This window comes from Dermacentor silvarum, chromosome 3 (genome assembly GCF_013339745.2).
Source record: "Dermacentor silvarum isolate Dsil-2018 chromosome 3, BIME_Dsil_1.4, whole genome shotgun sequence".
In the NCBI taxonomy this organism is placed as follows: domain Eukaryota; kingdom Metazoa; phylum Arthropoda; class Arachnida; order Ixodida; family Ixodidae; genus Dermacentor; species Dermacentor silvarum.
Genome location: NC_051156.1, coordinates 36,616,204 through 36,687,992, shown reverse-complemented (window position 1 = coordinate 36,687,992; position 71,789 = coordinate 36,616,204). Strand labels below are relative to the sequence as shown.

At 50.7% G+C, this 71,789-nt stretch overlaps 1 protein-coding gene across 1 annotated transcript; it reads right to left on the bottom strand.

Annotated features, from left to right (window-relative positions):
• Positions 1-14,397: 14,397 nt before the first annotated feature.
• On the bottom strand, positions 14,398-30,718 carry LOC125944210 (uncharacterized). The gene is made up of 3 exons (XM_049664529.1): positions 30,393-30,718; positions 28,435-30,195; positions 14,398-14,500 (listed from the first exon to the last, which is right to left on the bottom strand). The coding sequence occupies exons 1-3, from the start codon at positions 30,716-30,718 to the stop codon at positions 14,398-14,400; spliced, it is 2,190 nt and encodes a 729-aa protein (XP_049520486.1).
• Between the last annotated feature and the right edge of the window lie 41,071 nt (positions 30,719-71,789).

The window sequence follows — 71,789 nt, the reverse complement described above, 5'->3', positions numbered from 1 at the left end:
GTATTCCTTCATGCCACACCAACCATTTTTTCAATTCATTCATCCCCAGTACGTCAGCAAGTTGGAATCACCTTCCCCGATCCGTCGTAGAAATATCTGATAACGCTAAGTTCAAAGCTGCTTTAACAAACCTTCTGTTGTCACAAACATAATTGTAGCATTGTCAACTTTTTTTTCTCTCTTTTTACCACGCCAATCTTTTTAAAACGTGTGTTCTGTGTTTTGTAGGCACATATTACTACTTCGAGCGTCATGTATTCCGTTTTTTCTGTTGCAAAATATTTATTTAGGCTTTGTTTGTTTAGCTGGTTTTCTCTCCTTGTGCTGTGCGCTACTTATTACTCTCCTTTTTTGTATTGATGCAACTTTATTTTTTTTCCTTTTTCCCCCGTGAACCTCAATTATGCTAAGTTTTATATAAATTTACGGCTGTTTCTTGTTTTCCACTTCTTCGAATGTAACCCACTCCCCTCTGTAATGCCCTCGGGCCCTGAGGGTACTGAAATAAATAAATAAATAAATAAATTGTTCGGCTACACCGTCCTTGTTAAACTGTTCTCCGCAACTGACGGAGACAAGACTGCATGATAGTGGTGGTATGCAGACGTCGTCGTCGGCGACACGTAACGATGTACGTTGGCGCTCGTCGTCGTGGCTCGTGTCTATACTGTTCGATAAGGTTATCTCGCCATCCCGTATGTTAACCATGGCGCCGTACTCCCGCAAGAAGTCCATTCCAAGGATGAGTGATCTGCAGCACTCTTTTAAAATCATAAAAGAGGCGACAAAAGCTATATTTCCTATCTGGAGTCGTGCAGTACATTTTCCTGTAGGTGTCATTATCTGGCCCCCGGCACTTCGAATATGAGGACCCGTCCATTGCGTTTTGACTTTCTTAAGCCGGTCTGCCAACTGCTCACTCATTATCGAAAAGTCTGCGCCATATCAACTAAAGCTGTCACGTCGTGTCCATCAATCGTTAAGAGGAGGTCGGCACTCACAAATTCGTTGGTGTTCCGTTTCTCCGGGTTGCTCTGCTCGTTTCTCAGTAATAATGGGGGATTTTCGGCGGTTCGACGACTTGCAACCTTCCCCCCGGAGGTCGCTGATTTCAGTTTCCCCGCCGTGGGCTTGGAGAGCGGCCTCTTACCACGTCGGCGAAACTGCGACGGTCCGGCGAAGAATAGCGTAACGGAGACGGTGAGCGCGACCGGAGATTAGCAGAGCTGCCTTGTTCCCGAGTGATACGGTCGTCGAAGCGTGGATTTCTCTCTGGAAACTGTCGCGGAGTAGCAGGTGACATTTCCTGGATGCCACCCTGGCGATGAGGGCAAAAACGATAAATGTGCCCTGGTTCGCCACAGTGAAAACACAGTGGTCGGCGATCAGCAGTGCGCCTTACGTCGGTCCTGCGAAGCTGGGGTCGCCTGAAATGCTCTCTCTGTATCCAGGCAGCAGTAGGTGGCCGCTGGTGGTACTGCTGTACTGGCACGGTAGAAAGAGGGCGACGGACAGCGTCTGCGTTAGCTATATGCACGTGGCTCGTAGCGTGGCTCCAAGCGTGGGTCGTAGCGTGGCTCGAAGCGCGGCTCGGGACACGGTTCAGGAAGTGGCTCAGGAGATGCAAATGCTTGCCGGATTTATTGGCGGACAACTTCAGCGACCGAAGCAACAGTAAACTCCTTCGGTGTCGCAGTTTGCTTCGCAATCTCCTCGTGCACAATGTATCTGATCAGTTGACGCAGCGAGGTCTCGTCGGTCACTGCCAGAACTGCGGCTCCTGCAGGTGCATCGTTAGTTAGGCGTTCGTATTGCCGGCTACGCTGCTGGAGCGCCCGCTCAATTGCTGTGGCTTCCTTAATAAATTCTCCCACTGTTGTAGGCGGGTTTCGCACGAGACCAGCGAATAGCTGTTATTTGACGCCGCGCATGAGATGGCTCAGCTTCTTCGAATCAGGCATGTTGGGATCCGCGCGGCGAAACAAACGAGACATGTCCTCGGCAAACATGGAGACACTTTCGTTGGGTTTCTGAATGCGCAACTCAAGAAGGCGTTGTGCATTATCTCGGCGATCAGTGCTTCCGAAGGTATCAATTAGCCGACGGCAAAATTCGTCCCACGTTGTCAAATGTGCCTCGCGGTTTTGAAACCACGTCCTTGCGCTACCGTCAAGAGCGAAGTACACATTGGAAAGCTTCTGGTCCGGACGCCACTGATTGACCCTAGCCACGCGTTCGTACTGGTCCAGCCAGTCTTCGGCGTCTTCATACGTGTCACCGCGGAAGCTTTTGGGGACTAGATTGTTCTGAACAGTCACCTGTGTTGTACTTGCAAGCGCCATTTCCTGAGTCGGTGGGGTCGCTGACAAACTTCCTTGCAAGAGACCGAATTCCGGGCACAGATATTGCAGGCGACAGCTTGCGCGGTGCACAGGTGTCTCGACGCGTGGATGATGTCTTGAAGGGCTGGATGCAGGGCTACTCGCAGGAGTCGTCCCAATCATTAGGCGAGGATGCGACACCCAGCACTTCCACCAGTGTCACGGCTCACTGGAGACACAGAGCGAAGAGCGGTATTTAATTGAGGCAATGAGGACAAAGCGCTCAGTTCAAACTTCCTGTTCTCTAGCACCTCGCTTGCAAGCTCGAGGTCGTCGTCTTTGTCGTCAGCGTGGTTGGGCACAGATAGCGTCGCGGCAATATCTCGTTTCTTCCACCGAACGCGAGATAATCGACAAGCACATTGCCGACATGCTCGAGCGAAATATCATCCGCCCCTCCGCCAGCCCTTGGTCGTCACCCGTCGTTTTGGTGCGCAAGAAAGATGGCTCAGTGCGATTTTGTGGTGATTACCGTGCCTTGAACAAAATAACCCGGAAAGACGTATATCCTTTGCCTCGCATTGACGAGGCCTTAGATTCATTGCAAGGCGCGGAATATTTTTTCAGTCTTGCCTTACGCTCGGGTTATAGGCAAATTCCGATGCAGGATGCCGACAAAGAAAAAAACTGCCTTTGCAACACCTGATGGACTGCACGAATGTAACGTCATGCCTTTTGGCCTCTGCAATGCACCAGCAACCTTCGAACGAATGATGGACACTGTTTTGCGGGGCCTTAAGTGGAGGTCTTGTTTGCAGTGTTGCCAGGTTTGGCTATATATAGCCAAATTGGGCTACGGCAAAAATATCGTGGCGTCGACTTGGACGAGTTGGCTATGTGGCTATATTTCGGCTACTGAACACTACTGTGTTTGGGCTATAATTGGCGTCCTAATCCACGGTCCAGAGGTGGCTCTCATCACGTAGATGCAAATCTCGAAGGCGGTGTTTTAGCTGGCTCAGCCGGCCGCGTGACTGTGCGTGCGTGCGTTCGCGAAATGACCCCCCCCCCCCTCCCCCCGCCTTTCGTTCCCTCTCTGCGCCGTTGTCGGAGCCGGTGGCTTTGATCTTTGATGCACTTAAACTTACACCCTGCTTGACCGTTAAGCACCCGATCCCCGGGCATCGGGATGAACCTGGGAGTAGTGGGTTTTTCACAGTACACTGTACTAACATGGCTATGCTCAGGAAGGGAGAGCAGTATCATAGGGTCGAGCGATCGTGGCGCCGACATGAAAGGGAAGCACAGGTGGATGACACGCTCCACTGTGTCCATGGCCATGAGTTCCGGATGAAGTATCGCGCCGGGCACAACTTTCGGCCTACTCCACGTTTCTGGCGCGAAGCTTTACTGCCATTTTCCTTTTCCTGCTAGATTAATTTTTCTTCGTGCTTAGATTCGAGATTCATTTTAATAGGTTGGACGTAAGATCGGACCCTCCTCAGAGAGGAGAATCCAAACATGGGGAAATGGGCCACGTATGCGAGAACGTATAAAAAAGAATGGGAGCAAGACCCCGAACCAAAGGTGGGTTCTGGTGCTTTTACTTCTAGATGGCTTGCCCGTACCGTCATGGATGCAGATACCCATTCTGCTAATATCGAAACATGTTTGCCACGAAGACATCAGTGCACCACGTCACATGAACTTCACCCACCGTGTTAGCTTAGCTTGTGAGGTGTCGTGCTGCTGGCTCGGGGACGCGGGTTTAATTCCCAGTCACGGCGGCCGCATTTCGATCAAGGTGAAATGCAGGAACACCCGTGTACTTAGGTGTACGGAACTCGAGGTGGCCAAAATTAAACGGAGTCCCCCACTGCGTCATGCCTCCCAATCATATCGTGGTTTTAGCACGTAAAACCCCGGCAATTATTAGAGATTTAGAATAGGGGCCTCAAACTTATTGGGGCCCCAAAGAAATAGCGTCGAAGCCACTGCGCATGCGCAAGACGGAAACTGCGTTTAGGTTTAGCGTCGGGCACGCTATTTCATCGATTTAGTGGGAGCCCCAAAAGCTGCCCCAAAAGCTTTCGTCAACAAACGTGACGGCGCCCATCGAAGCGACGGCTCTAACCTAGCACAAAACTGGGCTCGATTCATGGTAATGCGTGAAGCTTGTACGCTAGAAGTGATTGCGGTTATCGCTTTCTCTCAACTAACAAGTGTAATGAAGATTGATTCATTATACGCCACTGATATTGAATTCAATTGTCGATTTCATGGCTCGTACGCCTATCACGGATTGACTTGGCTGGGTGAAGGTGCGTAAAGTTGGTTACTCAAAACTAAGCGCAACAAGTTGCATGCTGCTAATAGAATAAGTTCTAAATTATAATTAAAGGCAAAAACACGAAAGTCTAAATTACTTTTCTTATCATAAAACGGTATATTTTATTTTATTATTTATAACAGCTTTTCTTTGACGCCGTAGTGACGCTGCAAACGCAACACGCTATCGGTAAACGCAAAACGCCAATTCCAAAACTCTTCCTTCCTGCATGCCCCAACGCTAACACCCCCAAAGCTTTTTGGGGCCCCAAACTTTAGGGGCCCCTATTCTAAAACTTTATTAGGCATCAATATGGTTTGCTTTTTGACAGTAACCGGTTTTCACAGCATTACCACTGTTATCAATTTGTTGTTTACCATTGCTCTTTGTGCGCCATCGCGGCTGTTACCATTTCGAGCGAGTGAGTTCGGGACGTGCACGTCGCCGAAAACGACTGCGCGCTACTTACACTTGTGTGCCGGTTTGCGTAGTAATCTTTGAAAGATCCGCTTAACCGATTCAGACATAGAGTGGCATCTTCTGCCTGTCCCTTTTCTTAACGCATGTTCTTGGCGTGCTAGGGACCTAAGATGGCGGCCAGGTTGATGTCAATTGACACTATATAGGTAGTGTGTGTCCCAGATAATCCGGTCCAAGCTAATTTAAAAACCAAGAAAATGAGAAAACAAGATAGAACGATGCGACAAATAAAGCGAGATATCGTAGCGCGAATGACTTGTTTTAGCTCATCAAAAAAGAAGCCATGAGCACGTCGCTGTCGCAGATCGCTGGACAGCTGAACTAGAGAGATAGATGACGCTGGACATTATTTTGTGTTCACGACAGCTAAAAAGCAGAGTGTGTAGTTAATATTACTGTAAATAACTAAAAATAATATCTTAGTACTATCTGTCATAAAATAAAAGCACTGATTTCGCCCTCTGCAACGATTCGCTGGAACTTAAGAGCTTCCTGGGCCAACGAAAAAGTGTTCTGTGGAAGCATGATGTCGCGGTTGTTAATGTAAAGGGCCGATCGTCACGGCGGCCAGGACATTTTGTCACGACGGGTTGTGCAAAAAAGGATTTCCGTAGTCGAATGTGAAAATGTACACACAAATAACATTGCAAAAAGGAATGGCTATATTTGGCTACGAAATATTTTGCACTTTTTTCTGTTTGGCTACATTTGGGCTACAACTTCTCTAGCTTTTGGCTACGCCGCCTCGTCGGACCTGGCAACACTGCTTGTTTGTGCTACCTTGACGACATAGTCATATTTTCTTCAACCTCCACTGGCAGCGCCTGTCTCTCTGCTGCTGGCCTTCAGCTGAATACCAAAAAGTGCCACTTTGCCAGCAAGACCATTAAAGTACTGGGCCACCTCGTAAGCAAAAACGGCATTCGGCCTGACCCCGAAAAGATTACCGCCGTCCTCCGCTTTCCGAGGCCCCAACGCTCCAAAGAACTTCGCAGCTTTCTTGGCCTGGCTTCTTACTTCCGGCGCTTCATACGTGACTTCGCAACCATCGCGGCTCCGTTTCACCGAATCCTTCCTTCAGGAACTCCATACGTATGGTCAGACGAGTGCCAAGCGGCTTTTGAAACCTTAAGGGGTCCCCTCACGTCTTAGCCAGTGCTTTGTCATTTCGATGAGTCCGCGCCTACTCTACTCCATACTGACGCCAGCGGCCATGGAATCGGCGCTGTTCTTTTGCAACGACAACGTTTTGAGGACCGCGTGGTCGCATACGCAAGTCGGACGGAAAAATTATACAATCACTGAGCAGGAGTGTCTCGCCGTTGTTTGGGCCATCCAAAAGTTCCGACGGTATTAACACGGCCGCCACTTTACGGTCGTGACCGACCACCACGCCGTATGCTGGCTGTCGACGTTAAATGATTTATCTGGCCGTCTAGGTCGCTGGATACTTCGTCTGCAAGAATATGACTTCGACGTCACGTACAAATCCGGCACGAAACACAACGATGCAGATGCTCTCAGTCGCTGTCCGTTACCACCGCAGTCCGAAGTTCCCGGCCTGCCTCCATCCGTCACCGAGCCTGTAAACGCGTCCTCTGCAGTTCTTTCACTTGCCGCTCTCATCAGTCTTCCTTCATTCCACCCTGAGACGTTCGCGTCCCACCAACGCGACGACGCTTACTGCCACTGAATTATGGAACGCCTTCACGGCTCATCTCGTCCTCCTAACGCGCGAGCCCGTCGCCAGTTGCAGAACTTCAAGTGTACAAACTCAATCCTCTACCGGTATGTCTTCCACCCCGAAGGACAGCGTTGGGTTCCTGTCGCTCGTCGATCACTCAGGGAACAGATATTGAAGACATTTCACGATGATCCCATGGCTGGACATCTCGGCTTTCACAAGACCTATGAACGCATGCGCAGTCATTTTTTCTGGCCGGGACTTGCCATCTGCGTAGCGTAGAACGTCGCTTCTGGCTCGCTCTGCCAGCGCCTCAAAATGGCCCACTTCACCTCCGGCTGGACTGCTGTGACCTCTTCCCTGTCCTGACGCTCCATTCGCAGTCATCGGGATTGACCTCTACGGACCGCTGCCATTATCAGCTATCGGCAAGAGATGGGTAGTCGCTGCAGTTGACCACTTGACCAGGTACGCCGAAACAGCTGCGCTACCTTCAGGATCCGCTGAGGAGATTGCGACTTTCTTCTTGGAAGCCATCTTTCTGCGACATGGAGCGCCACGCGTCCTTTTGAGTGACCGTGGCAAGGCGTTTCTGTCGAAGGTACTCGAGGACGTCCTCCGCACATGGAACACCATCCATAAGACGATTACCAGCTACCACCCTCAGACTAATGGCCTCACAGAGCGCTTCCATTAAACTCTCTCTGACATGATCTCCATTTAGATCAACGCTGACCACACCAACTGGGATACCATCCTGCCATTCGTGACTTTTGCCTACAACACCGCTGCACAGCGCACTACTGGCTACTCACCATTCTTTCTAGTTTACGGGCGTCAACCGACCTCTCTGCTCGACGTCTCTTTTTTTGCTGCCCCCGGGAACTCGTCGGCGTCAGTGAGTGAGCAGTTAATATCTCGCCTTGCCGCGTGTCCCCATTGCGTCCGCCTCAACACCACGGCAAGTCAACAGGATAGGAAGACTCACTACGATGCATTTCACCGCGTCAATCTGTTCAGCCCCGGCGATGAAGTGTTATTGTGGACACCCACTCGAGTTCCTGGCCTGTGTGAGAAGTTTCAGTAGCGTTTTATAGGGCTCTACACTGTTGTAGAGCAAACTTCGCCAGCGAACTACCGCGTCACTCCCGCTGTCACGCCTTCCGATGGCCGCTACCGTGGCACAGAAATTGTCCACGTTTCGCGCCTAAAGCCATTCCAACGACGTACCGCACCGCTATAACCAGGTTGGCCGCTTCCGCGCGAGGCGGTAATTAGTGTGAGCAAAATATTCATCCTTCATCTTCTTCACCTGTACATAATCATAATCACTGTGGGCGTCGTCTTCGTCCAGCGCGTGGCTCAGTCGAATAGAGGCGACGAGACAACAGCCGTGCTGCTGCCTTACAATATATATATATATCGTGACGGTGCGTCGAATAGATGAAAGAGGAACAGGATTTATATACAGGAACTGTTGACAGCGATGGCCAAGGTGGCTGAACACGCGCAGCGTTTTTCCGGCGATCGTCGTCTTTTTCCTTAATGTAAGGAGGCGGCCCGTAACATCTAACCGCCCCGGCGGGCTGAGCGTCGTCTCGGCGCAGACTAATTACACGAGAAGGCGACGGAAAAGTACGGCTTCAGTCGGGATACATGCACGACGTCACGAGATGGCAGGGTAGATGGTGAAGAACTGTTCAGTGGGGTGATTTCATAGTTCACGTTACTAAGTTGCAGTAAAGCTTTGTATGGTCCGGTGTAACACGACAAAAGCTTTTCGGAGAGGCCGACGCGACGAGAAGGGGTCTAGAGAAGCACAAGATATCCCGGAGAAAATCAGAGGTGCCGGTGGCTGCGGTCATAACGGTCCTTTTGGCATAATTGTGAGTCGAATAGTCGCTCTTGAGCTATCTGACGTGCCAGATGGGCTCGCGCGGCAGCATCGCGGGCATACTCCGTGGTATGTTGTATAACTGCAGGTAGGAGCATGTGAAAATGCAATGCAGGGTGGTGACCATACAGGTGATAAAATGGCATAAAACCGGCGGTGTCGTGACGGGAGGAGTTGTACGCGAGCGTGGCGTATGGCAAAGCACTGCCCCAGTCCCGATGATCGTCGTACACAAACATCGACATCATATCGGTTAAGGTGCGGTTCAGCCTTTCGGTGAGCCTGTTGGTCTGCGGGTGGTACGCAGTAGTGAGCTTGTGCTCCACAAAACAGGAACGAAGGAGGTCATCGACAACTTTCGACAAGAAGTGGCGGCCTCGGTCTGTGAGCAGTTGCCGAGGAGCACCATTTCGAAGGATGACGTCATGAAGGAGGAAATCGGAGACGTCAGTGGCGCAACTAGTCGGCAAAGCTCGCGTGATGGCAAAACGCGTAGCGTAGTCGGTCGCAACTGAACCACTTGTTCCCTGAAGCAGACGTAGGAAATGGACCGAGGAAGTCGAGACCGACGCGGTAGAATGGCTCCTGAGGTATGTGAATAGGATGCATAGGGCCTGCAGGCAACCCCGAGTGCCGTTTACGTCGCTGACAAAGGTCACACGCAGCAACGTAGCGTCGAACAGATCGGTACAGACCAGTCCAGAAAAACAGGCGCCGCACGCAATCGTATGTGCGGGATACGCCAAGATGGTCAGTGGTTGGAGCCTCGTGGAGTTCTTGGAGAACAGCAGGACGAAGATGCTTAGGGAGAACAAGCAGAAGCTCTGGGCCATCGGGAGTGGTACTACGACGGTAAAGAATATCGTCGTGAAGCTCAAACAGATGAAGCGATGGGTCGGGCTCACGTGAATGGAAGCGGCCAATTGTAGCTCGCCACGTGTCGTCACATCGTGTTCAGCGCGTATGTTGGCCTTATCTGCAATAACCATGACGAAGTCACCGGTATTACGGTGGCTAGATGGGTAGGTGTGCTGACCGAGCGTATTTCACCACTTCTCCGCATCATGACGCAGAAGTGGCGCTGCGGACATTATAACAGCTGAGCTGCGCGCAACGTCGGCTGCGCTGTGTAGACGAGCAGCGTTGTTGTTAAAACGTTTATTAAAATAATCATAAAAAGTTTCCGCCCCGAGGAAATGAATCCATCAGGGCGGAGGGAGGGGTAAAAGAGGAGTGTGGTGAAAGACGACGACGATGGCAGCTACATATGCGACGCGACGCTGCAAATAAGAAAGCACGAGGGTTGGTGGCAGAGGAAAAGGAGGAAGAAGACACGAGCGAACGGGCAGCTGCGGCCACGAAGGCCGATCGAACAAGGGCCGAGCGAGGTTCGTGGAAGCAGTCCAGAGAGGGCTACCCGGGTGTATCGCTGGGCAGCCTCGTGACGGGTCACAAGCCACCGAACCGAGGTCCTGCCCGTGTCCCGTGCCTGGCCGGTTCCTGAGATCTGGCAGTTCCTATGCTCTCGGGAGTCTGCTGCGTTCGCAGTTCCGGCGTCATAATCCTGAGCCACCAACCAAGTGGCTGTCGCCGCGTCACCGCCACTGCCTACCCAAGCCACCTCCGACGCATTCCGCGTGTCAAGGAAGGTTACGACCACACGTGAGAGACCACTGGGGGGCCGTATACCGCGACGCTCGGGCTTTGCTCGTTACTGGGCTAGGGACTGAAACTTTGTAGTCTGCCGCGTAGGGCTTCATACGCTAGCAAATAATAGGTGTTAGAGAATCTTACTTGTGTCTGTGTAAAATATTAGTGTGAATTATATGTGTGTCTGTGCAACCCGTCCCAATTTCGCCTTCGAGTCTTTCCTCACCCCACCGCACGTCAACAAACGTGGCGGTCCACGTTATTCCTTTACAAGGAGGTTCAAATATTATTCATCATTTTTGACTCTTGTAAAAATTGTAGTAACGACTGGAATATGAGGCGAAGTCTCTCGGGGGGACCAGTGGGAAGGCACCAGGCGTACAAATCCTGAGGCCTCAGAGTAGGGGGAAGGGTGGCTATCGCTCTTCTCCGGTGCTCGGCGAGATCCGAGCAGCCCCAGAGTATATGGTTCTGATCCAGCCGCTGGTTCCCTGGACAGGAGCGACAAGTGGGTGATTGCCAGGTCTGGAGGCGCATCATGGCGCGGCGGGCTGGTGTCACTGCTGTCTCCGTGACGATGCGTCGCAGGCGTTTGACCTCAGCACGGGTAAACTTCCCTGGCAGGGGCGTAGGCTTTTCCGGGAGGATGTTCCGGAGCGCGGCCCTTCGAGCAGCCTTCGCCTCTGCCAGGACTGTGTGCGGGTCGATGGGGTACGGGTCGTCAGGCACTTGTGGACGCGTCTCTGAGGGGCAGGAAAGAAGCTCTCTTGCCAGAGAGTCGGCCATTCGGTTGCCAGCGACCCCAGCGTGACCTGGTACCCATGCGAGGCGGACAGTGTGGCCAGCCTCGTCGGCGATTCGGATCGTCCTGTGTATTGAGTGAACAGAACCATTGCGCGAGTCCAGCCGGGCGCAGGCCTTTATGGAAGCCTGTGAGTCTGTGTAAACTGTGTGATGAGTGAAGGCTGCGAAAGGAGGCTTGAGGACGGCGTCGCATACAGCGGATATCGCAGCCATTTCCGCCGTTAATGGGTCGTTGCAGGCAGGACGAGAGGAGTAGTAGGCCGTGGCGGTGCTTGGGCAATAGTAGGCTATGGCTGAAGCTTCGTCACTGAAGGCGGCGTCGGTGTAGACAGCGTGGTGATGGGAAGGAGCGTCGCGAACTTTTGCCTCGTGCAGCCTTGCGTAAGACAATTGCCTCTCTGCGTGATCGGCATTCACGTTTTGGGGAATCGGTGCAAAGTCCGTGGTCAGGGGACAGTCCCACAGAGCAGGGAAGGAGGGAAGAGGCGCTGAGGGGACTGGCAGATGAAGCGAAAGGATGCTGCGTCCGGATATCGTGGCTCTTAGTCGGAACTGTTGTGAATGCTTCGCAGCCTCGGCTATTGCCTCGATCAGATTCATCTGGGCCATTTGAGCAAGGCGGTGTATGGGTGTGAAACGCGGCAGGCCGGTGACAACCCTCATGGCTTCGTGGTTGAGCGATTCCAGTTTTTTTCGTTGCTTTTGGGTGAGAGTGTAGAAGTTATAGCCATATACAGCACGTGAGATTAGTAGAGCAGTCACGAGACGACGGAGAGTTCGTTCCTCACTGCCCCAGTTCTTGGACGCGATGCGGCGGATTAGGTGGAGTATCTGATGCCAGGTCCGAGTGATGTTGCGAAGCCATGTCGTTGCACCAAAATCTGCATCGATGTAGATGCCTAGAACTCGAACACTGTCTTGCTGAGTTATTTGCTCACCGTCAAAGGTGAACGAAAATTGCCAGGCAGAACGGGCTGCCTTCGTGCCCAGTACTACGAAGTTAGTTTTGTCAGAAGAAAGTGTGAGTCCGACCTCCTTCAGAAATGTGGCAATGGTGTCGAGTCCGGTTTGAATGGCATCGGACTGGTCGCCGTCGGAGCCTCCTTTAGTCCATATTGTGACATCGTCCGCATACACACTGAAGCGAAGTCCAGGTATATCAGGCAGGCGATAGCAAAGTGGTGCCATCACCAAGTTGAACAGCAGGACTGCGCCTTGCGGCACTCCCACTAGTGATTTCTTCGGTGCGGAGAGTGTCTGACCTACAGCGACTTGAAATTCACGGTCACAGAGAAATCCGCGTATGTATGCCCAGGGCTTTCCTGTGATACCGGCGCCAGCTGCGGAAGCGAGGATCGAGGGGTGAGGTACGGAGTCAAACGCCTTGCGTATGTCGACCGTAACCAAAATCTTCACATCCAAGCGATGGCGGGTCTGTTTAAGGTCCTGCGAGAGTAGTGCCAAATTGTCTTGTTTGCTGTGATGATGGCGGAAGACCGTCTGGCAGGCATGAAGGATGCTCTTGCTTTCCACGTGCCAGTCAAGGCGACTCAGTGCCATTTTTTCCAGAAGCTTTCCAGCCTGGGAAGGTAATGATATAGGCCGAAGGTTGCTCAGGATAGAGGATGATCTTCCGGGTTTGGGAATGGGGGTGACCGTTGATAGCTGCCATGAATCGGGCAGGTTTCCACTGTCCCAAACCTGATTAAAAAGAGCAAGAAGTTCCTCGAGGGTATTGTCTGGAAGGTTGCGAAGGATAGCGTATGTAATGCCGTCCCGGCCTGGTGTGCTGCACGTGTTGGTGGAAAGCAGTGCAGCACGAAGTTCCGCCTTGGTGAAGGGCGAGTTCATCGCATCGTCCATCGCAGGTGGACTTGGGTTCGAAGTTATGTTTGCAGGATCGTATGAGGGTGGGGGGTTTATTGGGAAAAAAGCGTTTCCGGCGATGTCTGCCACTTCTTGTGCGGTGATTCGTAGGGAAAGAGCTAGGTCTTCTCCTACTGTGCGAAGGCGGGTGCACTGGGATAGTCCTCTGAAGGTGCGCCAAACGCGGCCGGCTCCTGTGTGGCTGTGAAATGATTCACAATGCCGCTGCCAATTTTCATGAGCGAGTCGGTTGGCATATTCGGTTGAGTCGGCAGTTGCGCGGTTAAGTCAGGCATGGTTTTGCCGCGGGTGAAGTAGATATCTTGGGCTGCTTGCCTGGCCGCCCAGAGGTTGAGAAGATGTTGGTCGGGGACTGGCGTGGAGTCAGTAAGCTGCAAAGTACGTGTGGCGGCACGTCTGGCTTCTTGCGAGCGGTCAAACAACGGCTGTTCTCGGGAGAGATCTCCGAGTGCAGCTCTGAATGCATCCCACTGAATAATGGGAACAGGTGAGTGGGCCTTTGCGCGGCTCAGTGCCGTGAGTTGTATTCGGATAGGGAAATGGTCGCTGCCCCTGGCGTCCGCGAGGACCTTCCACGTACCGGTAAGTTTCTGAGAGAGCCAGGTAAGGTCCGGCGTGGTGGCTGATTGAGCCGCATGTAGAGGGTAGCGGGTGGGCCTGTCTGTCGAATTGAGCAATGAAAGATGAACTCGCTCGGCAGCTTGTAAAGTCGATGAACCGCGGACACTATCGTGTGCATAGCTCCACGCGCGATGTGGAACATTGAAGTCACCACCGATGACACAAAGATGGGGAGTGAGGTTTGGAATTTGGGCAAGCCATGATGCGCCCGTGTCACGGGGAGCTGGTTTCCAGTAAACCGACAACACAGACAGTGGCTGGGAGCCAAGTTGCACAATAACTGTTGTGATTTCGCGAGTCACTGTATTTAGGTGAGACGTTGGTACTTGCGTCGCAGGAATCGAGCGTTTCACGAAAACGTGAGAAAAACCGGGGGGAGGTAGAGTTTGTTGGCGAGCGTACCGGGGTGGTACAGAAGGCTGCTTGAAGACGCGGTAACCGCGCAGGGTGAGTGGCGAGAGGTTAGCTTCTTGTAGCAATATAGTATCAGGGACTGGGTCTTGGGCAATCCAAACAGAGAATTCGGCTTTTTTGTTGCGGATTCCACGACAGTTCCATTGAAGGATAGTGTAAGGGCTTGCCTTAGGTTGTGAAGCCATGTTGTGCCACGACGTTTAGGAGAGTCGAGATGGTGCTCATCATCCTGGCGAAAACATTTTCCACAGTTTGAGTGAACTGGGTGGTTAGGCGAATGAGTTCGTCTTGTAGGCGATGGTTGAGCCTTTCCTCAAGAGCTGCCAGGGCTGCTCGGTACGGCTCGGGCATAGGGGCCATCACTGCGGGCATAGGGGCCATCACTTTTGGCTGCGGGGCCCGTGTCGCTGATGCGCCTGGCGTAGAGACTGCAGGCGTCTGTGCACACAAGTTCGGCGAATTTGCTTTCTTTGCTACTTTACTGTGAGAAGGAGCTGGCTGAGATTTTTGGTGCCTGTTGAAGTCGAGGCTGCTGCCTGATGAAGGTTTGGGTGATGAGGGAGTCTTGGCCACTCCACCGAGTCAGTGGTATGGCGGCTCAATGGAGGCGGAGACTGGGAGCTGTGGTCGCCTGGTTGAAATGTGCTAACGATTATTTCACTGTTATGATTTGTCAGTGCTGTGGGAGCATTAGTGCGGGTGGGTGGGGGCGATTGGCGATGCCGAGCGATGCGTACCTTGTATTGGGAGCGACGCTGTTTCGTGAGCTGTTTCTTTAATGGGCAAGATTTATCAGTGGCAATGTGCGGGCCTTGACAATTTCTGCATATAGGAGGCTCATGGCACCCATCTATCTCAACACAGTGAGGTGGACGGCCACATGTGAAGCAGCATGGTGTCTCTGTCGGGCACACGTCGTGGGTGTGTCTGAGCAGGTGGAAGCGGGTGCAGACCATCGCCTTAGGGCGAAACGGAGTAATCTGCTTGTGATGTAGGCGGTAAGTTATGAAACGTGGGAGTGTGGGCCCGGCGAATGTCACAAGCACGCTCCGGCCTTGGCTGTCGAGCGGACGTGCGGCAACCGGCTTGTGGGTCCGGCAGGCGATTTGTGCGAGGAGCGTGGGGCCATCGTCTTGAACGTCGAAACCATGAAATATGCCCCTCGCGTGGTCTGGCGGCGTTGCTTCGTACGGGCGGAATGCGAAATTTCGAACTCCGTCTTGAATGGTTGTTAGCCCGAGAAAACGGGGTATGAGGGAGGGGTTCCATGCGTCAATGGCGATGATATTCGCCTCGGGCTGAATGCGGATGCGGTAATCTTGGGTTTGAGGGCCTCCGATGGCCATGACACCATCCTGCAGCGCTCCGTGAGGTATTTACGACACGGCGAAACGCTCGGCAGGCCGGAGCAGGACCGTTTGGCGTGTGCGAGTCACAGGTTGTGGAGGAGTATTCAAGCTTGATGCTTGAATTTTGGTGCGTTTTCGCTGCTGCTGCCATGGGCGGTTGTCAGCTTCCGCTACGCGGGAGCTCCACACTGCTTGGAAATGTGGTGTTATTGTCGGGGCAGAATTGCTGGCGCCGATGTTGTTGCCGGGGTTTAGCACGTCAAATGCGTTAGGAGAATAAAATCGACTGACCACGGCGCCGTGCGTGGCATGAGTGTCCGTTGATTCGAAGGCAGTAGGTTGTATCGATGATTGGGTGCTTGTTAGTGGTGGGGCTGTTATGTCCATCATCTGTGCCGCCGTGAGTTCCGGAGCATTAGATGCGGGCCCCGACGGGTTGTTCGTCTGCACTGGGATCGTAGGGTCCATTCTCACTTAGGTTGGCTGGATTTCCGAGTTCGGGGGCTTTTCCGCGATGCGTGCATTGGTTGGTTCCATGGCATCGCAGATGATGTGTCAGTTGAGAAGAAACTGCTGCTGGCGGCATGCATGCAATTCATCAGCCAGTGGTAGGGCGGCAGGGGATGGCTCGGGAGCAGACGACAGCGAGAGGGTGAGGGGCTAGAGCACTGCACGGGCTCGGGCTTACCCGAAAGCCCGAGCCCGGCCCGGCCCGTGGGCCGGGCCGGGCCGGGTTAGAACAGTTTTGTAGCGTTAGCTACACTGACCTAGCCAAGCCCATTTCGCGCGGCACATCAAGAGCCGTGCTGCGCATGCGCAAGGATCAGTGATGTCACACGGCTTGCGCACCGGAGCCACCGGTGCCGGCACCTCTCGCGCACTCCGCCGACGCCGCGCGCGACTCACCGCCGCCGGTCTGTGCATTCCAGAGGAGTGACGTCGTAGTAGTGGTAGACGCACTGGCGCCAGCGCGCGCTCGCTGTGCAGTCGCCGTCTGACACTGCGCTGGAGCCGCTGCGCTTCTGACTAGCGTTTGCCAGTGTGGTATAGCCATGGAGAAGGAGAGCGCAAATGCTGCTCAACAGCGCAGAAGAACGGAGAAGCTTGACTCATCAGATGCCGAAGTAGTTGCCTGGCAATTAGCGGCTGAGCGTAGGAGACAACCAGGAAAGCTAAGAATAATCAGCTGAACCTTTGCTAACGCTACGTATATCCTGGCATAGCCGAGGTAAGCCACTGCAACTTTTTTTTTCACGGGCTCGGGCCGGGCTCGGGCACAGCGTGTGCTTTTTGACCCGGGCCCGGGCGGGGCTCGGGTTTTTTTGACGCGGGCCCGGGCCGGGCTCGGTCTTTCTGGTGGTGTGCATGTAACGTGCAGCGAGTTATTCTCGGGCGTCTCAACTCTGAAAAACATTATTTTTCGGTCTCGGGCCGGGTTCGGGCTGGTTTCGAGTCGGGCTTGGGCCGGGCTCGGGCCTAAGGTAAAGGGGTGGCGGGCCGGGCCGGGCGGGTAACGTAGATTATTTCCGGGCCCGGGCCGGGCCCGGGTCTCACCATAAAAGTTTTGATCGGACTCGGGCGGGCCACCCAACGTAAAAACGGGCCCAGGCCGGGCTCGGGCTAAAAAAATCGGCCCGTGCAGTGCTCTAGGAACCGGAACTGGAAGGCGCGCGGAGCCGGCGGGGGCTATAGAAATACGCGGCGGGGCTCTGTTCGCCGTTTATCGCCGTGAAGGCCGCCGCCGCCGTTAGGCTTATCGCCGAAACGGCGGCTATGCTTGCCTTTCGGTGCCTGTCAGTGCCGAGCTGGAGGTCAAACTCTGTTGAAAAGTTGTCCAGTAACGTCGGAGGCGGGGGTGGAGTATACTCGCCGGTCGAAGAGCAGAGTTTCGAAAGCGTTTTCAGAAAAAAAAGGGGATATTGACGGAGCGTAGCGAACATGCGACTATTTGCTTGCGCGCTCGCAGCGCCCCCTCACGAGCAGCGTGTTTGATAGTATCGCTGCCTCTGCTCTAGCTTTGAAGTACGCGTTATACAATGTGGTTTTGAGCAGTGTCGCAAAGCTAGAATGGGGAATTTGTTACTGTCATCTAAGAGGACACGATATACTGAAGTCAATTTTCTGGCTTAGCGATTGGTCACATTATTGGTATAAACGCGGCGCTCCAGCCCATTGCATTAAATACGTAGATGCATTTTGCCATGCATAAAACAATATTGCAGTGGTTTTATACGGTATATGGAAAAGTGTTTACGTGATATTTAGTAAGTTCTAATATTTCAATATCGAGAAATAAGCTATTGTGTTTATTGCTGCCTCCGTTACGGTAATTAAATTGTTACGAGACGAATTGTGTTGGCAAGTGCATATGGTTCACTGTTTGGTTGTAATACAATAAATCAATACGTCTTGGGCTAGATTCATGAATATATTTAAAATACAAAAAGCGCTCTCATAACTTGATGTCAGCAGACGCACCAACCTTAAAAGCCCAGCACCAGCAAGATCCCAACGTTGGTCTACACATCATAACATTATTCACAGCACACGCCTCCGCTTCAGGTGATTCCTCTTCTCCCTGTTGCTTTCGCACGCCATGTTCTTGTCCTTGACAAGAAAGTAAAGGCGTGTAATTGAATATAACTTCACATCTTTCTGTCAGCTCTTCTTGTGCCGCTCACAGCCGATCAAGTTCGGAGGATTAACCTGCAGAAAGGATGCAAAGTCGGCGATACTGTTCCTTCGTAACTCATTTAAACTGAAGCACAGGTTGAAGGCGTCTTCTAGCGATACTACAGTCTTTTTAGTGCTTCAGAAGGGAGCAACAGCCCTGACCTACTCATTCTGTTGAATTCAGTGATGTCCCTGAGCAATCGCAGCGCTAGGTTCTTTCCAGGAACTTTCTTGCTCCATATATACCTGCTATATAGAATATAAGCCTAGAGTCACTTTTTATTTCCCTGTAGCAGCGTAGCGGTGCTCGATGTCGCCGGCACTGAGCACCTCATGTGCGGCTTGCAAATTTCCAATGTCGAGGAGCTGTACTGGAGCTTCCTTTCCCTCTCTCGGTCTTTCTTTCTCTCTTTCTCTGTCTTCTTTTCTCTCTCTCTCTTTCTCTTCTTTCTTTGACCTTCCTGGTGATTTTCTTATTTCTCTATCTTTCTCACTCTCTCTTTCTCCTTTCTGTCTTTATTTCTCTCCCTCTTTTCCTCTCTTTCTGTTTTGTCCCTGGTATGTGCCATTGAACTTGACCCTTTCTGCACTATCGCCAGGATCGGCCCCCTTTTTAGCGTGACACCGCCGCCGCCACCACCGCCGCCGCCAACACTTGTGAGCCTATAAATCTCCGCTTAAAACATCGCTACTTCTGTAGCGGTTCCGCGAGGCACAGCTTTGGTTTCCGCGTACCGCGTTAGGTAGTCCGTTGCGACAACTATTCATTTGTTTCCTGCGGACGACGTAGGGAACGGACCAAGGATATTCATTCCCACCTGCTGAAACGGTGCTGGAGGAGGGTACGGGGGGTTGCAGAACACCAGCAGGTTTCAAACGTGGAACCTTGCGCCGTTGACAATCACGGCAGCTTCTCATGTAGAGCTGAACGGACGAGAATAGCTGTGGCCAGTAATACTTCTGCGTATGCGCGCTAACATCCTGGCGAAGCCTAGTGCCCGGCACACGGGTCGTCATGACACGCCTGCAGCACTTCGCGCAGTGAAACTGGGACGACAAGAAGGAACGTTTTTTTTCGCTGTTTTCGAAGTTCTTTTGGAGAGGACGTCGTTCGGAGGCCGCCTTTCAGACGTGGAATAGTTCACCTCCGCCTTTGTCAGACTGCGGCTCGCGTAGGCGAGCCGCAGTTGTTCGGCGCCGCCTTGCCACTGAACGAGCATAGCACCGAGCCATACGTTGCTGGCGTCTGTGCGGATGTCTGTGTCAGCTTTGTCGAAATGCGCGAGTACGGGGGTGGTTTGCAGTCGCTTCCGCAATTCTGTAAATGCTTCCTGTGTTCTTCTGTCCACTCGAAGGGTACATCTTAGCGTGTTAGTCCTCGTTAACGGTTCGGCGATCCTTGAAAATCCTTCGACGAAACGACGGTAGTAAGCGCAGAGACTTAAGGATCGCTGAACGTGCTTTTTGTCTGTTGGACGCGGAACTCAGTGACGGCAGCTAGCTTCTCGGGGTCTGGCCCAACTCCGCGGGGGCTGACTACCTGTCCGAGAAATTTAGCTCCTGAAAGCCAAAATGACATTTCTCATGCTTGATAGTCAGATTTGCTTTGTTGATTGCGAAGAGTTACATTCCTGAGTCGTTCTAGATGTTCATCAAACATTCTTGAAAACACCACAACGTCGTCAAAGTAGACTAATCACGTCTGCCATTTCAGTCCAGAGATAACAGTGTCATCATACACTGAAATGCTGGCAGGTGGGGAACACAGGCTGAATGGGAGGACTTTAAATTCATACAATTCATCAGGAGTCAAAATGCCGTTTTTTCACGGTCACGCTTATGTACTCGATCTGCCAATACCCAGACTTAAGATCCAACGAGGTGAAAAATTAGGCGGGCGTAGATGGTCCGCAGCGTCATCGATCTGTGGCTGGGGTTAAACGTCGCGTTGGTGACCTATTAACCCGTCTATAGTCTACGCTGAAGCGCAGTGTATTGGCTTCTTTTCAACTAAAACGACGGGTGAGGCCCATGGACTTATGGACGGCTGAATCACGTCATCATTTAAACATGTCTTGAACCTTGCGCTTTATCACTACCCTTTCCGTAGGCGCAACGCGGTAAGTATGCTGACAAACGGGGCGTGCTACTCATCCGTAGGAATGCGATGCTTCGTAACGGAAGTGCTCCGTACTTTAGACTCGGTAGAGAAGCAGCCAGAGAAGTCATTGACAAGGTCCAGTAGTAGCTGCTGTTTCTGTCGTTCGATAAGCCGCATTAATCTGAATGTGATCGCTCAGGTTGACCTCTTTCGATGAATTAGGGGAAGCAGTTTCTAGCGAGGCGACATCAGTGAAGCAGCAAATTTCATGGAGGAAGGCGACAGCTGTGCCTTGTGGTAAGCTGATCGTGGCTGAAGTTTGTCGGCAGGACTAATGAGCGCTGTGCTGAAACTGAACGAGGCCCGTGCAATGCACATTTTCCGCTCAAGCATAACGGAATGTTTGCCTCGGCGATGCCCTCATAGCCATCAAATCGTCGCACGTTACCAGGGTCAGTAGGCTGTTCTTGGCGGTACCGTTATTGCTGTCTTTGACTATGCGCAAGGCGTTTTCGGCGTGATTCTTGGTGCCAGCGTCGATTACTATGGCTTTTGCCGTAGAGAACGTCACATTTTCCAGGGTAATTACGGCGCCATTCGCTAGTAGAAGAAGAAGAAGATGTTTATTTTCCGAATTATGCACAAGTAACAAACACTTGTCGGACCTGTAGCCGAAGGCTATTGAAGGTCCGATAAAAAAATATAAGGAATCTTAGCACAGCAGGAATAAAAAAAGCTATAGTAAATGTATATACAAAGTCTTGATTGTCAATTCACAAATCAACTAAAAGTAAGCAATACGTCAGAGTATCAGAACAATGTAGGGGCACAGTTCAAATACGGAGAATACCTATCTCAATTTAAAGATGCACACTATGATGTCAATTTCTTTTACGTATCCAACAAAAATGCGAAACAAAATCGATTAGTAGTGAACTGATTGATAAGGCATACAATTTTGAAATTAAATACGTACATAATGAGCAAACGAGAACCTATGACATTTCAATGCTAATAAAACAACACAATCGCGTAACAATAATTACATAGAATAAGTAAAAATAGTTTAAGAAATGTAATTCTAGCTTTGTACAGATGTATCTAAAAAGTCCACGCCGAGTATCAAGTCCTCGAGCAGCTGGGCAGAGAATAATGATGACTCCGACGTACGTAAATCCATGAATATTTTCCCTAGCAGTGCTCTGCCCACGGAATTAGTAGATGCCCTCCAGCAGTAAGGTCTGTGCCAGTCCCCTGTGTGAAAACTTTAACTTTGACACAAGCTCTCTGCTCACAAATCGAGCTGTCCGCACCATTTCATTATAAGCTCCGACTTCTTCGTCGTCTATGGTAACCAGTATGTCCGACGTTACCACTTGCCTTTGGGCACCTGAGTGTGAGTGAATTTGGTGCGTTGTCGTTGTGATGGAGGATATTCGATGCGCTCGGCGTCACCGGCCTGTCCTCCGGTGGGCGCTGGACTCCGTTTTCCGGGTTCGCAGTGCTGGGTGAACGACGTCTACGAGCGTCTCGATGAAAAAAGGACTTGGAGATCGGCATCGAGCAGGCGATGCAGAACGGGGCTCGTGCCTCGCTGCTCGAATGACTATCATGACTCGCAATGAAGTTCTACCTCCATCGGGCGCTGACCAGGTCGTGGACGAGGTGCACTTGAAGGAACCCGCGAAGGCCCGCGGTCGATAGGGACAAATCCTGTAGACGTTGCCAGCCTCTCCGCAATGATACATACGGTGCCTGAGATCAGGAGCGCCAGACGTCGCTTTTCCTGGGCCCCGACCCTCGAGGACGGTGCCTGCAACGCTGAACACCTACTTTGTTTGTTCGGATGGGGCACATGACGTGAGGGGCCGTCCAGCGACGTCGTCGTACGGCGCGCATAAGGCATTCGGATTGGCTCCCGCTGTCGGTACCTCGTAGCGTCCAGCAGCTTGACGGCTTGCCTAATATCGTCGCACAATATCTCCGCCACCGAAATTCGGGCTGCGCGCTCGGTACCTGCATTTTGTGGAGCTATTCTAATATATATATATATATATAGTTAAAAATAGAAGCACGTAGGAAAAACATAACAAGACTTTACTGACGTTTCGGCCGGGGTCCGGCCTCATCAAGAGCGGCCTTCATCTCTCTTGATGAAGGCCGGACCCCGGCCGAACGTCAGTAAGTCTTGTTAGTTTTTCCTACGTGCTCTATTTTTTTGAACTACTTCTGTGCCGGCTCCGGTTACTCTTACGTCACTCATATATATATATATATTTTATTATTTATAACAGCTTTTCTTTGACGCCGTAGTGACGCTGCAAACGCAACACGCTATCGTAAACGCAAACGCCAATTCCAAAACTCTTCCTTCCGCATGCCCCAACGCTAACACCCCCAAAGCTTTTGGGGCCCCAAACTTTAGGGGCCCCTATTCTAAAACTTTATTAGGCATCAATATGGTTTGCTTTTTGACAGTAACCGGTTTTCACAGCATTACCACTGTTATCAATTTGTTGTTTACCATTGCTCTTTGTGCGCCATCGCGGCTGTTACCATTTCGAGCGAGTGAGTTCGGGACGTGCACGTCGCCGAAAACGACTGCGCGCTACTTACACTTGTGTGCCGGTTTGCGTAGTAATCTTTGAAAGATCCGCTTAACCGATTCAGACATAGAGTGGCATCTTCTGCCTGTCCCTTTTCTTAACGCATGTTCTTGGCGTGCTAGGGACCTAAGATGGCGGCCAGGTTGATGTCAATTGACACTATAGGTAGTGTGTGTCCCAGATAATCCGGTCCAAGCTAATTAAAAACCAAGAAAATGAGAAAACAAGATAGAACGATGCGACAAATAAAGCGAGATATCGTAGCGCGAATGACTTGTTTTAGCTCATCAAAAAAGAAGCCATGAGCACGTCGCTGTCGCAGATCGCTGGACAGCTGAACTAGAGAGATAGATGACGCTGGACATTATTTTGTGTTCACGACAGCTAAAAAGCAGAGTGTGTAGTTAATATTACTGTAAATAACTAAAAATAATATCTTAGTACTATCTGTCATAAAATAAAAGCACTGATTTCGCCCTCTGCAACGATTCGCTGGAACTTAAGAGCTTCCTGGGCCAACGAAAAAGTGTTCTGTGGAAGCATGATGTCGCGGTTGTTAATGTAAAGGGCCGATCGTCACGGCGGCCAGGACATTTTGTCACGACGGGTTGTGCAAAAAGGATTTTCCGTAGTCGAATGTGAAAATGTACACACAATAACATTGCAAAAAGGAATGGCTATATTTGGCTACGAAATATTTTGCACTTTTTTCTGTTTGGCTACATTTGGGCTACAACTTCTCTAGCTTTTGGCTACGCCGCCTCGTCGGACCTGGCAACACTGCTTGTTTGTGCTACCTTGACGACATAGTCATATTTTCTTCAACCTCCACTGGCAGCGCCTGTCTCTCTGCTGCTGGCCTTCAGCTGAATACCAAAAAGTGCCACTTTGCCAGCAAGACCATTAAAGTACTGGGCCACCTCGTAAGCAAAAAACGGCATTCGGCCTGACCCCGAAAGATTACCGCCGTCCTCCGCTTTCGAGGCCCCAACGCTCCAAAGAACTTCGCAGCTTTCTTGGCCTGGCTTCTTACTTCCGGCGCTTCATAGTGACTTCGCAACCATCGCGGCTCCGTTTCACCGAATCCTTCCTTCAGGAACTCCATACGTATGGTCAGACGAGTGCCAAGCGGCTTTTGAAACCTTAAGGGGTCCCTCACGTCTTAGCCAGTGCTTTGTCATTTCGATGAGTCCGCGCCTACTCTACTCCATACTGACGCCAGCGGCCATGGAATCGGCGCTGTTCTTTTGCAACGACAACGTTTTGAGGACCGCGTGGTCGCATACGCAAGTCGGACGGAAAAATTATACAATCACTGAGCAGGAGTGTCTCGCCGTTGTTTGGGCCATCCAAAAGTTCCGACGGTATTACACGGCCGCCACTTTACGGTCGTGACCGACCACCACGCCGTATGCTGGCTGTCGACGTTAAATGATTTATCTGGCCGTCTAGGTCGCTGGATACTTCGTCTGCAAGAATATGACTTCGACGTCACGTACAAATCCGGCACGAAACACAACGATGCAGATGCTCTCAGTCGCTGTCCGTTACCACCGCAGTCCGAAGTTCCCGGCCTGCCTCCATCCGTCACCGAGCCTGTAAACGCGTCCTCTGCAGTTCTTTCACTTGCCGCTCTCATCAGTCTTCCTTCATTCCACCCTGAGACGTTCGCGTCCCACCAACGCGACGACGCTTACTGCCACTGAATTATGGAACTCCTTCACGGCTCATCTCGTCCTCCTAACGCGCGAGCCCGTCGCCAGTTGCAGAACTTCAAGTGTACAAACTCAATCCTCTACCGGTATGTCTTCCACCCCGAAGGACAGCGTTGGGTTCCTGTCGCTCGTCGATCACTCAGGGAACAGATATTGAAGACATTTCACGATGATCCCATGGCTGGACATCTCGGCTTTCACAAGACCTATGAACGCATGCGCAGTCATTTTTTCTGGCCGGGACTTGCCATCTGCGTAGCGTAGAACGTCGCTTCTGGCTCGCTCTGCCAGCGCCTCAAAATGGCCCACTTCACCTCCGGCTGGACTGCTGTGACCTCTTCCCTGTCCTGACGCTCCATTCGCAGTCATCGGGATTGACCTCTACGGACCGCTGCCATTATCAGCTATCGGCAAGAGATGGGTAGTCGCTGCAGTTGACCACTTGACCAGGTACGCCGAAACAGCTGCGCTACCTTCAGGATCCGCTGAGGAGATTGCGACTTTCTTCTTGGAAGCCATCTTTCTGCGACATGGAGCGCCGACGCGTCCTTTTGAGTGACCGTGGCAAGGCGTTTCTGTCGAAGGTACTCGAGGACGTCCTCCGCACATGGAACACCATCCATAAGACGATTACCAGCTACCACCCTCAGACTAATGGCCTCACAGAGCGCTTCCATTAAACTCTCTCTGACATGATCTCCATTTAGATCAACGCTGACCACACCAACTGGGATACCATCCTGCCATTCGTGACTTTTGCCTACAACACCGCTGCACAGCGCACTACTGGCTACTCACCATTCTTTCTAGTTTACGGGCGTCAACCGACCTCTCTGCTCGACGTCTCTTTTTTTGCTGCCCCCGGGAACTCGTCGGCGTCAGTGAGTGAGCAGTTAATATCTCGCCTTGCCGCGTGTCCCCATTGCGTCCGCCTCAACACCACGGCAAGTCAACAGGATAGGAAGACTCACTACGATGCATTTCACCGCGTCAATCTGTTCAGCCCCGGCGATGAAGTGTTATTGTGGACACCCACTCGAGTTCCTGGCCTGTGTGAGAAGTTTCAGTAGCGTTTATAGGGCTCTACACTGTTGTAGAGCAAACTTCGCCAGCGAACTACCGCGTCACTCCCGCTGTCACGCCTTCCGATGGCCGCTACCGTGGCACAGAAATTGTCCACGTTTCGCGCCTAAAGCCATTCCAACGACGTACCGCACCGCTATAACCAGGTTGGCCGCTTCCGCGCGAGGCGGTAATTAGTGTGAGCAAAATATTCATCCTTCATCTTCTTCACCTGTACATAATCATAATCACTGTGGGCGTCGTCTTCGTCCAGCGCGTGGCTCAGTCGAATAGAGGCGACGAGACAACAGCCGTGCTGCTGCCTTGCAATATATATATATCGTGACGGTGCGTCGAATAGATGAAAGAGGAACAGGATTTATATACAGGAACTGTTGACAGCGATGGCCAAGGTGGCTGAACACGCGCAGCGTTTTTCCGGCTGATCGTCGTCTTTTTCCTTAATGTAAGGAGGCGGCCCGTAACATCTAACCGCCCCGGCGGGCTGAGCGTCGTCTCGGCGCAGACTAATTACACGAGAAGGCGACGGAAAAGTACGGCTTCAGTCGGGATACATGCACGACGTCACGAGATGGCAGGGTAGATGGTGAAGAACTGTTCAGTGGGGTGATTTCATAGTTCACGTTACTAAGTTGCAGTAAAGCTTTGTATGGTCCGGTGTAACACGACAAAAGCTTTTCGGAGAGGCCGACGCGACGAGAAGGGGTCTAGAGAAGCACAAGATATCCCGGAGAAAATCAGAGGTGCCGGTGGCTGCGGTCATAACGGTCCTTTTGGCATAATTGTGAGTCGAATAGTCGCTCTTGAGCTATCTGACGTGCCAGATGGGCTCGCGCGGCAGCATCGCGGGCATACTCCGTGGTATGTTGTATAACTGCAGGTAGGAGCATGTGAAAATGCAATGCAGGGTGGTGACCATACAGGTGATAAAATGGCATAAAACCGGCGGTGTCGTGACGGGAGGAGTTGTACGCGAGCGTGGCGTATGGCAAAGCACTGCCCCAGTCCCGATGATCGTCGTACACAAACATCGACATCATATCGGTTAAGGTGCGGTTCAGCCTTTCGGTGAGCCTGTTGGTCTGCGGGTGGTACGCAGTAGTGAGCTTGTGCTCCACAAAACAGGAACGAAGGAGGTCATCGACAACTTTCGACAAGAAGTGGCGGCCTCGGTCTGTGAGCAGTTGCCGAGGAGCACCATTTCGAAGGATGACGTCATGAAGGAGGAAATCGGAGACGTCAGTGGCGCAACTAGTCGGCAAAGCTCGCGTGATGGCAAACGCGTAGCGTAGTCGGTCGCAACTGAACCACTTGTTCCCTGAAGCAGACGTAGGAAATGGACCGAGGAAGTCGAGACCGACGCGGTAGAATGGCTCCTGAGGTATGTGAATAGGATGCATAGGGCCTGCAGGCAACCCCGAGTGCCGTTTACGTCGCTGACAAAGGTCACACGCAGCAACGTAGCGTCGAACAGATCGGTACAGACCAGTCCAGAAAAACAGGCGCCGCACGCAATCGTATGTGCGGGATACGCCAAGATGGTCAGTGGTTGGAGCCTCGTGGAGTTCTTGGAGAACAGCAGGACGAAGATGCTTAGGGAGAACAAGCAGAAGCTCTGGGCCATCGGGAGTGGTACTACGACGGTAAAGAATATCGTCGTGAAGCTCAAACAGATGAAGCGATGGGTCGGGCTCACGTGAATGGAAGCGGCCAATTGTAGCTCGCCACGTGTCGTCACATCGTGTTCAGCGCGTATGTTGGCCTTATCTGCAATAACCATGACGAAGTCACCGGTATTACGGTGGCTAGATGGGTAGGTGTGCTGACCGAGCGTATTTCACCACTTCTCCGCATCATGACGCAGAAGTGGCGCTGCGGACATTATAACAGCTGAGCTGCGCGCAACGTCGGCTGCGCTGTGTAGACGAGCAGCGTTGTTGTTAAAACGTTTATTAAAATAATCATAAAAAGTTTCCGCCCCGAGGAAATGAATCCATCAGGGCGGAGGGAGGGGTAAAAGAGGAGTGTGGTGAAAGACGACGACGATGGCAGCTACATATGCGACGCGACGCTGCAAATAAGAAAGCACGAGGGTTGGTGGCAGAGGAAAAGGAGGAAGAAGACACGAGCGAACGGGCAGCTGCGGCCACGAAGGCCGATCGAACAAGGGCCGAGCGAGGTTCGTGGAAGCAGTCCAGAGAGGGCTACCCGGGTGTATCGCTGGGCAGCCTCGTGACGGGTCACAAGCCACCGAACCGAGGTCCTGCCCGTGTCCCGTGCCTGGCCGGTTCCTGAGATCTGGCAGTTCCTATGCTCTCGGGAGTCTGCTGCGTTCGCAGTTCCGGCGTCATAATCCTGAGCCACCAACCAAGTGGCTGTCGCCGCGTCACCGCCACTGCCTACCCAAGCCACCTCCGACGCATTCCGCGTGTCAAGGAAGGTTACGACCACACGTGAGAGACCACTGGGGGGCCGTATACCGCGACGCTCGGGCTTTGCTCGTTACTGGGCTAGGGACTGAAACTTTGTAGTCTGCCGCGTAGGGCTTCATACGCTAGCAAATAATAGGTGTTAGAGAATCTTACTTGTGTCTGTGTAAAATATTAGTGTGAATTATATGTGTGTCTGTGCAACCCGTCCCAATTTCGCCTTCGAGTCTTTCCTCACCCCACCGCACGTCAACAAACGTGGCGGTCCACGTTATTCCTTTACAAGGAGGTTCAAATATTATTCATCATTTTTGACTCTTGTAAAAATTGTAGTAACGACTGGAATATGAGGCGAAGTCTCTCGGGGGGACCAGTGGGAAGGCACCAGGCGTACAAATCCTGAGGCCTCAGAGTAGGGGGAAGGGTGGCTATCGCTCTTCTCCGGTGCTCGGCGAGATCCGAGCAGCCCCAGAGTATATGGTTCTGATCCAGCCGCTGGTTCCCTGGACAGGAGCGACAAGTGGGTGATTGCCAGGTCTGGAGGCGCATCATGGCGCGGCGGGCTGGTGTCACTGCTGTCTCCGTGACGATGCGTCGCAGGCGTTTGACCTCAGCACGGGTAAACTTCCCTGGCAGGGGCGTAGGCTTTTCCGGGAGGATGTTCCGGAGCGCGGCCCTTCGAGCAGCCTTCGCCTCTGCCAGGACTGTGTGCGGGTCGATGGGGTACGGGTCGTCAGGCACTTGTGGACGCGTCTCTGAGGGGCAGGAAAGAAGCTCTCTTGCCAGAGAGTCGGCCATTCGGTTGCCAGCGACCCCAGCGTGACCTGGTACCCATGCGAGGCGGACAGTGTGGCCAGCCTCGTCGGCGATTCGGATCGTCCTGTGTATTGAGTGAACAGAACCATTGCGCGAGTCCAGCCGGGCGCAGGCCTTTATGGAAGCCTGTGAGTCTGTGTAAACTGTGTGATGAGTGAAGGCTGCGAAAGGAGGCTTGAGGACGGCGTCGCATACAGCGGATATCGCAGCCATTTCCGCCGTTAATGGGTCGTTGCAGGCAGGACGAGAGGAGTAGTAGGCCGTGGCGGTGCTTGGGCAATAGTAGGCTATGGCTGAAGCTTCGTCACTGAAGGCGGCGTCGGTGTAGACAGCGTGGTGATGGGAAGGAGCGTCGCGAACTTTTGCCTCGTGCAGCCTTGCGTAAGACAATTGCCTCTCTGCGTGATCGGCATTCACGTTTTGGGGAATCGGTGCAAAGTCCGTGGTCAGGGGACAGTCCCACAGAGCAGGGAAGGAGGGAAGAGGCGCTGAGGGGACTGGCAGATGAAGCGAAAGGATGCTGCGTCCGGATATCGTGGCTCTTAGTCGGAACTGTTGTGAATGCTTCGCAGCCTCGGCTATTGCCTCGATCAGATTCATCTGGGCCATTTGAGCAAGGCGGTGTATGGGTGTGAAACGCGGCAGGCCGGTGACAACCCTCATGGCTTCGTGGTTGAGCGATTCCAGTTTTTTTCGTTGCTTTTGGGTGAGAGTGTAGAAGTTATAGCCATATACAGCACGTGAGATTAGTAGAGCAGTCACGAGACGACGGAGAGTTCGTTCCTCACTGCCCCAGTTCTTGGACGCGATGCGGCGGATTAGGTGGAGTATCTGATGCCAGGTCCGAGTGATGTTGCGAAGCCATGTCGTTGCACCAAAATCTGCATCGATGTAGATGCCTAGAACTCGAACACTGTCTTGCTGAGTTATTTGCTCACCGTCAAAGGTGAACGAAAATTGCCAGGCAGAACGGGCTGCCTTCGTGCCCAGTACTACGAAGTTAGTTTTGTCAGAAGAAAGTGTGAGTCCGACCTCCTTCAGAAATGTGGCAATGGTGTCGAGTCCGGTTTGAATGGCATCGGACTGGTCGCCGTCGGAGCCTCCTTTAGTCCATATTGTGACATCGTCCGCATACACACTGAAGCGAAGTCCAGGTATATCAGGCAGGCGATAGCAAAGTGGTGCCATCACCAAGTTGAACAGCAGGACTGCGCCTTGCGGCACTCCCACTAGTGATTTCTTCGGTGCGGAGAGTGTCTGACCTACAGCGACTTGAAATTCACGGTCACAGAGAAATCCGCGTATGTATGCCCAGGGCTTCCTGTGATACCGGCGCCAGCTGCGGAAGCGAGGATCGAGGGGTGAGGTACGGAGTCAAACGCCTTGCGTATGTCGACCGTAACCAAAATCTTCACATCCAAGCGATGGCGGGTCTGTTTAAGGTCCTGCGAGAGTAGTGCCAAATTGTCTTGTTTGCTGTGATGATGGCGGAAGACCGTCTGGCAGGCATGAAGGATGCTCTTGCTTTCCACGTGCCAGTCAAGGCGACTCAGTGCCATTTTTTCCAGAAGCTTTCCAGCCTGGGAAGGTAATGATATAGGCCGAAGGTTGCTCAGGATAGAGGATGATCTTCCGGGTTTGGGAATGGGGGTGACCGTTGATAGCTGCCATGAATCGGGCAGGTTTCCACTGTCCCAAACCTGATTAAAAAGAGCAAGAAGTTCCTCGAGGGTATTGTCTGGAAGGTTGCGAAGGATAGCGTATGTAATGCCGTCCCGGCCTGGTGTGCTGCACGTGTTGGTGGAAAGCAGTGCAGCACGAAGTTCCGCCTTGGTGAAGGGCGAGTTCATCGCATCGTCCATCGCAGGTGGACTTGGGTTCGAAGTTATGTTTGCAGGATCGTATGAGGGTGGGGGGTTTATTGGGAAAAAAGCGTTTCCGGCGATGTCTGCCACTTCTTGTGCGGTGATTCGTAGGGAAAGAGCTAGGTCTTCTCCTACTGTGCGAAGGCGGGTGCACTGGGATAGTCCTCTGAAGGTGCGCCAAACGCGGCCGGCTCCTGTGTGGCTGTGCAAATGATTCACAATGCCGCTGCCAATTTTCATGAGCGAGTCGGTTGGCATATTCGGTTGAGTCGGCAGTTGCGCGGTTAAGTCAGGCATGGTTTTGCCGCGGGTGAAGTAGATATCTTGGGCTGCTTGCCTGGCCGCCCAGAGGTTGAGAAGATGTTGGTCGGGGATTGGCGTGGAGTCAGTAAGCTGCAAAGTACGTGTGGCGGCACGTCTGGCTTCTTGCGAGCGGTCAAACAACGGCTGTTCTCGGGAGAGATCTCCGAGTGCAGCTCTGAATGCATCCCACTGAATAATGGGAACAGGTGAGTGGGCCTTTGCGCGGCTCAGTGCCGTGAGTTGTATTCGGATAGGGAAATGGTCGCTGCCCCTGGCGTCCGCGAGGACCTTCCACGTACCGGTAAGTTTCTGAGAGAGCCAGGTAAGGTCCGGCGTGGTGGCTGATTGAGCCGCATGTAGAGGGTAGCGGGTGGGCCTGTCTGTCGAATTGAGCAATGAAAGATGAACTCGCTCGGCAGCTTGTAAAGTCGATGAACCGCGGACACTATCGTGTGCATAGCTCCACGCGCGATGTGGAACATTGAAGTCACCACCGATGACACAAAGATGGGGAGTGAGGTTTGGAATTTGGGCAAGCCATGATGCGCCCGTGTCACGGGGAGCTGGTTTCCAGTAAACCGACAACACAGACAGTGGCTGGGAGCCAAGTTGCACAATAACTGTTGTGATTTCGCGAGTCACTGTATTTAGGTGAGACGTTGGTACTTGCGTCGCAGGAATCGAGCGTTTCACGAAAACGTGAGAAAAACCGGGGGGAGGTAGAGTTTGTTGGCGAGCGTACCGGGGTGGTACAGAAGGCTGCTTGAAGACGCGGTAACCGCGCAGGGTGAGTGGCGAGAGGTTAGCTTCTTGTAGCAATATAGTATCAGGGACTGGGTCTTGGGCAATCCAAACAGAGAATTCGGCTTTTTTGTTGCGGATTCCACGACAGTTCCATTGAAGGATAGTGTAAGGGCTTGCCTTAGGTTGTGAAGCCATGTTGTGCCACGACGTTTAGGAGAGTCGAGATGGTGCTCATCATCCTGGCGAAAACATTTTCCACAGTTTGAGTGAACTGGGTGGTTAGGCGAATGAGTTCGTCTTGTAGGCGATGGTTGAGCCTTTCCTCAAGAGCTGCCAGGGCTGCTCGGTACGGCTCGGGCATAGGGGCCATCACTGCGGGCATAGGGGCCATCACTTTTGGCTGCGGGGCCCGTGTCGCTGATGCGCCTGGCGTAGAGACTGCAGGCGTCTGTGCACACAAGTTCGGCGAATTTGCTTTCTTTGCTACTTTACTGTGAGAAGGAGCTGGCTGAGATTTTTGGTGCCTGTTGAAGTCGAGGCTGCTGCCTGATGAAGGTTTGGGTGATGAGGGAGTCTTGGCCACTCCACCGAGTCAGTGGTATGGCGGCTCAATGGAGGCGGAGACTGGGAGCTGTGGTCGCCTGGTTGAAATGTGCTAACGATTATTTCACTGTTATGATTTGTCAGTGCTGTGGGAGCATTAGTGCGGGTGGGTGGGGGCGATTGGCGATGCCGAGCGATGCGTACCTTGTATTGGGAGCGACGCTGTTTCGTGAGCTGTTTCTTTAATGGGCAAGATTTATCAGTGGCAATGTGCGGGCCTTGACAATTTCTGCATATAGGAGGCTCATGGCACCCATCTATCTCAACACAGTGAGGTGGACGGCCACATGTGAAGCAGCATGGTGTCTCTGTCGGGCACACGTCGTGGGTGTGTCTGAGCAGGTGGAAGCGGGTGCAGACCATCGCCTTAGGGCGAAACGGAGTAATCTGCTTGTGATGTAGGCGGTAAGTTATGAAACGTGGGAGTGTGGGCCCGGCGAATGTCACAAGCACGCTCCGGCCTTGGCTGTCGAGCGGACGTGCGGCAACCGGCTTGTGGGTCCGGCAGGCGATTTGTGCGAGGAGCGTGGGGCCATCGTCTTGAACGTCGAAACCATGAAATATGCCCCTCGCGTGGTCTGGCGGCGTTGCTTCGTACGGGCGGAATGCGAAATTTCGAACTCCGTCTTGAATGGTTGTTAGCCCGAGAAAACGGGGTATGAGGGAGGGGTTCCATGCGTCAATGGCGATGATATTCGCCTCGGGCTGAATGCGGATGCGGTAATCTTGGGTTTGAGGGCCTCCGATGGCCATGACACCATCCTGCAGCGCTCCGTGAGGTATTTACGACACGGCGAAACGCTCGGCAGGCCGGAGCAGGACCGTTTGGCGTGTGCGAGTCACAGGTTGTGGAGGAGTATTCAAGCTTGATGCTTGAATTTTGGTGCGTTTTCGCTGCTGCTGCCATGGGCGGTTGTCAGCTTCCGCTACGCGGGAGCTCCACACTGCTTGGAAATGTGGTGTTATTGTCGGGGCAGAATTGCTGGCGCCGATGTTGTTGCCGGGGTTTAGCACGTCAAATGCGTTAGGAGAATAAAATCGACTGACCACGGCGCCGTGCGTGGCATGAGTGTCCGTTGATTCGAAGGCAGTAGGTTGTATCGATGATTGGGTGCTTGTTAGTGGTGGGGCTGTTATGTCCATCATCTGTGCCGCCGTGAGTTCCGGAGCATTAGATGCGGGCCCCGACGGGTTGTTCGTCTGCACTGGGATCGTAGGGTCCATTCTCACTTAGGTTGGCTGGATTTCCGAGTTCGGGGGCTTTTCCGCGATGCGTGCATTGGTTGGTTCCATGGCATCGCAGATGATGTGTCAGTTGAGAAGAAACTGCTGCTGGCGGCATGCATGCAATTCATCAGCCAGTGGTAGGGCGGCAGGGGATGGCTCGGGAGCAGACGACAGCGAGAGGGTGAGGGGCTAGAGCACTGCACGGGCTCGGGCTTACCCGAAAGCCCGAGCCCGGCCCGGCCCGTGGGCCGGGCCGGGCCGGGTAGAACAGTTTTGTAGCGTTAGCTACACTGACCTAGCCAAGCCCATTTCGCGCGGCACATCAAGAGCCGTGCTGCGCATGCGCAAGGATCAGTGATGTCACACGGCTTGCGCACCGGAGCCACCGGTGCCGGCACCTCTCGCGCACTCCGCCGACGCCGCGCGCGACTCACCGCCGCCGGTCTGTGCATTCCAGAGGAGTGACGTCGTAGTAGTGGTAGACGCACTGGCGCCAGGCGCGCGCTCGCTGTGCAGTCGCCGTCTGACACTGCGCTGGAGCCGCTGCGCTTCTGACTAGCGTTTGCCAGTGTGGTATAGCCATGGAGAAGGAGAGCGCAAATGCTGCTCAACAGCGCAGAAGAACGGAGAAGCTTGACTCATCAGATGCCGAAGTAGTTGCCTGGCAATTAGCGGCTGAGCGTAGGAGACAACCAGGAAAGCTAAGAATAATCAGCTGAACCTTTGCTAACGCTACGTATATCCTGGCATAGCCGAGGTAAGCCACTGCAACTTTTTTTTTCACGGGCTCGGGCCGGGCTCGGGCACAGCGTGTGCTTTTTGACCCGGGCCCGGGCGGGGCTCGGGTTTTTTGACGCGGGCCCGGGCCGGGCTCGGTCTTTCTGGTGGTGTGCATGTAACGTGCAGCGAGTTATTCTCGGGCGTCTCAACTCTGAAAAACATTATTTTTCGGTCTCGGGCCGGGTTCGGGCTGGTTTCGAGTCGGGCTTGGGCCGGGCTCGGGCCTAAGGTAAAGGGGTGGCGGGCCGGGCCGGGCGGGTAACGTAGATTATTTCCGGGCCCGGGCCGGGCCCGGGTCTCACCATAAAAGTTTTGATCGGACTCGGGCGGGCCACCCAACGTAAAAACGGGCCCAGGCCGGGCTCGGGCTAAAAAAATCGGCCCGTGCAGTGCTCTAGGAACCGGAACTGGAAGGCGCGCGGAGCCGGCGGGGGCTATAGAAATACGCGGCGGGGCTCTGTTCGCCGTTTATCGCCGTGAAGGCCGCCGCCGCCGTTAGGCTTATCGCCGAAACGGCGGCTATGCTTGCCTTTCGGTGCCTGTCAGTGCCGAGCTGGAGGTCAAACTCTGTTGAAAAGTTGTCCAGTAACGTCGGAGGCGGGGTGGAGTATACTCGCCGGTCGAAGAGCAGAGTTTCGAAAGCGTTTTCAGAAAAAAAAGGGGATATTGACGGAGCGTAGCGAACATGCGACTATTTGCTTGCGCGCTCGCAGCGCCCCCTCACGAGCAGCGTGTTTGATAGTATCGCTGCCTCTGCTCTAGCTTTGAAGTACGCGTTATACAATGTGGTTTTGAGCAGTGTCGCAAAGCTAGAATGGGGAATTTGTTACTGTCATCTAAGAGGACACGATATACTGAAGTCAATTTTCTGGCTTAGCGATTGGTCACATTTATTGGTATAAACGCGGCGCTCCAGCCCATTGCATTAAATACGTAGATGCATTTTGCCATGCATAAAACAATATTGCAGTGGTTTTATACGGTATATGGAAAAGTGTTTACGTGATATTTAGTAAGTTCTAATATTTCAATATCGAGAAATACAGCTATTGTGTTTATTGCTGCCTCCGTTACGGTAATTAAATTGTTACGAGACGAATTGTGTTGGTAAGTGCATATGGTTCACTGTTTGGTTGTAATACAATAAATCAATACGTCTTGGGCTAGATTCATGAATATATTTAAAATACAAAAAGCGCTCTCATAACTTGAGTCAGCAGACGCACCAACCTTAAAAGCCCAGCACCAGCAAGATCCCAACGTTGGTCTACCACATCATAACATTATTCACAGCACACGCCTCCGCTTCAGGTGATTCCTCTTCTCCCTGTTGCTTTCGCACGCCATGTTCTTGTCCTTGACAAGAAAGTAAAGGCGTGTAATTGAATATAACTTCACATCTTCTGTCAGCTCTTTCTTGTGCCGCTCACAGCCGATCAAGTTCGGAGGATTAACCTGCAGAAAGGATGCAAAGTCGGCGATACTGTTCCTTCGTAACTCATTTAAACTGAAGCACAGGTTGAAGGCGTCTTCTAGCGATACTACCGTCTTTTTTAGTGCTTCAGAAGGGAGCAACAGCCCTGACCTACTCATTCTGTTGAATTCAGTGATGTCCCTGAGCAATCGCAGCGCTAGGTTCTTTCCAGGAACTTTCTTGCTCCATATATACCTGCTATATAGAATATAAGCCTAGAGTCACTTTTTATTTCCCTGTAGCAGCGTAGCGGTGCTCGATGTCGCAGGCACTGAGCACCTCATGTGCGGCTTGCAAATTTCCAATGTCGAGGAGCTGTACTGGAGCTTCCTTTCCCTCTCTCGGTCTTTCTTTCTCTCTTTCTCTGTCTTCTTTTCTCTCTCTCTCTTTCTCTTTCTTTCTTTGACCTTCCTGGTGATTTTCTTTATTTCTCTATCTTTCTCACTCTCTCTTTCTTCCTTTCTGTCTTTATTTCTCTCCCTCTTTTCCTCTCTTTCTGTTTTGTCCCTGGTATGTGCCATTGAACTTGGACCCTTTCTGCACTATCGCCAGGATCGGCCCACTTTTTAGCGTGACACCGCCGCCGCCACCACCGCCGCCGCCAACACTTGTGAGCCTATAAAGCTCCGCTTAAAACATCGCTACTTCTGTAGCGGTTCCGCGAGGCACAGCTTTGGTTTCCGCGTACCGCGTTAGGTAGTCCGTTGCGACAACTATTCATTTGTTTCCTGCGGACGACGTAGGGAACGGACCAAGGATATTCATTCCCACCTGCTGAAACGGTGCTGGAGGAGGGTACGGGGGTTGCAGAACACCAGCAGGTTTCAAACGTGGAACCTTGCGCCGTTGACAATCACGGCAGCTTCTCATGTAGAGCTGAACGGACGAGAATAGCTGTGGCCAGTAATACTTCTGGCGTATGCGCGCTAACATCCTGGCGAAGCCTAAGTGCCCGGCACACGGGTCGTCATGACACGCCTGCAGCACTTCGCGCAGTGAAACTGGGACGACAAGAAGGAACGTTTTTTTTCGCTGTTTTCGAAGTTCTTTTTGGAGAGGACGTCGTTCCGGAGGCCGCCTTTTCAGACGTGGAATAGTTCACCTCCGCCTTTGTCAGACTGCGGCTCGCGTAGGCGAGCCGCAGTTGTTCGGCGCCGCCTTGCCACTGAACGAGCATAGCACCGAGCCATACGTTGCTGGCGTCTGTGCGGATGTCTGTGTCAGCTTTGTCGAAATGCGCGAGTACGGGGGTGGTTTGCAGTCGCTTCCGCAATTCTGTAAATGCTTCCTGTTGTTCTTCTGTCCACTCGAAGGGTACATCTTAGCGTGTTAGTCTCGTTAACGGTTCGGCGATCCTTGAAAATCCTTCGACGAAACGACGGTAGTAAGCGCAGAGACTTAAGGATCGCTGAACTGCCTTTTTTGTCTGTTGGACGCGGGAACTCAGTGACGGCAGCTAGCTTCTCGGGGTCTGGCCCAACTCCGCGGGGGCTGACTTCCTGTCCGAGAAAATTTAGCTCCTGAAAGCCAAAATGACATTTCTCAGGCTTGATAGTCAGATTTGCTTTGTTGATTGCGAAGAGTACATTCCTGAGTCGTTCTAGATGTTCATCAAACATTCTTGAAAACACCACAACGTCGTCAAAGTAGACTAATCACGTCTGCCATTTCAGTCCAGAGATAACAGTGTCCATCATACACTGAAATGTGGCAGGTGTGGAACACAGGCTGAATGGGAGGACTTTAAATTCATACAATTCATCAGGAGTCAAAAATGCCGTTTTTTCACGGTCACGCTTATGTACTTCGATCTGCCAATACCCAGACTTAAGATCCAACGAGGTGAAAAATTAGGCGTGGCGTAGATGGTCCGCAGCGTCATCGATCTGTGGCTGGGGTTAAACGTCGCGTTTGGTGACCCTATTAACCCGTCTATAGTCTACGCTGAAGCGCAGTGTATTGGCCTTCTTTTCAACTAAAACGACGGGTGAGGCCCATGGACTTATGGACGGCTGAATCACGTCATCATTTAACATGTCTTGAACCTTGCGCTTTATCACTACCCTTTCCGTAGGCGCAACGCGGTAAGTATGCTGACAAACGGGGCGTGCTACTCATCCGTAGGAATGCGATGCTTCGTAACGGAAGTGCTCCGTACTTTAGACTCGGTAGAGAAGCAGCCAGAGAAGTCATTGACAAGGTCCAGTAGCTGCTGTTTCTGTCGTTCCGATAAGCCGCAGTTAATCTGAATGTGATCGCTCAGGTTGACCTCTTTCGATGAATTAGGGGAAGCAGTTTCTAGCGAGGCGACATCAGTGAAGGCAGCAATTTCATGGAGGAAGGCGACAGCTGTGCCTTGTGGTAAGTGCTGATATTCGTGGCTGAAGTTTGTCGGCAGGACTAATGAGCGTCTGTGCTGAAACTGAACGAGGCCCCGTGCAATGCACATTTTCCGCTCAAGCATTAACGGAATGTTTGCCTCGGCGATGCCCTCATAGCCATCAAATGCGTCGCACGTTACCAGGGTCAGTAGGCTGCTTCTTGGCGGTACCGTTATGCTGTCTTTGACTATGCGCAAGGCGTTTTCGGCGTGATTCTTGGTGCCAGCGTCGATTACTATGGCTTTTGCCGTAGAGAACGTCACATTTTTCCAGGGTAATTACGGCTCCATTCGCTAGTAGAAGAAGAAGAAGAAGATGTTTATTTTCCAGATTATTATGCACAAGTAACAAACACTTGTCGGACCTGTAGCCGAAGGCTAGTTGAAGGTCCGATAAAAAAATATAAAGGAAATCTTAGCACAGCAGGAATAAAAAAAAGCTATAGTAAATGTATATACAAAGTTCTTGATTGTCAATTCACAAATCAACTAAAAGTAAGTCAATACGTCAGAGTATCACAGAACAATGTAAGGGGCACAGTTCAAATACAGGAGAATACCTATCTCAATTTAAAGATGCACACTATGATGTCAATTTCTTTTACGTATCCAACAAAAATGCGAAACAAAATCGATTAGTAGTGAACTGATTGATAAGGCATACAATTTTTGAAATTAAATACGTACATAATGAGCAAAACGAGAACCATATGACATTTCAATGCTTAATAAAACAACACAATCGCGTAACAATAATTACATAGAATAAGTAGAAAATAGTTTAAGAAATGTAATTCATCTAGCTTTGTACAGATGTATCTAAAAAGTCCACGCCGAGTATCAAGTTCCTCGAGCAGCTGGGCAGAATAATGATGACTCCGACGTACGTAAATCCATGAATATTTTCCCTAGCAGTGCTCTGCCCACGGGAATTAGTAGATGCCCTCCAGCAGTAAGGGTCTGTGAGCCAGTCCACTGTGTGAAAACTTTAACTTTGACACAAGCTCTCTGCTCACAAATCGAGCTGTCCGCACCATTGTCAATTAAAGCTCCGACTTCTTCGTCGTCTATGGTAACCAGTATGTCCGACGTTACCACTTGCCTTTGGGCACCTGAGTGTGAGTGAATGTTGGTGCGTTGTCGTTGTGATGGAGGATATTCGATGCGCTCGGCGTCACCGGCCTGTCCTCCGGTGGGCGCTGGACTCCGTTTTCCGGGTTCGCAGTGCTGGGTGAACGACGTCTACGAGCGTCTCGATGAAATAAAGGACTTGGAGATCGGCATCGAGCAGGCGATGCAGAACGGGGCTCGTGCCCTCGCTGCTCGAATGAACTATCATGACTCGCAATGAAGTTCTCTACCTCCATCGGGCGCTGACCAGGTCGTGGACGAGGTGCACTTGGAAGGAACCCGCGAAGGCCCGCGCGTCGATAGGGACAAATCCTGTAGACGTTGCCAGCCTCTCCGCAATGAATACATACGGGCCTGAGATCAGGAGCCCGCCAGACGTCGCTTTTCCTGGGCCCCGACTCCTCGATGGACGGTGGCCTGCAACGCCTGAACACTACTTTTGTTTGTTCGGAGGGGCACATGACGTTTGAGGGGCCGTACAGCGACGGTCGTCGTACGGCGTCCGCATAAGGCATTCGGATTGGCTCCCGCTGTTGCGGTACCTCGTAGCGTCCAGCAGCTTGGACGGCTTGCCTAATATCGTCGCACAATATCTCCGCCACCGAAATTCGGGCTGTCGGCGCGTCGGTTACCTGCATTTTGTGGAGCTCTTCTAATATATATATATATATATATATAGTTAAAAAATAGAAGCACGTAGGAAAAACATAACAAGACTTTACTGACGTTTCGGCCGGGGTCCGGCCTTCATCAAGAGCGGCCTTCATCTCTCTTGATGAAGGCCGGACCCCGGCCGAAACGTCAGTAAAGTCTTGTTATGTTTTTCCTACGTGCTTCTATTTTTTGAACTACTTCTGTGCCGGCTCCGGTTACTCTTTACTTCACTCATATATATATATATATATATATATCAGTCTATATTTATGTCCACTGCAGGATGAAGGCCTCTCCCTGCGATCTCCAATTACCCCTGTCTTGCGCTAGCGTATTCCAACTTGCGCCTGTGAATTTCCTAACCTCATCATCCCACCTGACTTTCTGCCGTCCTCGACTGCGCTTCCCTTCTCTTGGTATCCATTCTGTAACCCTAATGGTCCACCGGTTATCCATCCTACGCATTACATGGCCTGCCCAGCTCCATTTCTTCCGCTTAATGTCAACTAGAATATCGTCTACCCCAGTTTGTTCTCTGACCACACCGCTCTCTTCCTGTCTCTTAACGTTACTCCTAAGATTTTTCGTTCCATCGCTCTTTGTGCGGTCCTTAACTTGTTCTCGAGCTTCTTTGTTAACCTCCAAGTTTCTGCCCCATATGTTAGCACCGGTAGAGTGCAATGATTGTACACTTTTCTTTTCAATGACAGTGGTAAGCTCCCAGTCAGGATTTGGCAATGCCTGCCGTATGCAATCCAACCGAATTTTATTCTTCTGTAAATTTCTTTCTCATGATCAGGGTCCCCTGTGAGTAATTGACCTAGATAAACATATTCCTTTACAGACTCTAGAGGCTGACTGGCAATCCTGAATTCTTGTTCCCTTGCCAGGCTATTGAACATTATCTTTGTCTTCTGCATATTCATGTTCAACCCAATTCTTGCACTTTCTCGATGAAGGTCCTCAATCATTTGTTGTAATTCCTCTCCATTGTTGCTCAATAGGACAATGTCATCTGCAAACCGAAGATTGCTGAGATATTCGCCGTCGATCCTCACTCCTAATCCTTCCCAGTCTAAGAGCTTGAATACTTCTTCTAAGCATGCAGTGAATAGCATTGGAGAGATTGTGTCTCCTTGCCTGACTCCTTTCTTGATAGATATCTTTCTACTTTTCTTGTGGAGAACCAAGGTAGCTGTGGAATCCTTGTAGATATTTGTTAAGATATTCACGTATGCCTCCTCTACTCCTTGATTACGCAATGCCTCTATGACTGCTGGTATCTCTACTGAATCGAATGCCTTTTCATAATCTATGAAAGCCATATAAAGAGGTTGATTGTACTCCGCAGATTTCTCGATTACCTGATTGATGGCATGGATATGGTCCATCGTAGAATATCCCTTCCTGGAGCCAACCTGTTCTCTTGGTTGGCTGAAGTCAAGTGTTGTCCTGATTCTATTGGAAATTATCTTGGTGAATATTTTATACAATACTGAAAGAAAGCTAATGGGTCTGTAATTCTTCAATTCTTTAACGTCTCCCTTCTTATGGATAAGTTTAATGTTGGCGTTCTTCCAGCTCTCTGGTACACTTGAAGTTGTGAGGCATTGCGTATAAAGGGCCGCAAGCTTTTCAAGCATGATATCTCCTCCATCTTTGATTAAATCGACTGTTATTCTATCTTCTCCAGGCGCCTTTCCCCTGGTCATGTCTTTCATGGCCCTTCTAACTTCATCGCTAGTTATAGAAGGAGCTTCTGTATCCGGTTCATCACTATTTCGAATGAAAGTAGCTTGGCTGTTTTGGCTACTGTACAGGTCAGTATAGAATTCTTCTGCTGCTTTTACTATGTCATCGAAATTGCTGATGATATTACCATGCTTATCTTTCAGTGCATACATCTTGCCTTGTCCTATGCCTAGTTTTCTTCTTACTGATTTCATGCTGCGTCCATATTTTACGGCTTCCTCAATTTTTCCCACGTTATAATTTCGAATATCCCTTACTTTCTTCTTGTTGATCAGTTTTGACAGTTCAGCGAATTCTATCTGATCTCTTGAGTTGGACACTTTCATGTTTTGTCGTTTCTTTATTAGGTCCTTTGTTTCTTGGGAGAGCTTCCCTACAGGTTGCTTTGGTGCCTTACCTCCCACTTCAATTGCTGCTTCTGAGTATAGCCTAGTTACGGTTTCGTTCATTAGCTCTATGTTATCTTCATCTTCCTGTTCTAAAGCTGCATATTTGTTTGCGAGAACCAGCCTGAATTGGTCTGCTTTCACCCTTACTGCGTCTAGGTTGGTCTGTTTCCTCTTGACTAATTTCACTCTTTCTCTCTTCAAATTGAGAGAAATCCTAGACCTCACTAACCCATGGTCACTGCACTTTACCTTACCTAACACTTCTACATTCTGCACTATGCTTGGATCAGCAGAGAGTATGAAATCTATTTCATTCCTTGTTTCTCCATTAGGGCTTTCCCAGGTCCACTTTCTGTTGGTGCGCTTCCTGAAGAATGTATTCATTATTCGGAGCCTATTCCTTACCGCGAATTCCACCAACATCTCTCCTCTTGAATTCCTAGAATCGATGCCGTAGTTTCCAATTGCTTGCTCGCCAACCTGCTTTTTGCCCACTTTTGCATTGAAGTCGCCCATGACTGCAGTATACTGAGTTTGCACCTTTCTCATTGCTAATTCCACATCTTTATAAAACTGTTCTATCTCTTCATCATCGTGACTGGAAGTTGGGGCGTAGGCTTGTACTACCTTCATTTTGTATCTCCTATTCAGCTTTATTATGACGACTGCTACCCTCTCACTAATGCTGTAAAATTCATCAATGTTGCCCGGTATGTTGTTATGGACTAGAAATCCTACCCCGGATTCTCTCTTATCTGGAAGACCTCTGTAGCAGAGGACGTGGCCGTTAGTCAGCACTGTGTAAGCTTCACCAGTTCTTCTAACCTCACTAAGGCCAATAATATCCCAGGCAATGCCTGATAATTCCTGAAATAGTCCTGCTAAGCTAGCCTCACTCGAGAGGGTGCGTGTGTTGAACGTTGCCAGGTTCAGTTTCCCTTGGCGGCCTGTCCGGACCCAGAGATTCTTAGCACCCTCTGCCACGTCGCAGGTCTGACCGCCGCCTTGGTGAGGTGCTCCGCAGCCACTGGGGACTGAGGGCCATGGGTTAATTGTCGGAGTCATCAGGGAGGTAGTGACTGCACCAGGGAGGCCAATTCCTGTTCTGGTGAGGGAGTGACTTTGATAAAGCTTAGTGGGCCTGCCTAGTTTGGTTGCACCTGAACTAGTATAGCCCCACTAGCTCTCGGCAATATGCTTTTTTTTTCTCTTTGCCGGTGTCAGGCACCACTCCATGCCTGAAAATGTAGTGGAATGGAGCAGGATTCGAACTTACGACCTTCAGATTTGAAGTCTTCGTTCAGCCATCTTCGTTCAGGCATCTTCGTGAAGCGCGTCGTCTTCGTTCAGCGCGTGGCTCAGCCGAATAAGGGCGACGAGACAACAGCTGTGCTGCTGCCTTACAAAGTGGTGGAGATTGCTTTCGATCCCCTAGACCTCTGCGACGTCGAGTTCCACTGGAGCTTCGTTCGGGTCGCCGTTTGCTCCCCCTGTCCACTGCCATGACCCAAGTACCGCAACCCGGAGCCTCCGGCATCACCCCCGCTGCCCCCCAACCAGCCACCTCCGCATGGACCGTTACCGCCCCGCAGCGTGACCCCACCACATTATCTGGTATCTCGCGCGACGACATCGAGGAATGGCTGGAGAACTATGACCGAGTGAGTGGGTACAACCACTGGGACGACACTCGAAAATTTCGCCACGTCGCCTTCTACCTGTCCCATGTCGCTAAGACGTGGTTCTTTAACCATGAGAGCGCCTTGCCCAATTGGACCACCTTCCAGCAGCAAGTGCGGAAGATTTTCGGAGCGCCATCCATCAGTTCTGAAGTTTCAAAGCGGCAGCTCGACGCGCGCATGCAACAAACAGGGGAGACGTACACTTCGTACATTGAAGACATCCTTTCCCTTTGCCGCAGCGTCGACGCGGCAATGAGCGAGACCCATCGCGTTCGACACATTTTAAAAGGCATTGGACACATTGCGTTTGACGCACTGGCAGTTAAAAACCCCACCACCGTAGACGATGTCATCGTGACCTGCCAGCATCTGGATACACTACAAGCTATCCGGTTACAGCCAGACGTCTGTGACACGCGACCTTCTTCGGATGCCGATTTGCGCACGCTGATTCGGGCTCTGATCCGCGAAGAGCTTCAAGCAAAAGGCCTGTCGTGCTCTTCTGTTCCTCCAGCTCACTCTACGTCCACTGGGCTACGAGACATCATCAAAGACGAGCTGTCTTCCTTGGTTTACGCTGTACGCCCTGACCCCTACGACGCCGCCAAATCTGCCAGCCACGTACGCCCAAGTTGCTGCCATGCAACCTTCCGTCGCTCAGCGTGCCCTTCCGGTTCCTCAGAACGACGTCGCAGCCTTTACACCCCGTGCACCTGCACCTGCATTTTACGCCCCCTGGCGCTCCTCCCGGCCAATCTGTTATTATTGTGGCATTCGAGGCCACATCTCGCGGTTTTGTCGAAAGCGCCAGCAGGACGAACGCCACGGCTACGATGCTTACGAGAGGGATCTGGTGTCCTTTCCGAGCCCATACCAGTGCCGCCCTTCAACACGTTCCTTCTCCCCACCCGCTCCACCCGACGCTCCTCGAAACTACCGTCCAGGACGCCGCCGCTCTCCTTCCCCTCACCGACGCTCACCATCGCCACTCCAGACAGTCACCCACACCGACTACCACTCGGAAAACTAGATGGTGCAGTTTTTTGGGGGGAAAGCTGCATCGCTCGGACAAACAACACCTCCTGAGAGCCCGGTCAATTTGTTATAAGTGTATGCTGAAGGTGTGCCTGTTCGAGCATTAGTTGATACGGGAGCCGCTATTTCTATTATTCATGCCGATTTGTGCTCTCGTATACGCAAGGTCAATACACCCTACCATGGCACTCCTTTACTTAGCGCGAATAACCTTACGATACGGCCATCGGCACAGTGTACCGTTCGAGTTTTTATTGTTGGTATTCGCCACCATATTCCGTTCGCAGTGCTGACTTCCTGCGCTCATATGCTCATTCTTGTTTTGGACTTTCTTTCTGCCGCGGCCGCTTTCATCGCTTTCCAACAAAGCCTTGTCCACATGCGCGAGACCGATGACACCTACCAGGGGCCTCAGTCCCGCCACCATCGGCGAACCGTAGCCGATTGTGTGGTGCCACCTGGCCACGAGCAACTGCTTGTGATTGCTTCCGACGTAACTGACAATGGCGATGTTCTAGTCGCCCCATCAGCCCTTTGACTATCCAAAGGAATTGCATCAGCGTCGAGTCTCGTTCGTTTCATCAACGGCATGGCCCTTCTCACAGTACTCAAAGTAACAAATGAGCCGATTTTGCTTCCCAGAGGTGCTGTCGTGGTTTGCGGTGTGGACACACAGCCTGTCGCCGTGATGGCTTCAAGTACTGGTACTGCCGAACCACGCCCACCTGCAGCTGCTGCTCCTGCTACTGCTCTCGCCAAAGCAATAAGTACGGATCTGACTCCGAAAAAAGCACATCAACTACGGGCCATGCTGTCGAAACATAAATCTTCCTTCGACGTACACTCACCTCTCTTGGGACAGGCTTCAGCGGCAACTCATCGCATACACGTCGATAGAAGTTCTATCGTCCGCCGTCGACCATATCTCGTTTCTTCCACCGAACGCGAGATAATCGACAAGCACGTTGCTGACATGCTCGAGCGAAATATCATCCGCCCCTCCGCCAGCCCTTGGTCGTCACCCGTCGTTTTGGTGCGCAAGAAAGATGGCTCAGTGCGATTTTGTGGTGATTACCGCGCCTTGAACAAAATAACCCGGAAAGACGTATATGCTTTGCCTCGCAATGACGAGGCCTTAGATTCATTGCAAGGCGCGGAATATTTTTTCAGTCCTGACTTTCGCTCGGGTTATTGGCAAATTCTGATGCACGATGCCAACAAAGAAAAAAACTGCCTTTGCAACACCTGATGGACTGCACGAATGTAACGTCATGCCTTTTGGACTCTGCAATGCACCAGCAACCTTCGAACGAATGATGGACATTGTTCTGCGGGGCCTTAAGTGGAGGTCTTGTTTGCAGTGTTGCCAGGTTTGGCTATATATAGCCAAATTGGGCTACGGCAAAAATTTCGTGGCGTCGACTTGGACGAGTTGGTTATGTGGCTATATTTGGGCTACTGGACACTACTGTGTTTGGGCTATAATTGGCGTCCTAATCCACGGTCTAGAGGTGGCTCTCATCAGGTAGATGCAAATCTCGAAGGTGGTGTTTTAGCAGGCTCAGCCGGCCACGTGGCTGTGGGTGTGTGCGTTCGCGAAATGACCCCCCCCCTCCCCCGCCTTTCGTTCCCTCTCTGCGCCGTTGTCGGAGCCGGTGGCTTTGATCTTTGATGCACTTAAACTTACACCCTGCTTGACCGTTAGGCACCCGATCCCCGGGCATTGGGATGAACCTGGGAGTAGTGGGTTTTTCACAGTACACTGTACTAACATGGCTATGCTCAGGAAGGGAGAGCAGTATCATAGGGCCGAGCAATCGTGGCGCCGACATGAAAGAAGGGAAGCACAGGTGGATGACACGCTCCACTGTGTTCATGGCCATGAGTTCCGGATGAAGTATCGCGCCGGGCACAACTATCGGCCTACTCCACGTTTCTGGCGCGAAGCTTTACTGCCATTTTCCTTTTCCTGCTAGATAAATTTTTCTTCGTGCTTAGATTCGAGATTCATTTTAATAGGTTGGACGTAAGATCGGATCCTCCTCAGAGAGGAGAATCCAAACATGGGGAAATGGGCCACGTATGCGAGAACGTATAAAAAAGAATGGGAGCAAGACCCCGAACCAAAGGTGGGTTCTGGTGCTTTTACTTCTAGATGGTTTGCCCGTACCGTCATGGATGCAGATACTCATTCTGCTAATATCGAAACATGTTTGCCACGAAGACATCAGTGCACCACGTCACATGAACTTCACCCACCGTGTTAGCTTAGCTTGTGAGGTGTCGTGCTGCTGGCTCGGGGACGCGGGTTTAATGCCCGGTCACGGCGGCCGCATTTCGATCAAGGTGAAATGCAGGAACACCCGTGCACTTAGGTGTACGGAACTCGAGGTGGCCAAAATTAAACGGAGTCCCCCACTGCGTCATGCCTCCCAATCATATCGTGGTTTTAGCACGTAAAACCCCGGCAATTACAAGAGATTTAGAATAGGGGCCTCAAACTTATTGGGGCCCCAAAGAAATAGCGTCGAAGCCACTGCGCATGCGCAAGACGGAAACTGTGTTTAGGTTTAGCGTCGGGCACGCTATTTCATCGATTTAGTGGGAGCCCCAAGAGCTGCCCCAAAAGCTTTCGTCACCAAACGTGACGGCGCCCATCGAAGCAACGGCTCTAACCTAGCACAAAACTGGGCTCGATTCATGGTAATGCGTGAAGCTTGTACGCTAGAAGAAGTGATTGCGGTTATCGCTTTCTCTCAACTAACATGTGTAATGAAGATTGTTTCATTATACGCCACTGATATTGAATTCAATTGTCGATTTCATGGCTCGTACGCCTATCACGGATTGACTTGGCTGGGTGAAGGTGCGTAAAGTTGGTTACTCAAAACTAAGCGCAACAAGTTGCATGCTGCTAATAGAATAAGTTCTAAATTATAATTAAAGGCAAAAACACGAAAGTCTAAATTACTTTTTTTATCATAAAACGGTATATTTTATTTTATTATTTATAACAGCTTTTCTTTGACGCCGTAGTGACGCTGCAAACGCAACACGCTATCGGTAAACGCAAAACGCCTATTCCAAAACTCTTCATTCCTGCATGCCCCAACGCTAACACCCCCAAAGCTCTCTGGGGCCCCCAACTTCAGGGGCCCCTATTCTAAAACTTTATTAGGCATCAACATGGTTTGCTTTTTTACAGTAACCGGTTTTCACAGCATTACCACTGTTATAAATTTGTTGTTTACCATTGCTCTTTGTGCGCCATCGCGGCTGTTACCATTTCGAGCGAGTGAGTTCGGGACGTGCACGTCGCCGAAAACGACTGCGCGCTACTTACACTTGTGTGCCGGTTTGCGCAGTAATCTTTGAAAGATCCACTTAACCGATTCAGACAGTGAGTGGCATCTTTTGCCTGTCCCTTTTCTTAACGCATGTTCTTGGCGTGCTAGGGACCTAAGATGGCGGCCAGGTTGATGTCAATTGACACTATATAGGTAGTGCGTGTCCCAGATAATTCGGTCCAAGCTAATTTAAAAACCAAGAAAATGAGAAAACAAGATAGAACGATGCGACAAATAAAGCGAGATATCGTAGCGCGAATGACTTGTTTTAGCTCATCAAAAAAGAAGCCGTGAGCACGTCGCCGTCGCAGATCGCTGGACAGCTGAACTAGAGAGATAGATAGATGATGCTGGACATTATTTTGTGTTCACGACAGCTAAAAAGCGTAGTGTGTAGTTAATATTACTGTAAATAACTAAAGATAATAACTTAGTACTATCTGTCATAATATAAAAGCACTGATTTCGCCCTCCGCAACGATTCGCTGGAACTTAAGAGCTTCCTGGGCCAACGAAAAAAATGTCACAGTTTCGCCCTAAGGGCGAAGCAATGAATGCGATAGCAACACAGCAATTTCATACGAAGTAAGGTCAGCGGCTTTGGTAGCAATATGAATTGTAGTAAACATGAGCTGATTAAGTAAGCAGGTGTGCTGCGGCGTAAATAGACCGACGTGAAGAGAGACTCGATGACCACGGGAAGACGCGTGTGAAACGGTGGTGTTGATGAGAAGCGCTTCCCGTGGGCAGCGCGTGCGAAGGGACACACCTGTAGTGCTGCACTGCCGATCCGGGCAGCATTTCATGTGTAGCGTGCGTTGGAAAATGTCGCCCGACTAGTACTAACTGAATGAACAAGCGTGGTGTGAGCGCGCACAAACAAACACGAATAGATCACACTGAATGACTGCAGACAACGACTGTCAAAACGCTGGCAGCAAGCATACGCCGCAGCGGGCGAAGGTACGTGCGGTCTATCGCTTCAACGGAAACTGAGCGGCGAATGCACGGCGCATAAAGGTCAGAGCCGTGTGGAGATAAGCGACGGTGCGAGCGAGTGACGAGCGCGGTTGTTGGCAGAGAGGAAGTACGCCCCCCCCCCCCTCCGCTCCCTCCGGCGCTGCGTTCCCGCTTCCTTGCTTGCGCGTGGGAGATTGAGTGCGTTCGCTCTCCGTGATAGCGCGCGTCCCCGCACGCTTCCGCTCGGGCATACGGCGCGCGGCGAATATTTTATCTATACGGAACCTCACGGCGACGCCGACGCCGACGGCAGAAATCCGGTTGAAGTGTCCATATAATTGCTATCGCAATAAAAGTGTTCCGTGGAAGCATGATGTCGCTGTTGTTAATGTAAAGGGCCGATCGTCACGGCGGCCAGGACATTTTGTTACGACGGGTTGTGCAAAAAGGGATTTCCGTAGTCGAATGTGAAAATGTATACACAAATAAAATTGCAAAAAGGAATGGCTATATTTGGCTACTTTTTTCTGTTTGGCTACATTTGGGCTACAATCTCTGTAGCTTTTGGCTACGCCGCCTCGTCGGACCTGGCAACACTGGACGTTCGGCGAGGGAGACACGATAGGGACGGCGGCGGATAGGGCTCGCGTTCCCCGTGTCGATGCGATGTTGGACAACAGACGTTTGGCTCAGAGAACGATCGTCGAAGTCGAAAATGTCGTGGTAAGAGTCCAGGAGGCGGCGAAGGTCAGTAGCTTGATCAGAAGGAAGGTCACCAGGCATCATTCCGACAAAGACATCACCCGGCGAACTGCTTGTGGTGCAAATGAAGGACGAACTGGAGGGACTGGTGGGATCCAACACGCAAATTTCGCAGTCTTTGGCAGCAGTGATAGCGGCGACTGACATGCCTGCCGGAATCAGTTGAGGAGAGGCGCTGAAGTTTAAAATAGGAATGGCGATGCGGTTGCCGGTGACAGTCACGAGGGTGTTAGGCACGGCGACGTTCTTGGCGAGCAGAACGTCTGTTACCGGGGATAGCACGTAATTGCCATCAGTGACAGGAGGGCTCGAGATCATGCCGATATACATGGCGGCTTGCGGGGGCATGCGCACATATATAGTCGAGAGAGCAGAGACGGGCCGAAGGCGTGATTGGGGAATCGGATAGGTGAGAGGCCAGTTGAACAGTCAATTAGGGCAGAATGAGTTACGAGAAAGTCCAGACCAAGTATAACGTCGTACGGACATTGGTCAAGAACGGCAAATAAAACAGTAGTTGGGTGACTGGCGATTGTGACGCGGGCGGTGCACATGCCAAGGATGGTGGGAGTTCCTCCATCGGTCACTCTTACAACGTGGGGAATAGCAGGTGTGACCACCTTCTTTAGGCGACGGCGAAGACCAGAGCTCATCACAGAAATAGAAGCCCCGGTGTCGGCAAGTGCAGAAATCGTCACGCCATCAACGTCCAACACACAGCGTCGAGTCGACAGAGTAACTAGAGGGTTTTGGGGCAGAGTCGTAGATGCAGCGTTACCTCCGGGCGCTGCATCGTTTAGTTTTCCGGAGTGAAGGAGCCACGGTTGCTCGGCGACGGGGCGCGGCGAGGTGGCGGGGAGCGGGAAGACGGACGGCGGTACGGTTGCGAACGCGACTGGTGACCTCTAGGTGACGGCGAGCGGCTGGACCATGTCGTGGCAGCGTCAGAATTGTAGGGGTGTGCCGCAGATAGTGGCTCAAAAGGGCTGCGATCAAGGCGGCGAGCATGGCCCAAAGATAGAGTACGTGGCGGGAACAACCAGCGGTTGTGACAGTAGCGAGCAACGTGCCCGACATGGCTGCAGCTAAAGCGGATAGGCCGATCGTCTTCAGTTCGCCAATCGGCAGGGTTCCGAGATCGTGGAGCGAACCGTGGATACCGAGGGAACGATGTCGGGCCCCCGGAAGCGGATGCAGGGCTGTCAACGGCGCAAGCAGCGTGAACCCCGAGATTCGCGAGTACGTTTCGCACGATGGCTTGGATGAGTGAAACCGCTGGTGTGCTCGAATCGCCGGCGTTAGAGCTGCTAAAGAGGCTAGCGGGAGCCATTGCCTTGATTTCGCGAAGGACAATCCTCGTCAATTCGGCCGACGGCGGTGAAAGGTTAGATTGCGGTCGCTCCTCACACGAAGACGTTGCAGCGGTGTTGGGAAGCCGGACGAATGGTCGTTAAATACGCCGGCTCTTAGCCTGCTCGAAGTGCTAACACTCCTCGATCATGGCATCGACGGTAGCACAATTTCTGCACATGAGCAAATTGAATGCGTCGTCCGCTATCCCTTTCAGGACATGGCCAACGTTGTCAGACTCTGGCATGTTACTGTCAGCTTTACGGCACAGCGCCAACATATCCTGTATGTACGACGAATATGATTCCGTGGACGTCTGGGCGCGAGTTGACAGCTGTTGCTTCGCAGCGATTTTTCGACTGGAGGCCTTACCGAACAGGTCACGGAGCTTTTGTTTGAATGTATCCCAGCTCCCAAAGTCGGCCTCGTGATGGTCATACCACAACTTTGCCGTTCCACTAAGATAAAACACCACAAAGGCTAGCGTGACTGTCAGGTCCCAGTGGTTGGAATCGCTCACCCGTTCGTATAGCGTGAGCCATTCCTCAAAGTTGATACCACCGGTGCCGTTGAACGTTCCATGGTCTCGGGATTGGACTTCTACAATCGGTGTCCGCGGCGCAGAAGCAGATTCCGGTTGGTGTGCCATGGTGGTCGCACCGCAGCGCCGACCGCTTCGGAGCTCCGTCATCTGGCGAGAATACCCAGCACCTCCACCAATGTGTGACGGGGCATCAAATAGATAAGAGGGACAGGATTTATATACAGGTAATGTTGACAGCGATGGCCAAGATGGCTGAACACGCGCAGCGTTTTTCCGGCGATCGTCGTCTTCTTCCTTAAAGCAAGGATCGACGCGGCCCGTAACAATATATATATATACTTAGTGACGTCACCATGCTTTCATATATAAAAGGGAGACCCGTCTAGTAGCTCATTCCATTCAATCTAAGACTGCCATGGGTAGACCACAGAAATTACAGACACCAGAAGAACAGCGTGAATACAATGCTCGACCATGTGTCGTCTTGTTGATACAGCTTCGCTGCACTATGACGTTCGCCGGGCGAGTTGGTGGCCAATTTTTTTTCTGTGCTCACGAGGGTTTCGACTGGAATTTGGGGCGCAGGCTCCTTTCCCAAGCGTATCACCCCTGAGGGAAGCCGAGCGTCAGGGCGTGGTATGCGTGTGCCCCTTTGAACCAGTGGGTGCCCGGCGGCGGTGAGAATCAAAACCACAACCTCCTGCAGCCGAGGCGGGTGCTCTACCACTAGGCCACGGCTGTGCGTTGTTCTCGTTCGACAGCAGAACAACGCACGTCACGTAATTGCATGCGCTAGCTGCCTTCTCTCGACCACAGAGCGGAAGTTTTCTATCACAGAACACGAGTGCCTGGCGCTGGTTTGGGGAGTGGGCGAGTTCCGCACCTACTTATTTGGTCGCGCATTTTTAGTTATCACTGATCACCATGCCCTCTGCTGGCTTTCGTCGCTGAAAGACCCGACTGGACGATTGGGTTGGTGGGCCTGCGGCTACAAGAGTACACTTTTACTGTTCTGTACAAATCTGGCTGTTTCCACAAGTACGCCGACTGCCTCTCCCGTCACCCAGTCGATAGCTCAGACCGTGATGCCCCCGACACCGATGCTTGCGTCCTAGCCATTTCCGACTTGCGTGACATTCACAATGAACAATGCTTTTACGTCTCCTCATCGATCGGGTAGCTTCTGAGCACCCCGAACACGCTACCAGTGCATTCGTACTCCGAGACGGCGTTATGTACCGGCGCAATTGTTGCCCTGAACTCCAAGTACTTTTGCTCGTTCTCCCTCGACATCTTCGGGTAGAAGTTCTTGAGCAGCTACATGACGTGCCCACCGCCGGCCACCTTGGTGTCTCCCGTACCTACGACCGTGTACGACGTCACTTTTACTAGCCCGGCCTGTATCGCTCCGTGCGCCGCTACGTTGCTGGCTGTGCACTCTGTCAGCACCGCAAACGACCTGCTGTTTTACCCACTGGACGCCTACACCACATTGGTGTCCCTTACGAGCCATTCTTTCGCGTCGGCATCAATCTCCTAGGCCCTTTTCCTACGTTTCAAACCGACAACAAGCGGGTCGCTGTCGCAATAGACTACACGACGCGTTACGCCATCACGCGAGCATTGCCGACGAACTGCGCTACAGACGTTGCGGGTTTCCTTCTGTATGACGTCATACTACATCACGGCGCACCGAGGCAGCTGCTCACTGATCGCGGCCGCACTTTCTCGTCCCGCTTTGTCGAAGAAATATTTTCGTTCCTGTTCTGCCGTGCACAGAATAACCACCGCCTATCAGCAGCAGACCGATGGACTAACTGAGTGGCTCAACCGCACGTTGTCGGCCATCCATGTACGTTTCTCCGAACCACAGTGACTGGGACGACACGTTACCCTTCATAACGTTTACATATAATTCGTCCCGTCACGAGACCGCTGGCTTTTCTCCATTTCATCTGCTCTTCAGCCGCCACCCAACTTTGCCCTTCGACACACTCCTTCCACCCGCGTCCAACATTTCAACTGAGTATGCCCGCGACATCTTCACCTGGGCTCATACAGCTCGCCAGATTGCACAGAAGACCCGAAGTGAAGGCGCGAAAACGACGACGGACACTTCAGATCGCGCCTTCACTTCAGGTCATGCCCAACATTCCATCCTAACGTCACGGGAGACGAGCTACCACAGCCACTATTGGGACGGTTATTTCTCTCCTGGGTCTCTAGTTCTTCTCTGGACACCATACCGCCGCGTCGGCCTGTCTGAAAAACTTCTCCCGCGCTACACAGGGCCTTACAAGATCTTGCGCCAGCTCTGTGAATTAAATTAGGAAGTATCCCCTCTGGACTATTGTTCATCGTCAGCCCCTGTGCCCACTGATATCGTCCACGTGTCTAGGCTGAAACCTTACTTCACCACGATTTCGCCCCCATAAACACTAGCGCCGGGACGGCGGCTTTTCGACCGGCGCTGTTGCGACTAATCAGGCGGAGTAAGGGAACGTGGGTCTGGGCTCGACACCCAAGACGGTTACACACACACGTTTATATTATATATTTACATGAGTAATTTTAAAAAATGTCACAGTTTCGCCCTAAGGGCGAAGCAATGAATGCGATAGCAGCACAGCAATGTCATACGAAGTAAGGTGAGCGGCTTTGGTAGCAATATGAATTGTAGTAAACATGAGCTGATTAAGTAAGCAGGTTTGCTGCGACGTAAGTAGACCGACATGAAGAGAGACTCGATGACCACGAAAAGGCGCGTGTGAAACGGTGGTGTTGATGAGAAGCGCTTCCCGTGGGCAGCGCGTGCGAAGGGACACACCTGTAGCGCTCCACTGCCGATCCGGGCAGCATTACATGTGTAGCGTGCGATGGAAAATGTGGCCCGACTATTACTAACTTAATTAACAAGCGTGGTGTGAGCGCGCACAAACAAACATGAATAGATCACACTGAATGACTGCAGACGACTGTCAAAAGGCTGGCAGCAAGCGCATACGCTGCAGCGGGCGAAGGTACGTGCGGTCTATCGCTTCAACAGAAACTGAGCGGCGAATGTACAGTGCATGAAGGTCAGAGCCGTGTGGAGATAAGAGACGGTGCGGGCGAGCGACGAGCGCGGTTGTTGGCAGAGTAGAAGTGCCCCCCCCCCCGCTCCCTCCGGCGCTGGCTTCCCGCTTCCTTACTTGCGCGTGGGAGATTGAGTGCGTTCGCTCTGCGTGATAGCGCGCGTCCCCGCACGCTTCCGCTCGGGCATACGGCGCGCGGCGAAGATTTTATCTATATGGAACCTCACGGCGACGGCGACAGCGACGGCAGAAATCCGGTTGAAGTGTCCATATAATTGCTATCGCAATAAAAATGCTGAAGATATGAGGTTCTCGTCCAAGTTCAGGTTGTCGAAAAAAGTTCACCGAGCGTCCGTCCCCCCTTTTAACACCTTCGTGCCCTCTGTGCCGTCGCCTTCCCCCAATCCGGCGTCAAGAGACAGATTTCACCCTGTCCCGCCAATCCGGAGGTTCGTGGCACTTTTTCACCAACGAGAGCTTCATGCGAAGCACTGGGCAAGACCGGGAGAGGAGGGGGGCACACTGACCCCCTTCTCGGGTGCGACTGTGCCGGCGGATTGCGAGACACCTGAAAAAAGGTCCCCTCCCGGCAGAGCCAAACTGCCGGCCATAATTCGTCATGGTCAGGGTGGCTCGGACGGGGTCGTCGGCTCGTTCACTGCTCGTTTATTATCTCCGTGAGCGACCGTTTTGAAGGTTAGACGGCCGATCACAACAGCCCGTCCACCACCACGGTTCGTAAAGGGGGCAGCTTGTCGGTGCCCCTTGAAGAAGCCTTGGCCGCTCAGCTTCGGCTCGAAGTCCCGCGATCGCTGGGAGGATCACGTCTCGGACGGCGAGTTCACTGCAGGTCGTAGGCCTTCTAGGAACTGGCATTTGCGATCAAATCCGCACCGCGGTCGACCAGCGACAAGGCAAGCACACAAACCCTCTCCGACATATGCCAGGTAAACATACCCTCTTCGATCACCAATTCCGAGATTAAAACCAGCGAGCGCCGGAAAGGCAGCTATAGAGGAGCGCTGCCCAAACAGCCCTAAACAAAGTTGGCATGGTAGCGTGCCTATCGTTTTGATCAATTTTGCTTCGACCTTATTTCTCAAAGAAGGCGCAACTCACGCAGCTCTGAGGCAAATAACGAACAACTAGAGGCCGTTAGCACATAAACGATAATAATAGAAAGAAAAACGTTATGTTCCCTATCGAGGAATCAGAAACTTATCAAATTACACAGCGCATGAAAATGACAGAAGAAAAAAAAAGAATAAGCCAAGGGTCTGAATCAGTCAGCCCTGCCAATAAACTACAAAACCCCAGCTGAGGACATCTGCGTTTTCCATTCTCTGCCCCGTTGTGCAATGAAACTGAAAATGATGCTCGACTGAGCCACATACAGGTGGAGTAATACTTTGCAGCTGTCACAAAGGGCAGTTATTGGAAACGCGTGTTAGTCAAGCTTCCTTGCCGCCTGTAGCATTGCACACTTTCTCTTCCAAATGCATCCTTGTGTGCAGCGAGCTTTTGACACCTAAAACACAGGCTACTCATAGTCTCCCTTCTCCCGCCTTCTCGAATTGGCACCAAGGCCACTGTTAATCGTGTCACGCGGTACGAATACTGGGCCGAAATTCGCAGAAAGAATAAGGACCGCATCCAGGCAACGTGTCCCGCGTCTTCAAACTCTGCCTTTCCGAACTAACAATGCTCCCACGTGGCGCGTGATTCATAAGTTGCCAAAAAAATGAATACAAAAGCGCATTTTTGGAACCTTGGGACCCGTGGCCGTGATCGACATGGTCAAAAGGATTAGCGCCTTGTACTGATTTGCTCGTTCGGTCAATACCAGATGTCAGTATCAGCGCCTTTACTGCGAAACGTACTGGGTTCTGCTGACCGTCTCTACTCATTCATATATTGGCATTTAAAACCTAAAAAACAAAAAGCGACACTGTCTACGTGCAATAACCTTGCAAAAAAATTTTGTTCCTCCAAAAGCGCTTCGGCAATTAAAAATTCCTGCAATGGCAACAAATAGCGCACCTACTCTATAAGCACTGAATTACACAGCAATTATTTGTCTGTACAAACCTCCAAAGTCAATGCTTATCTGCAAAAATCGGCGCGACCATGAGCCACCATGGCAAAACCTGTTTCGCACCTTGTATTTGCGTGACTGGATCGGACAACAAAACAACACAACAAAACTGCGCCTAACGCGAGACTATTGAAATTGAAAGTAATAAGTGCTTAATAAGAAACAAAGGACAAAAAATGCATCACGCTCTATTTACAAAAAAAACTTATGAGTGCGTCCAAATCTACAATTACTCAAGCACACTCTATTGGGTCGCAATGTGAAAATCTTTGGGCCACGCCGAGGGAAACAAAGGGCGCCAGACATACACTGCAGTCACCTGCCACTTGGTCTCCCCGCGGCTTGTTTTCTGATCCCTGAAGGGGAGGCCGTAAACGCCATAAGAAGAGCCCTTCTCCGTTTGTCCTCGTTGTGCATTCTACTTCAGTGACTGTTCGACTGGCCCGGGTCATACGCACATGTTTCAGCCAGGTTGAACCTTTTGGCTGGACTCGCAGCGACGCACCCTGTTGTGTTTTAATTCGCCTATGAAGACGCCTCAGTTCTCTCAAGTGCCACAACGAACCCTTTCAAGTTGGGCGCGACGGCGTGTTGCCCTGTCTTACGGGCAGCGGTGTGGCATCTTTCTCGAGTCTTGGCTGCAACGAATACTTTGCTCGTTTGACCCTGCACCGTCTGAAAAAAATTTTGCCTTGCCAGGCGGTCACTCAATGTGCCGCTGAAAACCCCAAGCGTCGGGTCCCTGTCCTGCTTGGCCGACATGAATTTTTCTCTACTTTTGAAGATTCCGGAAGATCGCTCAAGTTCTGAGGTACAAGGAAGGTTTTCAGCGCCTCCTTCACCTTGTTAGGGCTGCTGAAACAAGCCTCGCCACTGCAAAGAACGTCCTCTGGAACGGTCACTGTTTGGACTTTCGCCGGATAATTGCACTCTACTTTCGGCCATGCCGGAGAGTTACTCAAGTGCTGGGGCACAAGGAAGGTACCCAGCCCTACACAGACGCTGATAGGGTTGCTGGAACAAGCTTCGTCCCGGCAAGCTAGGTGGGCTCTCCGGGATGGCCGCTGACTCGGTTTCGGTGTACGCCTGCATGGCGCATTGACCGAAGCTGCAGTTCTGAGCGATATCCTCTCCAGTTTTGCTGCTTCGGGTCCTTTCTTGGCTCGGCTGCCACCGTATCCCGGTCTATCCTAGACGATTCCGGAAAATCGTCCATGTGCTCAGTCAGGTACCAGGAAGGTCTCCAGCACCTCCTTAATAATCTAACGGTGGGATGGATGTATGCACAAGAATGATGGATGGTTAGCATTGCACAAGGGACAGGATGGTCATCCAAGCCCAACAGGCAGCGGCCAGCCCCTCGCGCACACTTCTACTCCCTCTTCCTTCGGCTGCGCCGTGCAGCATGACAATTTCTCCGGGGCAGACGAAGCTCGCCGAGCGAGTTACACAGCGGCGTGGCAAATTCTCCGGGGGGGGATAGCCGGGAACGAAAGGGGATAGCCATAGCCGTTGTGCAATTCGTACTGCAGCCCATGCATAATGCGGAGGTTGTGGTTCCAGGTCCCACCGCGGCAAGTTATATTTTCAGCCACTTCAAGTTCACTGTTGATTATTTTATACATTTCAATTGCAACCGCAGCAAAATCCGCGATGCTTTGCTTGGCTTTATTATCTGTTGGCTTGATTGTTATGATTATCAAAAATCGACTTTTCGTATCGTGGAGTCAGGCTGCGGTCGGACACGGGGGAGTCATTCCTTGACGTGTACGTGTAGTCTCGAGGTGGCTGGCGGAGAGGGACAAATGGTTGCCTGGATGTAGCTTCTTGCATGTGAGGGTGATATGCGCGATCTCACGGAGCACGCTGTGGGTGACGTGGGCAATACCTTGCGATGTGTCCCTGAATCCCGCAGATGTAGCACAGAGGCTGGCGGCGATTTTCATTGATAGTGGGTACAAACCTCCAAGGCATATTGTAGACGGGAGAAGACCCAAGTCGAGGCTGTTTGTCATGTCGACGTTCAAAACTCGTTGCTTGTTGCTGGATCATGGTGCTCTGGGCATGGGCGTTGTCGGAAACGGGACGGTCGCCGCAGGCATGCAGGTCGCGGCCAGACCGCCGGCGCCTCCAAGAAGTGCTCATCAACGGAGCATTGGTGGCACACGCGGTTGGCATCTTGGCCTTGAAAATGAGCCTTGCAGTTCATCTCTAATAACTTGCCGTACCAAAGCAGCCAAGTCGTTAGAGGCCGATACGTCCACACTTGCTATTTTGGTCACGTTGTCCAGCCGACCAAACTTCAGAAGAATGCGGCGTGTTTTCAGAGCCTCGAACGTACGACAGTGACGCCTTAAGTCGGACGGGGTAGTGAGGTCTTCCTTAGAGATCGAAAAATTGTACACATCTTCGGCAATTCCTTTGAGTAGGTGTCCGTCCTTGTCTTCGTCCGACATGTTTGCGTTCACAATTCCGCAAAACTTCAGGATTTCATCAATATAGGCGGTACACGTCTCTCCCGGTAACTGCGCTCGTCGTGAAAGTGTCTGCTCAGCCTTTTTCTTTTTCGAAAGCGAATCGCCAAAGCATTTCTTTATCTCTTCGACGAATCTGCCCCACCAGTCCCTCCGTCATGCCAATAAGTCTTGGCATGACGGCATAGTCCTCGACGAGTGGAAGTGCAGCCGATTGGTGCCTCTGCTGAAGCCTGGAAAGTCTCCGCTGGATCTTACATCGTACCGACCGATTGCACTCGCGAGTTGCATCGGTAAGGTCATGCAGAGGATGTTGCTGACACGTCTGGAGTGGTACCTTGAATACTATAACATCTACCCCGATGCTATGGCTAGTTTTTGACGTGGACGGTCTTCAATAGACAACGTCATTGATCTTGTGACCTGCGTGCAGCAACAAAAAGCTATGAAGTGTCTCTCTGTGGCACTCTTCTTAGACGCAAAAGGTGCCTGCGACAACATAACCCACGAAGTCATTCTCCAAGCTCTTGAGGCTGCAGAACTTGGAGGCCACGTTTTTAGATGGATTAGGAGCTATCTCTCAAGGAGATCAGTGTTTGTTCTTACAGAAGATGGCCCGACAAATAGATATAATTCCAGTCGTGGTGTCCCACAAGGCGGAGTGTTCAGTCCGACTCTATTCAACCTCGTTTTAGTGGGGCTAACCGAAACGCTACCACAGACCGCCAATGCCTCACTCTACGCAGATGATATTTGCATCTGGGCGTCCGGCGTGACACGGCCACAAGTGCGCGCTAGAATACAGAAAGCAGCAACCCTGACAGTGGCATACCTTCGCTGACAAGGTCTGACAATATCTACGGAAAAATGTGCACTATTGACATTTACACGAAAACCGATGTATTTCTACCCGGTAAGCATGGAGGGCCACTCAATTGCATATAAGAAAACTCGCAGGTTTTTAGGCGTTATTGTGGATCGAGACCTCACCTGGAGTCCCCATGTCTCCAACATGAAGAAAAAACTCATTTGTATTGAGAATAATGTTTAAGTTTATAGCTGGAAATCGTGGGGACTATCCGTGCGCTCCATGTTACAGCTATACACGGCACTATTTCTCGGATTTCTTCGCTACAGTCTTCCAGTCTTGTCGAACACATGCAAGACTAATCTTGCACTACAGAGCGTACAAGCCCAAGCACTTCGGACATGTCTTGGCCTCCCGAGATGTTCTTCGACAGCTGCGACGATTGTCATTGCACAGGAGCATCCAATCACCACCCATATCGTCGCAGAGACGCTAAGAGCACACATTCGACACCTTTCACGACTACCATCCCACCATTTAGCCAGTTTGCCAGCGCGACGACCACAGGCTACATACTTTAGTATTGTGACGAGACAACACGAGTCGATACCTTCTGGCTTCAAGCCTGCAAAACGCCCAACATCGGCATTATGGTGTCTCCGGCAAATTCGCGTGTGCCTCTCAGTTCCTGGGATGGCTAAGAAATCAGACCTGTCACCCTTAGCCCTGAAGCAGTTGTCCCTGCTTTGCTTACACGAGTCTTATCTGGACCGAATACATATTTACACGGACGGTTCCACTAATTCCACAGTTCAACCGGATCAGTGGTTGTTCCATCGGACGCCGTCTCTTTGCAATTTAAGTACTCTCACAACACCACGTCGACAGCAGCAGAACTTGCGGCTCTTCAAGGTGCAATCCATTACGTGCTCCAGCAACCACCAAATCGCTGGGCCATTTTCTGCGATTCGAAAGGAGCCCTACAAACTCTGCAGTTTGCCCTACGTCACGGGTTACACGAACAGCTAGTGTACGAAATAAGACAAGCTCATCACCACGCGATTGAGAAAGGACACTACATCGTATTTCAGTGGTTGCCGAGCCGCTGCGGAATTGTTGGCAACGACAGCGCCGATGAAGCTGCTCGCTCGGCTTATCAAAAACATCAGCGAGTGCCTATACCACTCTCAAGAACGGACGCTGCGCGGCAACTTCAATCACTTGCTCACGACATCACACTTCAAAGATGGAATTCACCAGGTTTCAGCAACTCACGCTTGCATTCTCCCGACCCTAAATTGCGACTTCGCCTGCCACCTGGACTCTCCCGTGGTGAAGCAACTTTACTGTGTCGCGTGTGGTTGGGCGTTGCATTTACAAATTCCTATTCATTCCTAATAGGAATGGCTAACAGTGAGGCATGCAATTTGTGCGGCTGCGATGAGACGCTAGAGCACCTTCTGTGTCATTGCCCAGCTTTTGACGCTCAACGACGGGTTCTTCAAACTCAACTCAGCATGTTAGATAGCAGAGTGCTCTCAGAGGAAAAGATTCTGGGACCATGGCCTACGCATTCCTGCATGCGAAAGGCCACAAAAGCTCTTCTTCAGTTCTTGAAGGAGACTCGACTATATGAGCGCTTGTGACAGTGGACCTTCCTCTGCGACTGACTGTGTGAATAACTGACTCTTTATGTGCTTTTTTTTTCGTATTCTCGCTCCTCATCTATTCTTCCCCTTTCCCTCTCCCCAAGCGTAGGGTAGCCAACCGGGCACGTCCTTGGTTAACCTCCCTACCTTTCCCTTCTCGTTTCTCTCTCTCTGCCCCAAGTTGTGAGCGAGCCCTCATCATTGTCGAACCACATGAGGGCAGTTCCCGCAAGGAAAAAGACAACGTTAGAGAGCTGCGCAGCCGTGCTCCATTCATTTTGGGGGCTCACCTTCTCGTAGTGTCTCAACCAGTCGTCGACGTAGTCATTCGCTTTGCCTGAGATTGTGCGTGCTTCTCGATAAGGTGTCCAGTAACCGGCTTTTCTCGGGCGAATGCTTTAATTCTGCCGCGATTTCTTCGCGAACGTCGCCTCCGTCCGAATCGCTCGTGTCGACGTCTCCCGGTGGGAGCCCGGCCAACCGTTTGCGACGTCGAAGGGGTAGTAGAGCTCGGTCGTCCAGTGTGATGTAGCCAGCACCTTCCACCAAATTGTAACGAATGGGATGGATTTATTCACAAGAATGATGGCTGGTTAGCGTACACTCTAAAAACTAGGGAGAGTATCGCAGGAGTGAAGGGGCCGATTTACTCTTCAAAGCATTGTTTTACGCTCGCGAAATGTCAGGGAGAGTGAAATGCATTGTTCACTCTATCCGCATCGAGAGAGTGAAATGTTATTTCTACTCTGCCCACCTGAGAGAGAGTAGAATGCCCCTTTCACTCTCGCGGCAACAGAGAGCTAAACGTAGCATGTACTGCTGCTTAAACTGCATGAGGCTGGTCGGGAACATGGCGATCTATCGCTCACGCAGGCAGAGCAAAGAGCGCATCGTTTTTCTTGTAAGAGGCATCAAGCGCACAAACTAGTGCGGACATCAGTGCACTACTTTTTGTTTCGGAGTCGCCCCACCGCGCGCCCGCACAACGTCGCGGAACAGCACAGCGCCGGAGAAAGGCGATCCGTTCAGCGGGCAGGCCCGGGCAGTCGGCGCGCGCCTAGGCCATCCAAGAAAACTCTTGTGTCAGCCACGTTTCACTGCCGCGAAAAGAGGACAGTCGTTCGTCGTTCGTTGGATTGAACAACCAATACTCCACGGTAAGTGATTTCTAACTTACGTGGCACATTCTGCGTATATGACATGCTATCGCCAGGCAGTGATCGCGAAGTTGAGCCTGTTAAGGCGCCGCGATTGCCAACGGACTAGGTATGCGTGCTGCGTCATTCGATGTCAATAGAAAAAGCCAGTCGTCACGATGACTGCATGTGATTTTATCACTTGCCGCAATCCGTAAGAGCTTTCAAAATCGCAAACGCTCAGTGAAGCACGGTGTGTTCAATAATAAGTGAGGCGCGGCGCCGCATAAAAAGGTTTCTCCATCAGCACATGATTCTGTGCCAATGCCGAGCGTGCTTAGCGTGTGTTTTATGTGTTTGAATTTATTCAGTTTCGCAGTCTACGGTGTGCGCAGCGCTGTTTAACTCAGGAGTTACATAGCAAAAGGCGGCAGCTTGTTGGCGACAGGCTTTCGTTATATTAAGGCGGTGGTCCCACTCCGGCGGCACGAGTCCCCCGTTTTCAGTACTTTTGGAGTAACCGTGGCGGCTCTTTTACTTGGGATATAAAGTTGTGGTATATACCATAAAAATCTTAATTCTTGCAAATTCCAACCATATATAATATAAGGAAATTGATTAATGTGATTTAGAAATAAATGCTCAAGAACAAGCATGAGATACATGGTTTTTGCGAACTGTGTCTCAGTTGTGACCATATTTAGAAGAAACTACCGCACTTACTGCATTGCGGCTTGCTCTGTAGCTTTAGGACATATTTATCTAGTTCCTAGACGTAGCAAATTAATTTTTAATTTTTACTTTTTGGATAACTTGCTTTTGAAAATTGCCAAATATTGCAATCTTCTGTTGTAAACAGCCCGGCAACTACATGCTCAAGGAAGCTAAATTTTGGATAAAGTAGAGTTCAAGGAATTTCCATTTAGGACACAAAATTTCATTCATGTAACTTTATTAGTTTTAAAGCGCAGCTTCGCAGCTTTATTACCTTCTCGCAAAACTGGGCAAAAATAAAACCAGAATTCTAAATATTGCTTATTTTCGGTTGCATTATTAGGAAAACTAATAAAGTTACACGAATAAAATTTTGCCTCCTAAATGGAAATACCTTGATCTCTACTGTATCTAAAATTTAACTTCCTTGAGCATGTAGTTGCCGGGCTGTTTACAACAGAAGATTGCAATATTTGGCAATTTTCAAAAGCAAATTATCCAAAAAGTAAAAATTAAAAATTAATTTGCTACGTCTAGGAACTAGATAAATATGTCCTAAAGTACAGTGTACTAGAAGTATGGGGTAGTGGGTTCAGGAGAGGGCGCGCGCCATATGATGGCGTGAAGCGGCGAGTGTTGACAGGTCCCGGATGTATGCGGTGGCGCTGCGGTAGCGTGGGCGGTAAGCTCGGTATTCCCTGCACGGCGGCAATGTGTTGCTTTTGCTTTGTTTGCGTCGCTGTGCTGCTGTGCTCTCTGACCTCGCTTGCCGAAAGAAGCAACCCACGTTTTCTTCGCTGTAAAAGGGGTACGACAGATGCAATGCCTGGCCGCAGGCGTCAACGTCATTGCTTCGCTCCCGGGTGCAAGACAGGATACCAATGGACGAAAGACAAGCAGCCGTCACTGTTCGCGGTGCCGAAGGATGAAAATCTACTAAAATAATGGGAACTGAACCTACACCGAAAGGACAAAGCATTAGACGCACTGGGAGAAGCATGCACATGGAGCAGGGGGATTCTTGAGTGTGTCAACGGCAGACGGTCTCAGGGTCGCACTTACTGCCACCCTTGCTCTATTGGACTACCTCGGCACACAAGGCTTCAAGTATTTAATGACGTCTCGCTTAAGCCAGGATTCTTTAGAGAACTTTTACGGCATTGTACGTAAGACAATCCTGTGGATCAAACAACCACCCGACGCCCACCCAGTTTTTGGTTGTTGTGAATTGCCTCTCATTTTACAATTTGGCCAACTCAATATAAGCTCAGGCAATGCTGACACTAAAGAGGCACTCAGTTCCTTGCTCAATGCTTAATTGTGATGCTCACACTGCAGAAACTGACATTGATAAACTCATCGAGTCAGGTAACCTGTCATTAGCAGAACGCAAGCTACATCGTATTTCTTTTGAACAGAGTGGCTACGTCATAGAAAAGAGTGATGACCGGCTCATCCACTACATGGAAGGTTATGTAGCGCGCAAATTTATAGCTCGCAATGACTGTGTAGAATGAAAAAACTTGCTTCTGCAAGGACCCAATGACATAGCCGAAGACGATATGTTCACTGCTATTTGTGACAAAGGATGGTTGCTTTACCCGTCACGTGTGCTTTTTAACAGTAAGAAAGTTAGAGAATATGTTCACTACTTTCTTCAGCCAGGAAAAGCTGTGTAGCAACAGCATAGTAGATGTCATGCTGTTGGGCAACTTTCAGATTTCATATGGTGTAGGGTGCAGCGAGCACTCCGAAGTGCTTACTGCCAGCATAGTGAAACTTTATGTCCTGACACGGCTTCACTTCTATGTAAAAAGATTTAACGAGTCACGGGAAGCGTGTAGGAAAAAGAACTTTCATGCAAAGATGTGTAAGTGCTCATAGTTGTTTCTCTAGCCTATGTTCTGTGCATGAATACCAGGAAGTGCCGTATTAACAGAATAGAATGATGTATGTACATTTGAGAATTGGCAACACCTGTATAGCTTCAAATAAAGAATTGTTGTGTTCTCTAAAGTTTTCTTTTTTTTTCATTCAGCCATGTTTAGAAAGCATGCAGACGCCCATTTTTTCCATGCCAGCGCTTTGGCTTCTTCTGAGGGCAGAGAAATTTGTTAAAGCCGTTAACAGCTCAATGCATCAAGGGAGCTCAATATAAATCTATGACGGCACGAGAACCTGGAGGCAACTACAAGGTCGCATCGCCAGGCCTTTGCGAACCTTGAAGAATCGTTAGTTACACGGAATGATAAAAATGGTTTATTCAGAAAGAGAAACATAACGACGTAGCTTAACCTAATACTTCTCTTCGGTGGTTTCTAACAAATCCTGACCGCACCTTTAGACAAAATTACAGAACATGGTTGAAACTTTAAAATTGTCATGTTTGCGATAACCAGTTATCAGGCACAGAACGATATAACAACAAAGCTGAAATAGAATCGTCTCGGTTTGTTCGTGGTACGCCCCAGTAATATTTTTACATGTACCGACGCCGCGAGTCCGTGCTGGGCAGCATTCGAAAATCGGCTGTTCCATGTTGGCCGCTTGGCAGTCTCAGCGTTTCCTGCGTTAGGTGGTGGTCGTTCAAAAGCCAGTAAGTCCAGCAATTCCTGTGGGCGGCGGCAATTACTTACGAGACATGCACTGAGATACAGAGCGACGATTCCAGGCCGCGATGCAACGCGTACCGCGAGTTTCATACAGCCCATGCTCTGCTGGCGCCACCTCGCGCCGTCAATGTGAGAAGCCTCGCTTGCGGGCGCTCCCTGAACCCACTACCCCATACTTCTAGTACACTGTACCTAAAGCTACAGAGCAAGCCGCGATGCAGTAAGTGCGGTAGTTTCTTCTAAATATGGTCACAACTGAGACACAGTTCGCAAAAACCATGTATCTCCTGCTTGTTCTTGAACATTTATTTCTAAATCACACCAATCAATTTCTTTATATTATATATAGTTAGAATCTACAAGAATTAATCTTTTTATGGTTTATACGACAACTTCATATCTTAAGTAGAAGAGCCGCCACGGTTGCTCCAAAAGTACTGAAAACGGGGGGCTCGTGCCACCGGAGTGGGACCGCCGCCTTAAGGCGCGCGCTTGACAGTGTGTTTCGCCCATGGGTTATCTGCGGCCAGTGAAGTTACGTGCAGCGCTAGCGCCTGTTAGAAAGTTGCCGCAGGCATAGATGCACGCTGCGTGAGGTCAGTTTGGCGCGTAATGTTAAACTGCCTGAATACGTATTGGGAATTGTTGTTTTGGGCTGAATAAGACACCTTTTTGGCCAATGTATTAAATTAATGTGAATTTATGTCTGATTTTGTGCCTCGTGTTGCGGTTTCCGAGCACGGTGCGAATGTGAACAGGCGCGTTGTGTATGGACTCGGTGACTGGTCAAGCGGTGAGTTATGCACTGGAATCAAATACAATGGCTACTGTTGTAGGATTATAGTGGCAGGGACGTTCTACATTATTGCTATTGGCTCGGTCTCCACGTTTAGTGTTTTCGATATGCCTGTGCATTTGCTAGTATGAGTTGGCACTTAAAAATTATGTCGTATGAACGACTAAATCAACCTTCCTCTGTGGGATCCAAGCGTAAGCTGTGCATTTTGCTATTGCAGGGCAGATTGAAATGTATTTTCCATCTTGTTATTTTTCGTGGAGAAATGAAGTATCAAAGTAAAATGTTACCTTGCAGTTTACAAGTCGTTTGTCATGCACAAACTATAAGTTGGTCTAATAAACTAATAACGTTGGTCTAACTGAAGCTTTTGCATGCCTTCAAGAATGTAAAATGCTAGATTTCAAACTGCAGCAAGAGTCCAGTCCGTCAAAAGTGAACCCCACTGCGTACCTCATAAATGGAAATAAGTTCTTGCTTTTAGAAAGCTTAGATGCAGGCCGCAGTGAACTGTTTCTTGTCATTCTTGAAATGTGGGTAAGCTTGCCATAACAGGCTTTGCTACCCCTTCTTATAATCACACCCAGTAATATCCATTGACCTAGATGACCATATTGTCATGCCTACTGCAAATATGATCCTTAAATTATGGCTAGAGCAGTGTCATAACCAGAGGGAGGGGGCACAGTGGGCACGTGCCTAGGATGTGTCACAAGCGGTGTTTGTGACACATCTGAATTCGTCATACCGCTTTGCACTCTGCTTTTCGGTAGGTTACATAAAAACTACATGCTTCACTGTTCAGTTAAATGACTGCAGATTTGAGCACTTCATATCGTAATCAACTTCAAGTGCAGCATAAGCAGAGCGTACAGAATTCGGTCTCATAAGTTTGACGGGTTTCTTTAAAGGTGGTTTACCTCCTTTTCATGTCATGTCCTGTCATTCTTCTAGCACCACATTTGCGTTATTGTTGGCCACTTGTGTATGCCGAGTGTAGTCTTTATACTTTTCTTAACTCCACTAGCTATGTTCCCTTTACTTTGGCGGCTGATTTCTTTTGTTTTAGATAAGCCAAAGAGCCCAAATTCTCTTCAGGAATTATATTTGTTGATAACGTCAGAAATAAGATGCAGACAATACCACCACTGCTCTCTCCCCTAGAGGAGGGGAGGCGTTTACGAAGTGTGCCAACAATGACCAATATCTTATTTTTCAGAATTTTTGTAACACTTGTGCTGGACTGAGGCCTAACGGCCAGTTTTCTTTTTACTTTCCTTAAGTCAAAAAATTGAAATTGGTTTGGAAGTTGACTATTACAGTCATTTACATGTTTCACTTGCATTACAGTACAAATACTTAGTGCTAAGGCTTCTTAGTGCCATGACCTTGTTCCTTGACTGTTTTTAGAGGGTTTCACAATATTTCCTCGTGTTCATTTGCGCGCACAATGTTTTTCAGGCACCCGTTTTATAAAACTCAACAAGGCAGCTGCAAGGAGAAAATGGTGTCAAGGAGCCAGATCAGCACGACTCCACATGGTGCAGAGGAGCGCACTCCAAAACAGCAAAATATGTTGCCATGCAATTTAGACGAGACAACTAAAATGTGGGTATACTGGATGTACCATGTAACTAAATGGCATGAAAACTTTCAAAAGACAGTATGTCAGACAAAGATGAAAGTTTCGAATGTTTTTTACATGTGCATGTGACTTTGTCAGATTCCTTTCGCATCTGCATTGGGCCGACCATAAGGTATTTTAACAATTGCCGCAATGAACACCAATGAGTTATTATGGCAGCAATGTACTCGCATGTGACATTGCACTAATGTAGCAGGAGATGGTGCATACGCTGTAGCCTGCATCACGACGAAGTAGCACACGGAATTATGGAAGCATTCAGCGGAAAAAAAACGCAAAACAAGATGTACCAGCCAGCCTCTCATTGTCATCATTGATACCAAAATGGCACTGCTTGAATGAAGATAAATGTGTGAAGTGGTGTTCTTTGCTGGTGTGACCTTTTCCTTTTCTTTGCTTCCTTGCATTGCTCCTTTGTGTTTGGCTACGAACATCCCAGCCAAAAAATCCGACAGGCTGTCGGCTTGTCGGCTATATGTTATTTTGGCCTGTCGGCGTGTCGGTTCGTCAGCCTGTCGGTGTCAGCCTGTCGGTTTGTAATCCTGTCGGAACATTCTGTTCCGACAGGCCGCAATTGCGGCAGTGTTCTCTGACAATCACTTTCAGCGATAGTTTCACTTTCGCGAGAGTTCATGGCTCGGTCCACGAAAGCTCTTGCATTTTCCCGACGCTTGTGCGCAGGCATACAGTGCCGATTCTCGCGAAAGTGAAACTACCTCCGAACGTGATTTTCCGAGAATACGATCCTTAGTGGCCTCATCAAGCATGCTTGATTATGCTGTCAGACAGTTCCTAAATAGAAAATACACCTTTGATTGATGGTTTCAAAGTTTTATTGCACAGTAATTGACACGCAGCTATCATATACATGCAAACAAAAATACCGTATTTACTGTACATAGGTCCTATTTCTCGAAATTAATGAAGCTACCCAATCTATGTTACCAACAAATTTCTACCTATATTCATGAAAAAGCTAGCAAAAGTACCGAGGCAATGGCATTCCTCTGGCACGCCTGGGTTCAAGCAGCACATGGGCGCCTGCTTTAATAGTACATTATTTGTAACCTGTAGTAAATATACACAACAAAGTAGAAAGCAAAACTAGTATTAAGAAATCTATTAAAGTATGTTTGGGGACCATCATTGGAGACAAGCAAAGTCTCAACATGGGTTAAGAATGTGCGAGGGGGCCTGCCAGCTGAGATTCACACTGGTTTTAAATGATGCTGCATATACAGCACACTCGACAGCATTAAAGACATCGTCATTAGGGGTGCCGAGGACGCCTGTGCAGCATCCATCAAGGATGACTTCTCTGGCAAGTGCGAAGAGGATCCAGCTTGCAGCATTGACTCGCCTCTCTTTTCAAAAGCTAAAAAGGCCAATACGACCAAAGTGAGCGCCATCATCAGGGCAGCATACGAGGCTTCTCCGGAGCTACCAAAACACACGAGCATCAAGAAGCGCACGCTCTTGGTTTTTACGTCACATATGAAGAATATACCACGGTGGTGGTCGTGGCGCACCGAGAGCATATGAATGCAACAGAACTAGGAAGGGTTCTGCTGTGAAAGGTGGGATGCCCCTGAGTGGGCAGTACAGCAGGGAAGAAACAGTTTTGCTGCTTAACATACAGAAGAGGGAAAATTTGTTTCAGCAATCCCAAAGAACATGAGCACGGAACACAACCAAAGCAGAAGAATTTGCTCTCTGAACGACACTCTCTTCCCGTCTCTTAAAGATAGACCTAATCTTTTTCGTTCCTTCGCTATTTGTGTGGTCCTGCACGCATATCCATACATCCAAATACTTCACAAGATGCATCCACCCTGCCACTTCCCTTGGTGTAGGGAGCGGCCAAGTCTTGTCCACGTAATGTGGATATGTAAGCAACGACTTCCAAATTCTAAATTCACCCCCTAACGGCGCAAATTCCAAGTAACAGGCAGCGGGACGTTTGGCTTGCTAGCGAAAATCTTGATCAAGCCCAGCAAGCTGCAGAGACCAATGGAGCTCTAAAAACTGAGGCACCCACCCACCACCCAAGACCCTTAAGAGAAATAATTTAAGTTTACAGTACTACTGCTAAAGAAAGATATTGGTTGACTTAATTCAAACTAAAAATTTCTAAATTTCTCAACTAATTCATATATTGGTCGACCTATACTCATGTTGGACCTATTTTTTAGTAAATACGGTAAGCACTAACTCCACAAATACAGGTAGAAGTGCTAAGCTGGTAAGGTCAATATACAAAATCTGTCCCAGAAGTTTGAGCAGTTCATGTCACTACATTCTCTGCCGCGTTTTTGCTGGCTCACTGCACAAACTTTTGGGACAAGCCCCGTAGCTATCAGTACCAGTAGCACTACCTTCTTTGCGCGTCAGCGAGTTTCTGCGCCAATTGCCTGCGCACTTCTTTCAATCTTTTTTTTTCTCGTCTTCCGGCGTGACAGTGTTGCCCATGAAGATCCGGAGGAGGCCTGCGCAAGAAAAGCAATCACGAGTACAAAAGTAATGAAAGCATCTAAACAATAATTTCCAGCATGCACGGTGCAAGTTCCCAACAATATGCCCACGGTTCAATGAAATATTTCTGCAAAGCTGCATTTTCAATAACCAAACTGCAGGTTACTTTTTGCATTTTAACTGACATGCCTCAAATTCTTTCTACAGTTTTAACATGAAATATTTCAGTAGCAGATGATCGCAACACAGTGCTTTAGCACTAGCTTCGCTTTTACTGTGGCTATTTGCATGTGCCATCTATACATGAGTAGATCAGTTCATTGGAACAGTATGTTCATATACTTTTCAAGGATGACAACTTTTGTGGTGTCACGGCTGGTCTGGCCTCAGTCCTTCCCTTGGATCGCGACTTGGACAAAGTCCCGGTCAGCTTCTGTTCTTAAGCTCATCTGGTATCCAATACATTATGGACGCCA

What these genes read in the sequence shown, in the direction of transcription:
- LOC125944210 (XM_049664529.1), bottom strand. Translation starts at nt 30,718, where the DNA reads ATGGACGATGCGATGAACTCGCCCTTCACCAAGGCGGAACTTCGTGCT. An exon ending in GCACTGAGTCGCCTTGACTG is followed by an intron (nt 30,196 to 30,392) that starts GCACGTGGAAAG and finishes TCGCTTCCGCAG; the next exon opens with CTGGCGCCGGTATCACAGGA. An exon ending in ACTCTGAGGCCTCAGGATTT is followed by an intron (nt 14,501 to 28,434) that starts GTACGCCTGGTG and finishes TCTCTACGCCAG; the next exon opens with GCGCATCAGCGACACGGGCC.